The 72,089-nt window shown below is 44.1% G+C and overlaps 2 long non-coding RNA genes across 2 annotated transcripts in view; both read right to left on the bottom strand.

Moving 5' to 3' along the window:
• Nucleotides 1–20,708: 20,708 nt before the first annotated feature.
• Nucleotides 20,709–31,173, bottom strand: LOC146867754 (uncharacterized). The gene is made up of 3 exons (XR_014962171.1): nt 31,012–31,173; nt 25,228–25,314; nt 20,709–20,956 (listed from the first exon to the last, which is right to left on the bottom strand). It is a non-coding gene; the product is annotated as an uncharacterized LOC146867754 (long non-coding RNA).
• Nucleotides 31,174–66,638: 35,465 nt separating this feature from the next.
• LOC146867753 (uncharacterized) overlaps nt 66,639–72,089 on the bottom strand; it is a 7,405-nt gene continuing 1,954 nt past the window's right edge. Inside the window, exons 2-3 of the long non-coding RNA XR_014962169.1 lie at nt 69,961–70,047; nt 66,639–66,883 (exon numbers count right to left, since the gene is read on the bottom strand). This is a non-coding gene — a long non-coding RNA (uncharacterized LOC146867753). The remainder of the gene's footprint in view (nt 66,884–69,960; nt 70,048–72,089) is intronic.

Here is a 72,089-nt window from a genome sequence, read left to right as displayed (position 1 = left end):
TTACCAAGCAAAAAGGCCCATCTTCTCTGTCCTCATGCAAGTAATTCATAGCCCTGTTACCATGGAATATTCCTACCCCCTCGCATTCAGTGTAGACACCTAGACGCTTGTACACGCACGCACAGTCAGTATAGAATAGATTCTGTCCGAGAGTCCTTCTTTTGTGGATAACATAGTTCTTTAAACATAGGATGTAGATATGATTTGGGATTAGGTTGACTTGACCCCCCAGACTTCTTGTCTCCACACGTAGAGCTAAATGTCAAGTCCTCGTCACCCCCTAGTTATACGTCAATTACACGTCAGACTGCTGCGCGCGCATCAATGCCAAGTATTATCTTATAGATCCACCTATGTATTACATCATAGCCAATCATGTTCCTTTTTACTCATTATTACACCCATTTTCGGCTACGCACACCAAAACGTCAATGTCCTTATCAATTGTTACGCCTACTGTATTCACTTCATTATGATGTATGTATTATAAAAGTTACTGCTTGTCAATAAAGTATGTACTTCACTTCCTGAACTCCCGTGGTGATGGAACTTGAAGCATCCGATTATAATCGCTTATTGGAATAAAGCCCATTCTGAAACTCTAATATCACGGATTCTGCCTCTCATTTCATTGAGCTATTTTATTATGTTCCCGTATCAAATTCAGTCCCGGTAAAGGAGAAATATTTACCACAGGGGGATTGGGGACCCCCATGGCCCCCAACAGAGGCCAGGCCCCGGGGGATGGGGTCCCGGGGCCATAAGTGGCCTGGGAGGGGGCCACGCGGCCCCCCTCCCCAATTAAAAAGAAATAAAAAAACAATGGCCGGCCCCGGGGGATGGGATCCCCGGGGCTTTAAAGTGGCCAGAGGAGGGGGGCTATGCAGCCACCCTCCATAAACATTTTATTTTTAAAAAGGGCCATGACCCGGGGAATGGGGTCTCCAGGGCAAAATATTTTTTTTAATAAACAAAAATTGGGGGCAGGCCCTGGGGGATGGGGTCCCCAGGGCCAAAAAAATGGAAAAAGAAGGGGGGCTACACAGCCCCCTTCTAAAAAAAGGAAAAAAAAAAAGACCGGGATCAGGCCGGAGGCCACGCCCCCTCCTTACACCACTCTGCAAACGCGCCACCTGGCACGTTTGCAGAGGGGGAACTAATACCCCTTGAATACTGGGGGTCCCTGGGGGCCAACTAGCCCACCGGGAACCTCCAGTAAGCGCCAGGGGGCTGCGTTGCAGAGAGGTGTAATGAGGCCACACCCCTTTTTACACCTCTCTGCAACGCAGCTCCGTGGCACTTACTGGAGGTGCCTGGTGGCCTAGTTGGCCGCTAGGGGACCTCAGGATTCAAGGGTACTTAATCCCCAAACTTAAAACGCGCCACGGGGCGCGTTTGCACAGTGGTGAAGGTAGGGGGCGGGGCCTGAGGTGATACTGTGCAAACACGCCCTGTGGCGCGTTTTAAGTTAGGGAATTCATTCCTCTTCAATCGAGAGGTCCCCTAGGGGCCAACTAGCCCACCAGGTACCTCCAGTAAGCGCCACGGAGCTGCGTTGCAGAGTGTTGTAAAAAGGAGCGTGGCCTCTGAACACCTCTGCAACGCAACTCCCTGGCGCATACTGGAGGTACCTGGTGGGCAAGTTGGCCGCCAGGGGACCTCATGATTCAAGGGGACTTAATCCCCCAACCTAAAACACGCCACGGGGCGCGTTTGCACAGTGGTGAAGGTAGGGGGCGGGGCCTGAGGTGATATGTGTGCAAACACGCCCTGTGGCGCATTTTAAGTTGGGGAATTAATTCCTCTTCAATCGAGAGGTCCCCTAGGGGCCAACTAGCCCACCAGGTACCTCCAGTAAGCGCCACGGAGCTGCGTTGCAGAGTGTTGTAAAAAGGAGCGAGGCCTCTGAACACCTCTGCAACGCAGCTCCCTGGCGCATACTGGAGGTACCTGGTGGGCAAGTTGGCCGCCAGGGGACCTCAGGATTCAAGGGGACTTAATCCCCCTACTTAAAACACGCCATGGGGTGCATTTGCACAGTGGTGAAGGTAGGGGGCGAGGTCTGAGGTGATATGTGTGCAAACACGCCCTGTGGCGCGTTTTAAGTTGGGGAATTATTTCCTCTTCAATCCAGAGGTCCCCTAGGGGCCAACTAGCCCACCAGGAACCTCCAGGAAGCGCCACGGAGCTGTGTTGCAGAGTGTTGTAAAAAGGGGCATGGCCTCTGAACACTGTTCTGCAAAGCAGCTCCCTGACGCATACTGGAGGTACCTGGTGGGCTAGTTGGCCCTCAGGGGACTGCAGGATTGAAGAGGAATTAATTCCCCAACTTAAAACGCGCCACAGGGCGTGTTTGCACACGTCACCTCAGCACCCCCTTCCTTTACCATTGTACAAATATTCCTCTAACATCAGCCGAACTACGAATTCCAATTTACTCACCTGTTATTAGGAGAGAACCCAGGGCTGCATCTTTTAGCCCAGCACTGACCCTGAAAAGTAATTCTAAGCGTGCTTACCAGTAACTTGTATTTCCTTCCATAGGAATCCATTGTGTGGTTTTCACCAGAAAAGTTTCTAAGTGTCTATTTTCACAAACTAAAAATATTCCTAAAAAATCGTCTGTATGACTTAAACACATTCTTTCAACTGTTTACAGGAGGTTGGCCAGTGCTGGATCCAGGATCCACCACTGAGTAAGAAAAAGTAACGATAACACTACTTACCTGCTAAGTGAATTTTATGCCATAGGATAACATTGGTCGATTCTATGGGAAAAAGTTTCTAAGTGTCAACATTTAAAATACAATAATATTCCTTAAAAATTACTACTGTAACCAAAGCGCTTTTACTCAACTGTTTACAGGAGATGTCCAAGGACTGAATCTAGGGTCCAGTCCTGTGGTTAGAAAAGTAATCCATAAAGTAACTAATTGCATTTAAGTAGAAATTCACATTGAGCTCAATGTTGCTTTGTGTTTGAAATTGTGTTGCCCATTGCAACAACTGTAACTACTGTACTTAAAAGTCTGTTGCCTATTTGCCAAGTATTTAAACTAAAGTAATTCATTCTGAGAAAGTATATTTTGTATTGGAATGTATAATGTAATTATAATGTAATTAAAAAAAATATATCCAAAAATAAATAGTTTAAAAAATGTAGTAAATCAGTATCAAAAAAATCAGTATAACAATTAATACATTCAAAATTGTCAGTTACAAAACCTTTGAAATTCACTGAAAAAAACCATAGGTTTCAGGCCTGATGTAGTTAGGAATTAGCATTTAAAAAACCTTTGAAATTCACTGAAAAAACCATAGGTTTCAGGGGCGTTATAGTTAGGAATTGGCATTTAAAAAACCTTTGAAATTCACAGACAAAACCATAGGTTTCAGGGGCGTTATAGTTAGCTGGACATTTCCCTCATACAAAACCCTTGAAATTCCCCTGTTATAGTTAGTTCAGCTAACTATAACTCGCGCCCCCGCAATGCACTGCTGATGACGTCACATATTACATCACTCATGACATGGTCAGTGACATCACTGATGACATCACTGATGACATCTGAAATGACATCACTGATGACGTCATCCATGTGATAAATTAGTGCACCTTCTCACACCCTTTGATATACTCAATCAAAATTTCAGACGTCCATTCTCAAAACCATAGATACTCCAATACCAATAACTACATACCCACTCATTGACTCTTAGATCTACACACACATCCACTCACTCACCTGTACAGTCACTCATACTTACAGTCACTCAGTACAGGACTATCATATGCATTTATACACCTACATAGACACTCACACACCACCAATCATCCATAGAGGTACTCTCACACTTAGTCAGTCATGCAAATAATTAATCACACTCCCATTTACTCACCTATGCAGTTATACACACACAAGTTAATTTACTCATAAAAATAGTACCACATTCTTACGCTCTTATACAATCACTGATACAAGCACACACTCATCCATACAGCCACGCTCACAATCACACACTCTCACATATACCCACTTATATACTCTTACACACATATATACTGCCTTTCACATATGTAGTTACTCACACATGTACCACTGAGATATACATTCAATCACTAACACACCCATACATACACTCACCCAACCATACAGTCCATCACAGATGCACTCTTAAAACCCTGCACCCATAGAATCTCCCACTCACACATGTATGCACAGAGTCACACACACCCCACCCACACAAACACTCAGGCACCCAAACAGATACTCAGACAACCAATCAATAACCCATAGAGACACTCATATAGCTAGTCACAAAACCATGCAGCTGCTTATACACCAACAGACAGACAGATACAGACATTCACACAGTTTAGTCACTAGTCGGCAGTAAGATACGTTTAATGACTCACTTATAGAGTCAGTCCCGCACCTACAAAATCATCCATTCACACACTTATACACCCACTCATTCTTCCATAGGTTCTTCCCTATATATATACTAAACATATTTAAAATTTATGGAAACACACACTCACTGGATGACGTCATCAGTGATGTCATCAGTGATGTCATTTCAGATGTCATCAGTGATGCCATCAGTGATGTCACTGACCATGTCATGAATGATGTAATATGTGACGTCATCAGCAGTGCATTGCGGGGGCGCGAGTTATGGTTAGCTGAACTAACTATAACGGGTGAATTTCAAGGGTTTTGAAACCTATGGTTTTTTCAGTGAATATATATATATATATATATATATATATATATATATATATATATATATCAAAACAACAAGGTGCCTGCTGAGGAAGAGCCCAAATCAGGTAAGATTTGCTGAAATATCTTTAATGGAGGTTGCTGTACATGTTGGGAAAGTCTTGCCACTCTGAATCAAAGTCCTGCTCCCCGACGCGTTTCGTGCTGGCGCAGTTAATCATGGGCTGCGGGCTGAAGTTCGATGAGACTGCATCACATTGTTTGAAGCACTTAAGTAACAAAAGTCCCCGCCTCAGTGGGCGTAGCCACAACAGGTGGCATTCTGGTCTTTGTAGTAACTTCGTCTTCCTCAGTGGGTTGTGTGCAATCCAAACGAAATGAAATTAAGTATTGCCCAAGTGGGTTGTGGTCACATCACTCCCCTTCACAACAGCACCTCGATCCTCCAAAAACAGCTACCATCCCCGCCACTTGCAACGCCGGTTGACGCTGCGGCTGGTCTGAACAAACAGCAGGGCTCCTCCGCGGTCCAGGCGGAACCGCTAAACATCAAAACAACAAGGTGCCTGCTGAGGAAGAGCCCAAATCAGGTAAGATTTGCTGAAATATCTTTAATGGAGGTTGCTGTACATGTTGGAAAAGTCTTGCCACTCTGAATCAAAGTCCTGCTCCCCGACGCGTTTCGTGCTGGCGCACTTAATCATGGGCTGCGGGCTGAAGTTCGATGAGACTGCATCACATTGTTTGAAGCACTTAAGTAACAAAAGTCCCCGCTTCAGTGGGCGTAGCCACAACAGGTGGCATTCTGGTCTTTGTAGTAACTTCGTCTTCCTCAGTGGGTTGTGTGCAATCCAAACGAAATGAAATGAAGTATTGCCCAAGTGGGTTGTGGTCACATCACTCCCCTTCACAACAGCACCTCGATCCTCCAAAAACAGCTACCATCCCCGCCACTTGCAACGCCGGTTGACGCTGCGGCTGGTCTGAACAAACAGCAGGGCTCCTCCGCGGTCCAGGCGGAACCGCTAAACATCAAAACAACAAGGTGCCTGCTGAGGAAGAGCCCAAATCAGGTAAGATTTGCTGAAATATCTTTAATGGAGGTTGCTGTACATGTTGGGAAAGTTTTGCCACTCTGAATCAAAGTCCTGCTCCCCGACGCGTTTCGTGATGGCGCACTTAATCATGGGCTGCGGGCTGAAGTTGTTTGGCGTTGTTTGATGAATCTTCATGAACGTTTCCAAACTAATTCTTTGTTCATATCCGCTCCTATGTGGGAAGTTTGGGGGTGATTCATTAAGGGGGCCCGAGACAATAGGTGGGTCCCAAAACGTGTTTTCTCTATGTTAATTTCCATAGGAAACTTTAGACAAGGCTACAGGTCGAACGGGTGAACGGAATTACCCCAAATTTGGCAGGGAGAAGGGTCTTGGCCTAGAAAACACGCTTTTGTTTATTTGGTGTAAATCCGTTCAGTAGTTTTTGAGAAATATTGAAATTTACAAATATCGATATTTGGGAATTCTGCCATCTGATTGGCTGAGGCGTTATGAGCACGAGCTTGCTGCTTATTGGCTGTGAGCGCTGCGAGCGGTTGCAACTAGGAAGTGTTGGCCGCCATTTTGTGATTCCGTCGAAGCGAGTAAGGGAGAAAAAGGGTGAAAAAAGTGGGAAAGAGGAGGGTCGGAACACTGTAACCTCTGTGGTGTGTTTAGGGTGAGCTATAGATGGGGTGTGAAGTGAAGTATTCACCTGTAGCGGTGTGAAGGTGCTGGGCTATGGAATTTAAGTGAGGTATTGCCTAGAGTCTGATGCTGCTAAGGTGAGCTGATGCGGGAGTCGGGAATTAAAGCGTGAGCCCAAATTGTGTGTCTTATGCTGTGAAGTCATGTGCCGTGGCCGCTGCACTACACCTGTGGAAGTAGTGTCAGCATGTGTTTATACCTTCTAGGACGATCTACTGACCATTACTGGTCTGAAAGTCCTGGGGTATGGAAAATATGTGAGGTATTGTGTACAGTCTCATGGTGCTAGGCTGAGCTACTGCCGGCCTCGGGGATGAAAGCGTGAGTCCAAACAGTGTGCCATATGCTGTGAAGTCATGTGCTCTGGCCGCTGTGCCATATCTGTCCAAGTAGTGTCAGTATGTAGTTATACCTACTCGGAGGAACTTTTGTTTCGAACATTGTAACTTGTTTATGGTGCTTAGGGGGTGTTATACAGGGAGTGTGAAGGTAAATTTGCGTGTATCAAAACAATTTGGTATTTGTAAAGTGCAAACTACTCACTCCTATGGGTCTGATGGCACTGGGTGCGTAAGCTGAGCTGCTGATGGACTCGGGGTAAAGCCGGTGAACTTCTGACCCCTACTGGTCTGAAAGTGCTGGGTACGGAATTTAAGTGAGGAATTGCCTAGAGTGTCATGCTGCTAAATTGAGCTGCTGCTGGACTCTGATATGAAACTGTGAGCCTGTGTTTGCTATGCTGTGAAGTCATGTGCTCTGGGCGCTGTGCCACACTTGTACAACTTGCATATGGTGCTTGGGTGGTGTTGTATAGGGAGTGCGAAGGTAAATCAATACGTTATTTGTAAAGCGCAAACTACTTACCCCTATGGGGGAGTAGAGGTGGTGATCAAAGCGAGAGTGTTGTGCTGCAAAGTCAGATGGTCTGGCCGCTGCGTCACAGCTGTGTGGAGAATACATTTTGGCGAGGGTCTGGGAGTTGCTGTTACCTGGCCCTAAAATAGCGGGCCTAAGTTGTCAGTTATAGGGTGGCTCTAAAAAGAGCCCGTGTGTTGATTAGTTGGAGCTACATATAAGTGCGGATGCACAGCTTCAAGTTATTCAGGAAAACTCAATTTCAGTGATCTGTGAAGTGTACTCCATCACTTCTGTAGATATAAGCCATATCAAAACGTATGTTGTTGTTGTAGATGGACCCCATTTTGTGGTCTCTGAGGTATGCAGACACAGCTTTGCTGAGTTTCTTCCTAGATTTTTCAAGCTGAGGAAAAAATTGTTTTGACCATTTCCACTTCTGTCTTTGGCATATATTGGAATATAAAAAGACAGTTTGAGGGAAAAGTAACATCAATTGTCCAAATCTGTCCTTCATAAGCATTTCCAAACCTACCCCAGTCAATGTGCCTAGGTCGTTTCCACCACAGTGCACAATCATGAGGTCAGGGTGTTGGAGATGCAAACAGGTTTTAACCAAAGGTAACAATTGGTGTCACTTCAATCCTCTCTGTGCAAACCATTTAATGTCCACATTTTGTAAACCTAGGTCTAAGTCAATATGTCTCTGTTCTGCATACCTCTTGCACCAGAAAACATAGCTATGTCCTACAATCCACACTATCATTTTGAAGGTATGGCTGGAAGGTATGGAAAGATGTCTGTAGCTCATGCAGTTCCTTGGTACAATAAGAGATATGTTTAAAGATGGGGAACTACTTTTTATTGCCATGCAAAATGATACGTGATTGGGAGACGAAAAGCATTCTTTTTTAAAAGTAGGGGGCATATTCATTTTGTGGAAAAGCATCTTTGTGATTGGTTAAGAAAAAGCAGTTTCAACGTGGAGTACATATCATAGGATACAAATTGTCAACTCAACCACACCTGCTACTTGCATTTGGAAGGCACTGTTCAAACTTTAAACAATCGTGAACTTTTAACCTGCACGTGCTGTGAAAAGTTCGAGAAAATGTTGCAAATAAATATCATTAGGTTTAAAAAAAAATGATGAACTTTTAACCTGCACGTATTGTAGAATGTTCTAGAAAGTGTGTTAAAATGAAACTAAGAGAGAGAAGTTTTGAAACATAAAAAAATCAAGGAACTATTCTAATTTGTTCTTTACATGTATTTATGTTTGGAGCAACAAAATTATAGACAGAACAGTACCAGGAAGAGGAAGAAGCACGGAGTGGGGGGACCGGGGAGATGGGCAGAATGGCAGACATGCACAATTAAGTATAGCACAAGTATAGACAAACAATGGCCAAAATAAAACACACCAACAAGGAGCGCAAGTCACACAACTCGCCAACATCACACCAGTGAAGGAGCATAGAAGTGAAAACCACACTGCACTCATAGGGGATGTGTACAAAGGCGGGTTGTTGGTGTTGTGCAATGTCTGTGACCGTGATCATCATGGATGAGATGAGATGCCCAGCACGTGGCACATGGGCGAGTTCACTGTCTGTTACGTTGGAAACAGCTGCTCCATCCTCCCATGAGCTCCCACACTTTTGTACGGTGCGCTGTTGTATCTCGTGCACTCATATGGCACACCATTGTAATGCCTATTTGCGCATGTGCTGCTGCATTCCAACTACACCATCACAGTGCCGTTTGGAGGTGGTGCATGCCACTTTACAACATCGACTGCTGCAGCCCTTATGGCAGGCCACACTAGAACACAAAGACACACTTACCGCACTTCCTGTACACGGAGATGTCCGAGACACCCCGTTCCCGTTGTCGGATAGGCACACCCCTGCGCTGACCTGTGTACTCTGGACCAGCACATGCCGGTTATGCATGCAGGAGGATGCATGCGTAGCTACATGTCCAGGCTCACTGCCAACGCTGAGGTGATAGCACACTGTGATGCTGCAGGGCTAGTGCCTATCATGCTAACACAATGACCAGAGGGGCACACTTGCTCAGATGTAGGTTTGGGGAGCGTTGGCGGTCCCGGAGTTGTACCGAAGAGTCTTGTGGCCCTCATGGGTATCCCTGTATCATGCTCATTTATTCTATTGCACCTGTGGGTGTTCTGGTGTGGTTCTTGGCTGTGTTCTCTTTCATGGTGCAGGTAGTCGTCCTGCTTAACACCATCAGAAAGCAGGTGTAAAATCCCTGGTGCTAACGTGGCTTATCGCCGGAATTTGTTTCGCATTGCAGTTGGTGTGAAAATGTTGTGATGTGATTTTTTGCGTGTGCAGGCCAATATACAAACTGGGCAGTGTATCTCGTCAAGATCCAGCACCTGACTCCCGATTCCCAATCAATATAAATGCAATGAGGTTTCGTAAATGATTTTGTGTGTACACTGTGAGTGCAGCCACTACGTCAGTGCAATTCAATACAGGATTTTAGTACTTAGAATAAATCGCAAAGGTGCACCTCGTGTCTTTTTGCACGGGAACGGCTAGTCTGCATTTCATTATCAGCACTTTAATGGAAGTAAAGTTGAGATAAATCTAACACACTATTCAGAAGTTGGTGGAAACTGCAGACATCACCAGTATTCCAGCGATAAGTCCTCCAAAATTTAAGACCATGGTGGACTTCATCCAATAACAGTAATAAGAACAAGAAAGAGTTACACAGCAGTTAAGAAAACAACCAAAAACATTATTAATTTTTTTTTCAAACTTTATTTTTTTATTAACATATATCAACAATAAATTAATAAACAACATTTATTTTAAAAAATACAAAATAACAAGTTGGAACACTGCTGTGGGGACCATGGATGTGGACGATAGAGCCTGGAAAATAAAGCACAAAATAAGGACGTGTGTAATGCGCATATCAAAGGAGAGAGACATAGAGAAAAAGAGAAGGTAAAAAAGCCAGAGAGAAAAAGAGAGGGAAGGAAAGAAAGGGAGTAAGAAAGGGAGAAGGAAGAGAGAGTTAGAGAGATAGAAGGAAAAGAAGAGAGATCGAGAGAGCGAGAGAGAGAGAGAGAGAGAAAGAGAGAGGGGGAGAGAGAGGGAGAGGGGGAGAGAGAGGGGGAGAGAGAGAGAGAGGGGGAGAGAGAGAGAGAGACCACATCATCTTCTCCACGGCCCGGCAGATCACACACATGTCGCTGAGTCCTGAGTCATCAATGGCGGAGACCACATCAGCTTTTTAGGCCTCTAAGCCTGTGGAAGTTCAGTTCGTGCCACATGGTGGTAGGCCCCTGATGGCCATATGAGCTTCGGGTGGCACTAACCCTGTGTATGTGAAGTCCACGCCAAGGGGGTGGTAGGCCCCTGAGAGCTATACAGATTAGGGTGCGAGTAACCTTCTGCAAGTTTTGAAAGACTCTTTATGGTAGAGACACGTGTTTCATCCGGCATCTAGTCAGCCCCGGCAATAAAGGATGTGACGTTGTCAATCTATTATATTTGCGTGGTCACATGGCCTGTGACGCATATGCCGGATGGGTGTGGTGTGTGTGCAAACCTGCCCTCAGGGAGTGGCCGTGAGATGTTGCTAACTAGACCACTGACCTGCACACCAACAGAGAGTACCCCTGCGACATGTAGGTATAGGGGGCCATCGTCAGAACGTAATCTGAGTGGCGTGGCGTGGCGTACGACAGAACAGGGCAGGGATAGCTACAATGGCATGGACGGCTCGTAGTACTGCGTCTGTGAGTGGAGTGGACGGGCCGCTGCTGTCCCTCTGCGAGCCTGGGTGCGAACTGTTCATAACTCAAACTACATAAGTATTGAAAAATCATTTTTCGATTCAGTCCGTCAGCTGGCATTTGTCCGAGGTATATGTGAAAACATATTGGAGTTCTTTCTGTGAATGATACCCCTTTGACGCTGCCTCTCCCCACATCAGCAGGTAACGCACCCTCCTCCCACATTACCATCATACCCCCAATAACCTTCTTGGGCCCGGAAGTGTCCCTGTGCGGTTGGACAAAGAAGAGTCTTAGACATGTATAGATTTACACATAAAAAAAATATTTAAAGAAAAGAACAACAAATAAGACTGAAGGGAGTCTGGTGCTGTAGGCGCTGCCTTGAAGTCGGGGTGACTGCCATTCAGGATTGAGGACACAGTTACACATGTGGGATCGGTTTGTGTTAAAGAGGGTTAGTGGGACTACGTGTCGCCAGCCTTGCATATCGAAATATGCCTCACAAATTGAAGGGAGTATGTTGTGTGGTTGCTGCCTCGGACATGGGGTCACTGGCATTCCGGACTCAGGACACAGTTACACATGTGGGATCGGCTTCTGTTAAAGAGGGTTAGTGGCAACAGAAGTATTGAGAGTGTATGAGCCTGTGATATTGCTTGGTGTGGACGGGCCGCACTGGGAGCAATGTGTCTTGGCTATAGGACAGCGTCATGTGGAATTATGACTGTATCTGAATTGTGAGGCCTGCTGATCGTAGTGTAGGCCAGAGGTAGCGGTGAGCAAGGGTCCACAGCCACGTGCATATGTTGGTGGCCTCACCGGCCTGCGTAGTGCAGGTTCAGTGGCACCACTTGTTGCCAGCCTTCAATATGAAAATACTCCTCACTAATCGAAGGGAGTGTGGTGGTGTGGTCGCTGCCATGAAGTTTTGGGTCACTGCATATGGAAATATGTCTAACTGATCAAAAAGAGTTTGCTGCTGTGGTGGCTGCCATGGACTTGGGGTCACTGCCATTCAGGACTCAGGACACAGTTACACATGTGGGATCGGCTTGTGTTGGACAGTGTTAGTTGGCACCACGTGTCCAAAATTCAAATCGTGAGGTCTGCTGCCCGCAGTGTAGACTGCTGAGTGTTCGTTTGTACTTGAAAATGAAATTGGTGATTGTACTAAAGGTATAACTGATATAAAAAAAATTCAAGAAGAAAGGTCACTAAAAGTATATTATGTAGATTTGAGGCCTGTAATAGTTACTTGCCTAGTGGACTCTAGTCTGTAGTTAATGAATGGAGAAATAATTTCCATTGGGAGCCCTAGTGAGTGCAGTGTAGGCGTATGATGAAAAGATGAAATAAGTATAGAATACACTGACGAAGTGTTGTATTTTCTGAGTACAATCTTGTTGTTAGAAATTAGCATTTAGAAAATGGAATTGTGAGCTGTACTGCCTGCAGTGTAGACTGCTATTCCATTTTATTTTTCATTTGAAGATTAATTTGGTCATTGTAGTAAAGCTATAACTGATATAAAAAAAAGTTCTTGAAGCAAGGATACTAAAAAGATAATATGTAGGATGTAGGACTGTGATACTTACTTGCCTGCTGGAGTCTGTAGTTGCATATGGAAATACCCCTCACTGATCAAAGGGAGTGTGGTGGTACAGAGTTGGGGTCACTGCTATTCAGGACTCAGGACACAGTTACACATGTGGGATCGGCTTGTGTTGAACAGTTATTGGCACCACGTGTCGCCGCCATTGCATATGGAAATAGGTCTAACTGATCAAAGAGAGTATGCTGCTGTAGTTGCTGCCACTGACTTGGGGTCACTGCCATTCAGGACACAGTTACACATGTGGAATCGGCTTGTGTTAAAGAGGCTTAGTGGGACTACGTGTCGCTGGCCTTGCATATCTAAATATGCCTCAGTGATCGAAGGGAGTGTGGTGCTGTGGTCACTGCTAGGGACTTGGGGTGACTGCCATTCAGGACTCAGGACACAGTTACACATGTGGGATTGACTTGTGTTGAACAGGGTTAGTGGTAGTACATCTACATTCCTAGTTTGAATTTTATAATGAGTACGTCGGCAATAAATATAAACATAGTTGGGATTTTCACCAGAAACTACTTTAAACTTGGTTATTTCTTTTTCAAACTTCACAACAGTATTATCTTCCATTTGTTGATCAACACCTAGACATATCCAACTGTTATTTTCTGTAGAGTTCTCTTGACTAGCAAAGAAACGTAAGTCTATATCATCACAAATTTGTTTTATAACATTTATATTAAAACTAAATTTTGTGCCGCAGGCAAATCTAGACTTATCCAGCCGGTTCCTGTTGACTTTGAATATAAACTTGGAGATGTCTATCGATCCGAACATTGGTAGGATCCAATTTCTCGATGTGAAAGTATCTTCAAACTGAAGCTGTAAATTTTTTTCCTAAGTGTCTTCTCCTGTGAAATTTCTTCCCACATTTCTTTCAATTCTGTCTTCTTAGAGTTGGTAATAAATGACGTGACATAGTGAGAAACAGCAATTGAGTTATATGCATCAGATTGTATGTTCATATTTGCATTTCACATCTTCAAAATCTCCATATTGTAATCATTATTGTACTTCGATGCTTCTGTTCATTTTAAATTATAAGTATTTTTGGGTGATTTTCGAGGGATGGTATGTCTCATTGATGACATAAAACTGTTCACTTTTCCTTTGGAAATTACTGGACGTGGAAAGGGAAATCGACAGTTTATGTAAAATGTATCTTTTGCGTTATTTTTTCATCTGCAATACTTTCCACATTGATGACTTCGATATGCAAATACGCCACACTAATCGAAGGGAGTCTGGTGCTGTAGTCGCTGGCAAGTTGGGGTCACTGCCATTCAGGACTCAGGACACAGTTCCACATGTGGGATCGGCTTGTGTTGAACAGGGTTAGTTGGCACCACGTGTCGCTGGTCTTCCACCGTGTAGGCCGGAGGCAGCGGTCAGCAAAGGCCCACAGGCAGGTGAAGTTGACTTGAGCTGCACAGATTAGGAACATTTGCTCTTCTTAAGCCATTATAGTCTCTTACACAATTTGTGTCGCTACTAATGTTGAATTGTGAAGCATGTAGCTCCAGTGTAGGGCGGAAGCAGCGGTCAGGATGGGTGCATAGCCACGTGGCGTTGAGTTGAGCTGCACGGTTAGTGGCACCTGGAGTATTCAGCGTGTGTGCACCCTGCGATGAGACGTGGTCCCGGCGGGCCGCACTGGGAGCAATGTGTTTTGTCTAAAGAATTCTGCGTTGATAAGGCCATGTGGCAATGATTTATGGTGCAGTGAGCTAGTAGTACCTGAAGCACACAGCGTTTGCGCACCCTGCGATGATGCGCGGTCTGGGTGGGCCGCACTGGAAGCAACGTGTCTTGCGAACTGGACTGCGATATCTGCAATCACCCAAACATCTGAATTGTGAGGCGTTCTGTCCATAGTGTAGATCGAAGACAGTAGTCGGTACAGACATAAGTCTGCGGTGCTGTGCCACCGGGTTCGCAGGGGCCCTGTGTCGAGGAGGCCCGCACTTATGGCGGCTGCCACGTGCCAGGGTGAGGGCTGCCGTTCTGACAGACTCGTTGGTATTCCCACAAGTTAACCACGCCTAGGGCCTAGTCTATTTATTCATACTCCTACGCTGGAGTGGCGTACGCTGGAGTAGCCCACTCCGCTTCCAAGGGGGGACAAAATAGCTACATGACCGAGATCTTCCCCACTGCCTGAGGTAACATGGTTGCATCCACTGTGCACTACACTACAAGTATCAATAGTATATTTCCACATGGAGAGGTTTGTGCTTAGCATAGTGAGGTTTGTGCAGCACATGAGCGTTACACTTGGCATTGTGTGCTTTATCAGTGATGGGTGACTTGCCTCCTTCATATATAGTTGGTTGCTCATCTCCCAACATTCAACTATTGTGTGGCTGAGGGGCATGGCGTTTTGGGAGGGTCCGTTGTTCTGTTTTGTGCTGCCTCAGTGGTAGTAGGGGGGTGGTTCGGGGGGGAGGTTCTGGTGGTGGTGGGGCTGGGTGTTGTGGCGTTGTTGGGTGTCGGAGCTGCATGATCAGTAGCTGTATCACGTGTTGGTCTTTAGATGTGGGTGTGAGTTGGGTCGAAATAACGGAGTAGATACTTGACCTCCTTACACCAGTTAAAGGTTGATGTTAATTTGTTACTGCTAACTCGGCTTATCGCCTGCCTTTTGGATCGCATTGCAGATTTGGCTAGTCGTTGAAAATATGGGGAAGTGGTGTTTTCGTGTTTTTTTTTCACGGGAACGCCTACTGTGCATTTCATTAGCGTTAGATGTGGCTCTTGTTTGTGGCAATTTTGTTGGTGTTAGGTATTGATGGAAGAGTGGCGAGATTTGCAGTTTTCACCAAGTTGAGAATGGGATGATAATTAAAAAACACAGAAAAAAACATAGGTTTAATGAACGTTATAAATAGAAATTAGCATTTAAAAAACCTTTGAAATTCACTGAAAAACACATAGGTTTCAGGCACGTTATAGGTAGAAATTAGCATTTAAAAAACCTTTGAAATTCACTGAAAAAAACCATAGGTTTCAGGCATGTTATAGTTAGAAATTAGCAAAACAAGCTTGGGTTTTGACTCAATGGCAGAAAGGCCAAGTCATATAAACTATCTTGACCTATCTTCGCCTTTGGCCAATCATCTGCTAAAACAACTAAAAAATAAGCGTTTAGAAGTACTGCAAGTGTTATTTGCTGATGGCCTGATGTATTTTGTACATACAAGTGTAAATTGTTGGTTTTATGGTGTATAGTCAGTATGTTGTGAATTTTGAGTGTTGTTGTTGTCTGAGTGATTGAGGTACGCTAGTGGTGATGTTATTTACATGTGTTAATGTAGTGTAAATATTAGGAATGTATTTTTTGTATTTTTTTGTATTTTCTGATTAGTTGTGAAATGCTTTAATCACTTCAATATAACCGTGCAAAATAATAAGAAAATTTGCATAAAAATATTTTTGATTAAAATCAACCAAAAAATGGTCAAAAGTGGACGTGTTTAATTCAGTTCATGTTAAAAACTTTTTTGGAAGTTTAGTGCAGCACTGGCACTCTCTTTGTTTTATAGTTAGAAATTAGCATTTAAAAAACCTTAGAAATTCACTGAAAAAACCATAGGTTTCAGGGATGTTATAGTTAGAAATTAGCATTTAAAAAACCTTTGAAATTCACTGAAAAAAAACATAGGTTTCAGGCACGTTATAGTTAGAAATTAGCATTTAAAAAACCTTAGAAATTCACTGAAAAAACCAAAGGTTTCAGGGACGTTATAGTTAGGAATTAGCATTTAAAAAAACCTTAGAAATTCACTGAAAAAACCATAGGTTTCAGGGACGTTATAATTAGTTGGAAATTTGACTCATATTAAACCAGAGAAATTCGCCTGTTATAGTTAGTTGAGCTAACTATAACAATGCACTGCTGATGACGTCACATATTACATCACTCATGACATAGTCAGTGACATCACTGATGACATCACTGATAACATCTCAAATGACATCACTGATGACATCACCCACGTGAAAATCAGATGCACCTGATCAGACCCTAATATAACACTTGATACACCCAGTCTAAAATACAGACTATAATTTTCGAAACCGTGAACACACCAATACCAGTTAGTGCATATCCACTCTCTAACTTGTAGGTCTACCCACATACGTTCATTCACCTATACACTCACTCATACATACAGTCAGCCATCAATACAGCATTATCATATCCAGTCACATATCTATACAGACACTCAGACACTGCCTCTCATTCTTAGAGTTATTCACACACCTAGTCAGTAATGGAAATAATCAATAACACTTTCATTTACTCACCTGTACAGTTATACACATTCCACGTCCCTTATTTAACATATACTAACACATACTTACACTCTAATACAATAACTAATACAAGGACACACTGATCCATACAGGCACTCTCACAATCACTCATTCTCACATATAGTCATTTATATAGTGCAACACTCATATATACTGCCTTTCACATATGGAGTTACTCACATGTACCACTGAGGCATCCATTCACTCACTGAGACACTCATATACACACTCACTCAGCCATACAGACCTTCACAGATACAGACTTGAACACATATACCTAGTGAATTAGCCACTCACACATCTATGCAGAGAGTCACACACCCTCACCCACCCACGCAGACACTCAGGTACTCATACAGGTACTCAGACAAGCAATGAATAGCTCATATAGATCCTCATTTAGTTGCTAACCAAACCATGGAACTGCTTACACATCAACTAACAACCTAAACTGTGTGAATGTCTATATGAGTCGCTAACACATGCATTAAGCAAGACACAATTAATTAATCACTTATACAGTTAGTCACACACCTACTTAATCATCCATCCTGAGTCTTATACACGCATTCATTCTTCAATACACCTTGGCATACATATATTTATAAAAACATATTTAAAATTTACAGAAACACACATTTACTGGATGATGTCATCAGTGATGTCATCAGTGATGTCATTTGAGATGTAGTCAGTGATGTCATGAGTGATTTCATCAGTGATGTCACTGACCATGTCATGAGTGATGTAATATGGGACGTCATCAGCAGTGCATTGCGGGGGCGCGAGTTATAGTTAGCTCAATTAACTATAACAGGTGAATTTCTCTGGTTTTATATGAGTCAAAAGTCCAACTAACTATAACGTCCCTGAAACCTATGGCTTTTTCAGTGAATTTCTAAGGTTTTTTTAAATGCTAAATCCTAACTATAACATCCCTGAAACCTATGTTTTTTTCAGTGAATAGATATATATATATATATGTATATATATATTCACTGAAAAAACCATAGGTTTCACACATGTTATAGTTAGCTGGACATTTCACTCGTAAAAACCATTGAAATTCCCCCGTTAAAGTTAGTTCAGCTAAATATAACTCGCGCGACCTCAATCCACTGCTGATGACGTCACCCAGATATGTGACTGGGGGTGAGTTTCTGAAAAGTTTCAGCGCTCTGTCCATCATCTCCTTGTGTTTGCTTTTTTCCTCCTAAGTTGGCAGGGTATGCCCAGACGTGGGTCCCTTGCTCACTTTGCCACTGGATTCAAGCTAGCCTAGCTGATGAGGGCTGTTAGCCCGATAACGGTCCCAGGATGCTTATTTCCGGTCCAAGGAAGACATGGCTTGGCCGTTCGGGCTGGACTGTTCCCATGAGGCACAGGTCAAGACTGATTTGCATATAGCTGTGTCTGAACTGGGGTGGCGAAGTGAGATAAAGAACGATGATGGATTCAACCCAGATCTGTGATTGGGGGTGAGTTTCTGAAAAGTTTAATCGCTCTGTCCATTATCTCCTTGTGTTTCCTTTGTTCGCCCTAAGTTGGCATTTTCTGGGGCTGCTCTTAAATTCTAGTTAAGCTCTAATTGCTGACAAACAATGGCTGTTTTTCCTCCACTTATCACCAATCCTCAATGGCCTTCACTTTTCAATCCAACGGATTCCATCTCCACACAAGGTGTCTTTGAAAAGTGCATCAATGGCGAACACTCCATCATTTTGCTCTCCTGTTCATCACATTCTCTATTCGTAGATTGCCCGACCTGCCTGCTCCACCTCTGGGTGTCCAGTCTTTGCCGTACCCAGTCCTACACGTTCTCTCTTGGACGCTTTAATTCTGTAATCTCCAGCACTGAGCTGCTTTTCTGCAACCAGCAACAATAACCTCAAAGGCTGTTTTAGCATTTAATTTTTGTTATTCTGGTACAATTTGTGTATTACTATTTGTAGGCCATTCTTTTATATTCATTGACAGCACCTCAACAGACAGTGTGGCTTCCATAAGGTGTCACAGTAACCTCTGCCTCTCCAAGGAGGTGAAGTATCAGCCCATATGCAGAGACCTTCCTGACTGCTAGGAGACTCAATCCAAAGTGCTGTAAATTCTCAATTTGATATCATTCCGAATGCCGATTCTGAATTTACTTGAGTACCACCAAAGGGCACCATTTTATGGTTCCTTACTAGCCACTTGATTCTCGAAGCCTTTCCTCCTAATATAAAAGATGGTATGCCAACCCCAGTTCCAGAATTAAGGGGGTTTGTCTGTACATAATGGTAGCGATAACACACACACACACACATATACACACTTTTTTATCCATCTAACAGAAGCACAAATGTTACAGAGTTCAAATTCATTATTCTTTCCCTGTGTTCTCATAGGATATTATGTATATTTCACACCATCTACCAAGTCACAGATTGATGCACCCCTTTTAAAAGTATCTTTAAAGTCACTTTGTGATCCACCTATAACACAGTAGAAATTCTGAGACAGCTTCTTGGGCAGGTGGTTGTAGTAAAGCTGTTTAACATGCTACTCTGGTATTGTTTCCCTGGCGAGCTAACCAATGGGCCTGAAAACGCATCCTCTTCTGCTAACCTCTTCCCCGTGAGCAGCCCTCCAACCTGAGCAAAGGCACCGCATATGTAAATGGCATCACATCTTAGTTCTCTGAAAGACTGAGCAACAGGCAGCCCTGCAGCAGTATTTCAACAAACTCTGTGTGAAGTGCTGCGAAACAACTGCTGTCAAGCAGTCAAGACCATCCATCTGTGGTTGCTCCATGGTTATTTGGTGGCAATACTGGTAGACGTCTGTCTGTCAGAGCTGCTTTCCTCTACTTTATTGATTGTAATGAGAAAGATGAATGGATGTTCCTGAGATACTATTGCCATCTTCAAAGTTCAGAAACCACAAAGCTTATGGACTTCAATGTCCCTGTTGCAATACAATGGTGGTATGGGAAGTTGCAGGGACCATACAAAATTCAATTGGAATTGGATAAACCTTACACAATTCTTTTGCAATGTCATGTCTGTATTAGAATTTGAATGACCTTCACAAAATTCCATTTGATAGGATGAACCTTGCACAATTCTGTTGCAATGTAATGGATTTTTGAGAGGTTCGGTGGACCTTACACAAATCCAAGCTTGAGGTTCACACAACTCCATCCAGATGTCAGAATCCAAGGACGGTGTCATGTGGTGGGCCATCTACCCAGTGTAGGTCACAGTTTCACTGCACATGCTATGAATCAAAAGCTGTTCTTAGAATGCTTAACTGATATATATCCATACTTTCCCCATTCTCACTTCCTGAAGGTATTTATTGGTAGAATACAGGGGGTGATAGGGTAATGGTGTTACTCATAAGAGAATGTCTCTACAGTTTCACCAAACTCCCAATAAGGCACACAGACTTCTCTGGAGGTGGGACTAAATTATATGCCTCAAAGGGTTATTGTACCTCTGGCCAACGTCTCTTCTTCAGGACAACAATGTCCTTGGTGGAACCAGAGATTTCTGCCATTGATGCAGAGTTCACTGGCTCAGCTTGCACATCACCCTGAGATAACCATTTTTATTACCTTTAGCATCCGAGTTTCACATACTACTCAATGAATGATCAAATTATTTATAAGAGATCATGACAGACAAAAGAACTTTTAATAATTTAATATTTCACTGCAGTCATATTCAAATGGCATTATTCTGTCTACATCATAGTACATAATGGAATGTGAAGGCTTGCAGTGCAATCAGAATCAATTTTTATTTCGGTGTTACTTCTTTATCACAGGCAGTGGAAGGTAGACGGATAACATGGGAGTTGGTGCTTATATTCTCAGGTCAGCACTTCCTGCCACCTTTTGCTGACTGCTGGTCCTGGCAAACAGGAGCACATGGGGCTGTTGAAAAAGAAAGTGAACATTAATGAGTGATTTTTATGACATACCATGTGCATAATTTTGGGTTCAGAGCAAAATATTGAAGAAAAAGACTTTCTGACACCTATATGAGTGGGGTAAGAGTATTTTTGTCTTCAAAGGAAGAAGATATATGGGGAATATCTTCACTAAGGTGTTCCACAGACCATTATAATTTGAACATTCAGGATCATGAACCTGTGCTGTTATAGAAGGCTGTTAACCCCAGCCCGATCCATGAAATACTGTGCAGAAATGGTGCTCTCATCACGTCTTGTGCATCATCTTTCAACATGGATTGCCAGACTACTAAGCTGAAACTTTGAGTTGCCAAATTGTAATGACTTGTGGGCAATAGGTTTACTATAGTCAAACATGACATCCCCATCTAATCATGTGTGTACTTTTGTGGATATTGAATATTAGATAGTTCCTTCTGCATTTGTCATGAGGTTCTATGTATAATGTAGCCAGTACTGACCATATGACCTACAGCTGCTCCTCTTCTAAGTTACATTGTACAATTACAAGGTGGTTAACACAAACAGGATATTTGAGAGGTGTGTTTATTTTGGGTCAAAACTCTCAAATCAGTAGTGATGCTTATCTTCACAAAATCAACCCAGCTCACAGACCAACCTTGTGTAACAAATCTAAACAGCAGCATCTGATGAAGTTTCAAAAGCACCAGAAGCCTACAAAAGGTGAGACAGCCAAGAGGTTTCAAATGTGTCATTTGATAACCTTCTATCATATTTCTGCCAACCAAAGACTTCTTCCCCCTACTGGAGCTTTTTATCCTTATGGGGCCTGCTTACCCTCTCTGGCTCACATGCATTGAACTTTGAATCTGTTTTGCTAGATGCAGTTGCTTGGTTTGAACCATGTGTACTCACAGGTCATCTTAGTTTGGGATGTTGAACCTGCCATCCCTGGTCAACGCTGACCAGTGACTGGCAAGGGAAATCACTGTTGTTAATGCGCACAATTCTACCTTGATTGTCTACCTATCATGGGTCTACAGAGATCCAGGAGAGACAGCAGACTAACACCCACTGTCCTGTTGCTCTGATGTCAGAGCAGTGAAGAACCAGATTTCAAAACTAGTGTTCATGATAATGGCTCTAAATTAGAGCCACACACAACATATCAATATTGAGAGTAGAAACTGATTTAGAATCAGAATACCCATTGGCCAAAGTTAGTCATTGCAGAAAATGCATGATATGGACAAATTGTTCTCCAAAGGATAGGCTGCATGGTTTTTAGCCAAATATTAGATGTGTGTAACAATGTTTTAATGATATCTTTTTCAGAGTGATTCTCCCTCCATCTATAGGCTCTGAATTAGAGCAAATAGGGAATTTAGACTCAGATTCACAAATTTTTCTTGCAAAGCCGAGCAGCATCTAAATGTGCTATGCCACATTGCACAAGAGGGAAAACACAGGGCAGTGCCATATCTATAAAGATCAATCTGCTGCTAGTGTCATCCCTTGTGCTGTGCTCAAATGAGGCTGCCTTGATCGATGCACAGCCTCGCACAGGTGCAGAGGGGAGTGTGCACTGTCCAGCAAAGGATCTGTTTTGAAGACAAATATTTCCTGTACAAATTCCTATGCCTAGACGAGGAACATCGTAAGGATTTTGGGGGTTCAGGGCCAAGCATATTTTGGGGGGCCTGTTTGAAAGAACTTTGAATTTACGACCAAATTTCAGCTCTTTCGAGTCGTCTTTGGCTAGGTCACTGACAGTGTATATTCTGAATGTGTTTCCATCTAATATTTAGGGATGGTGATGTGGGTTTTCAATATTGTAAAAGCAGCAGCTCACTAATATTATTGCAAATAATATCTGTGACCCCTCCCATTTTTCATACGTGAGGTCCTGTTTTGCTCTAAAAGAAACATGTTTTATGGATTTTGTAGGAAACATCAACACACCATTTCTCTGAAACATGTCTGTGATGGACTTTCACAGACCACCCACATTGGAAATAAGTTGATGGAAAACGGTATTTGAAATAAGCCTGGGCAAAGCACTACGCTACGCTCGCGTAGTTTGCGAAGTTCGCGCTACTTCGCACTACGCGAACTGCACGTAGCACAGTGCGAACACGCGTAGCGTAGTGTTGCGTAGTGCTGCGGTCATTTTTTGCTTGCTCGCGGTCCTCAACGTCAAGTTGGCGACCGCGAGCAAGCAAAATGACATCCCGGCGAGACTTTTTCCTTGTTCGCGATCAGCAACTTCAAGTTGGCGATCGCGAGCATGGAAAATAAACCTCCCGGCGAGATTCCCAACGTGAGGAGGTCAGGTTTCTCATTGCGAGTGGTCACGTATGCTCGCGACCGCTCGCGATGAGAAACTACCAGTTCGCGTTGAGAAAGCTGAAGCTCGAGTAAAAATCTACTCGAGCAGCAGAAAACTACAGCTCGCACTGTGCAAGATGACATTTTCAATGATTGCCGGTTGCTTGTCCGCACTGTGCAATCATTGAAAACGACATCTGGCACAGTGCGAACAAGGTACTACGCAGTTCGCGAAGTGCTACGCGTAGCTCGCGTAGTGCGAACTTCACTTTGCGTAGCTTCGCAAAGTGCTACTTCGCGAACTACGCCCAGGCCTAATTTAAAACAATTTGTTAACTATTTATTTAAGATCATAAGGGCAAGACTCACTACAGAACAGAGCTGTCTCTATTAGGGGGCTCCTGAAAGGCAGGGACCCTGGGACAGAGCCCATTTTGCCTATGCTTTAAAATGACTAACTCAGACAGTACACACACAATGGATGCGTGGTGTGCACAGCAGCACACATGCAATGCTTCTTTTTTGAGAAATTGACACATTTCTCCCTATTTGCACCTGCTTGAAGTAGGCATTAGTTTGTACAGAATGCCCAGTCTGGCTCACTGCCCCACTGGATTCAAGCTAGCCTGGCTGATGAGGGGTGATGCCCCGAAACTGGTCCCAGAATGCTTGTTTTCGGTCCAGGGAGGACCTGGCTTAGCAGTTCGGACTGGACTGTTCCCAAGAGGCACAGAGGCAAGGCTGATTTGCATATGGCTGGGTCCAAACTGGGGTGGTGTGGTGAGCAAAAGAAAGATGAATTATAAACCCAGATCCTTGTGACTGGGAGTGAATGTTTGCATTGTTCAGCATTCCGTCCATCATGTGTTCCTTTTGCTTATTTCAGTAGACTGACCTTTCCATCAAAACCTACTTATGTTGATCTGACCCAGGAACATCTACTTGACACAAAACCACACAAAGTAGTTTTTGCCGATTAAAAAGTGCACCTTTCCAGCACAAAACACCTTTTGTAAGGGATACAAAGCATTCGGCACAGCTTTGCGTCATGGGAGCACCTGCCTTAAATCTTAATAAACCTGAGGCTTGATGTTCTTGGCTGAGCTTTTTCAAGGGTCAAGACGCCATGTGCTGAAGTTGTTAAGTGTACTCCAATATAATATTGGAAAGAGCCAGACAGGATCAGCCACCACAGTCCATCCTGGATGACAGAACTGTGACACCTAGGGGCATATTATCAAGGACGGCAGCAAAATTATCTCCGGTTTAGCCGCAGAAAACTGCCGCTAAAGCGGCGATAATGGGCTTGATAATATGCCCTGAAGAATTCCAATAGAAGCCCATGTTCACACCAGAACATCTACATCTGCTCTTTTAGGGAAGAACAAGAGCTGAAGGATCCCACTAAGAAATTCTGCCTACGCACATAGCCATTCCATACTGTGAAGTGAGGTCAAGAATCAGTCCATAAGAATTCTTAAGTCAGAAGCTGGACCTAGTGTTCTGAAAAAGGAGCACACTCTGATGGGACAGCTTGGTGCTGGAACAAGCCTCCACAACCAGCCATCAGTCGCTTCTCAGGAAGAGGCTCTTTCAATGTACTCCTGCACTGACGCATCACACAGGAAGTGATTGCACCTTTCCAACCACAACAGTCCCTTTGCTGGCGCTAAAACTACAGGTACTGCCTTAATTGCACTTGACAGCGTCCATCTGACAACCTTAATCTTTAGCATACCTTTGGAATTGGTCTTACAGCCATCTTATGCAAATGTAAACTGAAAAGAGATCTTTATAAATAACAGAACCGCCCTATAAAAATAACTAACTTTATGATAACAGATACATATTGCTAAATAACAATGTTTTGAATTCAATATAGGAATGACCTCTCTTCATTGGGAATGGTCAGCGTTCGGGTCATGTTCATGAAATGAAACTTACCTGGCTCACACTGGGGCTCACACTGGGGCTTACACTGAGGCTCACATTGAGGGACTGGGTCTTGGCACAGCACCACTGGGGCACATGCTGAAAAGGAAGACAAGGTTGCATATTACCAACTCATATATATCATACGGTAAAGTACACATCTGATCTATATTGCCACACCTAGCAGTCTTACATTAGACAAAGGCTACTCAATCACACATGGGCCTGCTTCACAAGCCCATTCACACCCCTGCGCGGTTGGCTACATCAAGATATAAGTCCATAATATCGGCCTTATAAAAATATCGCATCTGCTATATCACTTGGGGCCAGATGTACAACCATGACAATTTGCGACTCGCAAATTGGGCTCGATTGTGAATCGCGAAATGCCATGTACAACAGTGTCTGAGACACTGTTTGCGATTCCCAGTGGGGTCACAAATTGCATGCCTCATGAATATTCATGAGGCACTCGCAATTTGCGACCCCATTGGTAACGGCTGGCCCTCCCAGAGATGGTGGCCTGCTGAGCTCTGCGACCTCCATGTCTTGGACTGCTTTTAAATAAAGCATTTTTTTTTTTTTTAATGCAGCCCGTTTTCCTTAAAGGAAAACGGGCTGCATTTAAAAAAAGAAAACGAAACGTTTTTGTTTCACTTTTTAAGGGCAGGTAGTGGTTCCCAGGACCACTGCCTGCCCCTAAAAAATATTTCCCCCTGCATTTGCAAAGGGGAAGGGATCCCCTGCGGACTCCTTCCCATTTGCAGTGCATTACCACCGTCTTGAAGAGGGGGATAAGTTGCAAGTGTTTCGCAACCGCAATTGCGGTCGAAAAACATTTATACATGGGGTAGAGAGTTGCTATTAAGAAGGGACGCCCTTGAAACGCCCCTTCCTAATCGCGAGTCACAATTCCTGTTTAGCGAGTCGCAAATAAATTGCGACTCGCTAATTAGGAATTGTACATGGCCCTATTCATTTTTGCATGCACAAACGGGTCACTAACCCGTTTGCGCATGCAATTTAGAGTCGTATATCTGGCCCAAAGTATACAGTTACTATTTTGAACTTTTTATCTATCTTACTCTGCGATGTGATGGTTAGGTCAATGTTGTGGATGTGATATTGTTGTCATGTGATATAAAGCAAGTGATATAGAGATAGTATACCCTCTATGGCACACACTGAATAAAGACTATTAGTGGTTTGGAAAACAGTTGACTAAAGATGGCCAAGTGAACAAAAGTCATTTTATTCAATTTAACCCCTTCAGTGCCCATGACGAGATAGTCTCGTCATGAAGCGCGGTTGCGCTGTGCCCATGACGAGACTATCTCGTCATGAACCCCGCCCGCTAATTCAACGCCCGGCACAGGGCGGGGAAAGGGCGGGGCACTGAAGAGGTTAAGGAGCTAATAAAAGGGGTCATATTTCAAAGTAATAATAAATCTGAGAGGAGTTTGACTACACTCTGCAGAGTGATTTAAATCAGTTTTTCAGGCATCAGTTTAGCCACTTTTATGTACGTTTGACTCGTGCCTGAAAAGAAAAAGAGGTGAAGAAAATATCGAAAAGTTTGAAAGCAACAGTGACTTTAATAGAAACACAAAAGGTATTAAAAAAAAGCAAGTGCTCGTCCTGAAATGGTAAAAAAAGCACATGAACACATATATTGTGATGTAAACAGGAGTATTTCAGCTATGACCGTCAGTTTATTGCATTTATGCACAGTTTACACCTGCAAGGGCATCGACTGTTAATGTATCCCCAAATTCCATTCCACTTCATGTTTAATTCATACAATTCTTTTTCATCCCTGTCACATGAGTATTTGCATATGTTATTTCTGGATGGGAGTGGGACATGTTCATTCACAGAACCAGTATGAACAGATTTTCTGTTGTCATCTGCTTGACTGTGGAACAGGTTCCAACCGGAAGCGCTACTGCTGAAAGAGTCAGGGCCCGATTCACAGAACTAACTTAAGACAAAATCCTAAACTTACTACCATTTTGGTTTTCACAGAAGGCACTTACTCATTTCGGTATTCACAGAAGTTAGGAGTCCTAACTTTAAGACTCCTAAATGCCTTCTGTGAATACCGAAAGTCTTAAAATTAGGATTTTTCTCAGTTTAGGAGTAGAAAAGTTAGGACTCCAAACTTTAGGACTCCTAAATGCCTTCTGTGAATACCGAAAGTTTTAAAATTAGGATTTTTCTCAGTTTAGGAGTAGAAAAGTTAGGACTCCAAACTTTAGGACTCCTAAATGCCTTCTGTGAATACCGAAAGTTTTAAAACAAGGATTTTTCTCAGTTTAGTAGTAGTAAAGTTAGGACTCCTAACTTTAGGACTCCTAAATGCCTTCTGTGAATACCGAAAGTCTTAAAATTAGGATTTTTCTCAGTTTAGTAGTAGTAAAGTTAGGACTCCTAACTTTAGGACTCCTAAATGCCTTCTGTGAATACAGAAAGTCTTAAAATTAGGATTTTTCTCAATTTAGTAGTAGTAAAGTTAGGACTCCTAACTTTAGGACTCCTAAATGCCTTCTGTGAATACCTAAAGTCGTAAAGTTAGGATTTTTCTCAGTTTAGGAGTAGTAAAGTTAGGAGTCCTAACTTGACTACTCCTAAACTGAGAAAAATCCTAATTTTAAAAATTTCGGTATTCACAGAAGGCATTTAGGAGTCCTAAAGTTAGGACTCCAAACTACAGTGAATACCGAAATGAGTAAGTGCCTTCTGTGAATACCAGAATGAGTAAGTGCCTTCTGTGAATACCAAACTGGTAGTAAGTTTAGGATTTTGTCTTAAGTTAGTTCTGTGAATCGGGCTCGAAATGTTTGAGAGTCCCGGAAGGTCTCCTGATAATTTTCTCTCATGGCTCCTGTAGGAGGAAGCATCATGACCTCTATGTAAGGGATGGCAACATTTGAATGAAAAAATATATATCGATTAAGATAACATTTCCCCACAATTCATTTTTGCAAAACATTTCATCACGTTATTGCTGTTGTTGCTGGTTTTGATGGCAATGGTGGCTGGGCCACACTAAGTAGGACAATATAGCACTGAAAATAAAACTTAATTGTGAAGCAGTTGGTGGCCCCATTCTTTCCAGGTCCTGATCCTAATGCCGGTGTATCCTTCACTCATGTTGTATGCAGATATTTCAGAATTAAAAATTGTCAAAATTATTTTGATCTGCAGGTTGTGAATCTTGAAGGCTAGTAATAGTACCAAACTGGGAAATCTCTGAGAATCCTAAATGGCTAGTGTGGCTGAAAAGCATGTAAAGCCGATAAAATGTCAATCACTGGTTAGGCGAGCTTTCCATAATATGGACTCCGTTCCAGTCTTAAGCGACTTAAAGAGGCGGTGCGGTTTCATAAATTCTCCTGATTTCCCTATTGCTCAATCTGCTTTGGCAGGTGAACAGTAAACCTACAACCCTAATGTTTTTCAGTGACACGGAAAGGAATGCCCCGTAGTATCCCATTGACTATGGCTTTGATCACAAATCTTTGGCTTTCCCTTGATTACAACTACTTCTCCATATGCTGCCTATTAGATCATCCGGTAACTTCGTTGTTGATTCTGACACAGTTTTAAAAAGATCAAACACAGTCTTACTGAACACACCAGAGTCTCCTCTATTTTTACTGTCAAGCTTCCTACCGCTAATTTTGATCCCTGTAGATTAACCTTGTGTTTATTGTAATGAAATAAATAAACCTGCTGTCTACAGATCTTGGTCTATTAATCACACATTAGTATCATATAGCATCAAAAAAGTTGATTGATACAATAATTTCCTCTAGGTTACTGCACATTTTGCCAAATTTAGTTTTGGTGAGACAAATTGAGATTATAATAATGACACACACTGTAAAAAGTACAACAGAAGGAAGTAAACATGAGGTTTATTGAATTGAAAGTTAAAAAATAGTGAAAGTCGAGGGATTGCCATGTAATCATAAATTAAAGAGAGAGTTGTATGGTGAGACTGAAGTGAGGATATTAGCGTTACTTTTTATAGATGCATTTCTGTTGCATTTTGAATTGACATACAATATGGTCTTCGATCCTAAGCTTCAAGCATTGATAATAAAGAACAAGAAAAAAGAGACAATGGGGGATAAGTACAAGAAAATTTTGGAGTGCTGTGTAACGCCAAACTTGGCGTGCCCCGCTCAACATTTTCTAAATGCAGGAATGTGCCGTATTTACAAAATTACGATGCACACCTATGTTTCCCCTAGCGCCGGTGCTAAAAGAAGCTGCCTAGGGCCAATGCAGGCACCCTTGTGTCATGTTGCAAGGGTGCCTGCGCTGCAGGGGCGATTGTTTATGTGCAGGAAGGGACACCTTTCTGCACATAAACAATATTTAAAGGTAATTTGCTGTTTCTATTTGTGCTGCAGAATGAATTAATTATTTCTCCTCATATCGCCACCCTAATATCAGGTTTTACCTGGCCTTAGTTTTTGTCGCTGCCACATCCTTGTAACTCTGAGACAGCATCAAAAAGCAAAGGGTGTTGCAGTGGAACACCCACTGCAACACACATTGCCCGCCCCGTTACTGCAGCGGACTGCTGCGGAAAGAGGCATATTTACAGGGTTACGTTAAACCATGTTAAGTGGCTTAATGCCACCTTGTAAATATGAGGTATGGAGAAACCAACCGGAGTGTCAGAAAAATAATGTTCCAGTGGCTTAGGGGCTTGCAAATATGCCCCAACGTTTTTTAGGTCTGCCAAAGGAGTTCCTGCTCTTGGGCAATAAATCCATTCCTCTTTCCGCATCAGCTTAACTGGAAACTTTTCAAAGTATGAGAGACATGGGTAGTGCCCAGCTAGTTACAATTCGACCTGAATTGTAATTTTGGAATACCTAAAACATTGCCCTCATACTTAATCAGTCTCCTATAACTTTTTTAAAACTATGTTATTCTCTGATTTGTAAACGTTAGTTGCGCATATAAAGCATTTTGAGTGATTAGTTGAAAGAATGGGTTGCAAGCACCCAAGAGCAGTGATTGCTTGATAAATTGATATTAAAATTATAGCATGAGCCAGAAAAAAAGAGATGTTTTTAATGGTCTGCCAAAGGAGTTCCTGTTCTCGGGCTTGGGTCATAAATCCATTTCTCTTTCAGCATTAGCTTAACTGGAAGCCTTTCAAAGTATGAAAGACATGGGTTCTGTCCAGCCAGTTACAATTCCACCTGAGTTGTTATTTTGAAATACCTAAAACATTGCCCTCATACTTAATCAATCCCCTGTAACTTTTTATCCTCTGATTTTTAAACATTAGTTGTGCATTTAAATAATTTTGAGTGATTATTTGAAAGAACGTTTTGCAAGCACTCAAGAGTTATAGCATGATCCTAGTAAAGCTACCAAATGGAAATTTTGAAAAAGGCCGGTATAAAAGACCACCAGTCACATCAAGTCTGCAAGTTCTTCACAGAATTTACCTAAGGTTTTGCAGTTGTTACAGTGAAAATTTTACGACCTAGTCATTTCTTTGGAGATTGTATGTTACAAGCATGCCCCATATCATGTCTCACATTTTATCACCATTTTTATGCAATGTCAAGCGGATCACATAAGATGGCAATTAGCAAATTGATTTAATCGTGGAACGTATAGGATTACTAGTTCATCATTTGAAAAGTTGGAAAAGTTAGGTTGGCCAGATAGTGCTTGGCTGTAGCTAGCTCATGTTCCCATCTTCCTACCATTTAATCTGCCCTTTTATAATATTTTTTTAAGTAAGAACTAATTACTTACGGTCTTGGCATCTCTCCACGACTTTAGTATCTTGGCACTGTGTTTTCTGAGTTTCCCTGTATCCTCCCTTGGCAGACATGGTTGTCTCTTGCACCAGCGTCAAACTCAGCCACAAGGAAAAAATTGGAAGAGTCACTTCAAGATGTGCCCGGCCTAATCGAAGATGAGACTTATATACACAGGTAAACTGCCCCAGCCACCTGTTCGGCATCATTAGCAGTCATATTATTTTCACACCCATAATGTTTATCATATCTCCAGCGGAATTTCATGGTTAATTGTTGGGTTCTCTAATCTCGCAATATATTTCACACGTATGCAGCACAGTTCCAATATTTTGAGGTGTGCCTTTAAAAAGTTTGCTGATTAATCCTTACTAGTATATGTTAATCATTTGGACACATACCATTGGGCAGAAGACTATTCAGAATTTGCATGCCAAGCATATCTAGGAGGGTGTTACATATTTGACCTCTAATCTCACAACTCTCCTCTTGCTTCCTCTTTGAGTGTGAAGTTCCTTTAGTTCAATACAACTAGCAGACTAACCTTTGAAGCCCATAGAATAAATTGTTTAGCTATGGGAGCAGAACTGTAAATTACATTCTCACCTGCCAGTTGGCTGTGGTATTTCCTCTCAACTAAAACTATTTCTCCACTGAGCTATGTTGTAATATTTTCCAATGAGTGATAGGGCGGTAGTCTCCTCTGAGATTGCTGTCCTTTTCCACATTAGTGCACTTGTCCTTATGGTTTTCCCAGTCCTAATGGGCTCCCAGTGCAGTGATCCACAAATTATGAGGACAGACCAATACCCTCTGCTTCCATGTGGCTCAGATTCTATGCCAAAGGGGTGTGAGTCCTAAACCAAAAGACACTCTATCTTCACCCCGTTCGTCCTTGTTCACCAAGCTGGCCCAAGACACCCTGTTCTGAGATGGCCTCCCCTGTCTCTACACATGAAGGTTGCCTCAAGATCCATGATGAGACACACTTCAGGGTAATAAACAGAGCTTGAAAAACATTATCTTCTATTTGAAGCATGCTTCCAGGCTATGTTGGTATTAGCGATAATCTGTTTGTGAAAATAAGCTTTGCTAGTGCTACGCTGCACTAGTCAGTGCATCAACAATCTGGTCAATGGAGAGGATAGCAATCATGGCAGTTACCATCCTAACCTGACAAAATATACCTGCCAACTCTTAATCCTCATTAGTACTGGCACCCACCCACCCTTACCTTTTTCACTGCAGGAAGAGCTCACCAGAGAAGCCCTTTGTCTCCACCAGACACACCCTCATCTCCAGGGAAAAGAGGAAGCCCATGTTTCTGTAGCCTGCCGGCAAATCCATCACCAGTGGTAGGGAACCTTTGTACCGGGATCCTACCATCATATAGCATGCCCTCCACTAGTGGTGGCAGACATCTGCAAAGGAGAACGTCCATGGATCAGACCTCTGCCCCCACCATTCCATCTGCATCTACAGTCCAAGGCAGGAGTTTCCCAAAACTGGATTGTATCCAAAGGTGTTGTAATCACCTTTCACCAATGAATGGAGACTTAGGTGATGAACATGGTCACATTTATTAGCCGATGAAAACCTGTGCCTCTACTGCCAGACACTGCAGCTTCTCCCAGTCCCAACTGCCCTCTAACCCTTGGTATGTCACAATCCGTGGCATCAATACATTCCCTCTTCCCACAAGATGCTGCCAGCGTGAACACCACAACAAGCCCAACACTATAAATTATAATGCATCCACTTACCTTAAACATAATAGCAAACAAAACATTAAGACCTCTGCCTTTTTTCCACACAGATAAAACCCATCCCAACATGGGGTGCAAACCCCTCTCTTCTCACACACCACAGACACATGAGGAGCTACCACATCATGAGAAACAAAACCACAGGAATACTACTCGATACAAATGGGAAAGACACACAGGAACCCTACACAATACAAATGGGAAGGATATCCGGCCACCTAGAAGACCCAACTAACCACACAAAAAGTCCCCCAACCAGCACAGTGGCCTGTGAAACCTCCTGAACTTTACCTGATTATCCCTCATATCCAGGTCAAGCCTAGCAACCTGAGCTTCTCTGACCATCTCCTTCTCACTCTCATCTTGTATACCCACTTGAAAGCCACCATCGTCCATCACCATCCACCCTGAACAACTTCGTCCAACAATGTTCACTCTGTAGGGACCCTGAAACTTTAACAAACCTGGTCTCACAATGCCTGGTTTAATTTTCACCAAGTCACCAACACCAATCATGTCTACACTCTGACCACCATCCACACTTTTTACTCTATTCTCTTTACATCCTTCCCGCAACCATGACAGAACCAACTTGTTCCCTGATTTTGTACCCTTCATCATCTCAAGAAGGGTTTTCCCGGTGAGAGCATTGGGAGTGGTGAGTTATGCATACAACATGTCCTTTACTGAATTCTGGACACTCAACCCTGCCTTGCTGGTAAATTCCATGGTCCCTTTAATGAAACGGTTCACCCTTTTCACTTGACCTTTTGCTTGAGGGATGTATAATGCAGTGCAAAGATGTTTCACACCAATTCCTTCCAGAAATCTATTAATCTTTTAGGAAGTAAGCTGCATACCATTGTTGTTGACCAGTTTAGATGGTATTCCTTCTCTTCTAAAGATTTAATCTAGAAGGGCAATAGTGGACTTTGTGTTCACATTCCTCAGAAACACCACTTCAAACCACCTTGATTTAGCATCAACTAGTATAACAGCAAATCTCTCCTGTTCCAGCAAAAATTCAAACAGCCCAATAAAATCTTAATAATATTTTCCCACACAAAGTCTGCTTCTGAGACATGTTCTTGAACCCCCTCAACATAAATTCCTACTTTCAACCTCTTCTCCAAACGTTTGCATTCCACTCACCTCTCTACCCATTGCTTGACTTCCCCATCTATCTTGGGCCACCAAAATGTATCCTTGAATCTCCTCAGCATAATGGTTTGTCCCATGTGAACTTCATGTTCTAATTGAACAAGTTTGTTCCCCACTGCCCCTAGAGGTACAAACCTCTCACATCTCACAATGAATTTGTCCCCATTCAATGACAATTCTTCAACCACTTTATTATATGGTTTTATGGCATCAGAATATCTACTTTCCCTCCAAACTCCTCCCTTTATCATTCTCGACACTGCCTTAATTTCATCATCCTCCTTCATTGCTCTCATCTACTCTTCCATTGAAAGATACACCTGCACATCTTCCACCACATTCTCCACATACATTACGACCTCCTCTGTGTCCAAGTCACCTTCAACAGCAGCTTTATTGGCAAACTTCGACAGGCAATCTGCTACTTTGTTCTTTCAACCAGGAAGAAACTCAATTGTACATTCACAATCTGGCATTTTGACTGCTGACCTAGCTAGACGTCCTGAATAATTCTTATTTCAATTTGGTCCCAACACTTTTAGCAAAGGCTTGTTATCTGTCATTAGAACAATCTTAATTCCCCAAATTAAAGCGTGAAAGTAATTGGTCACCCATGCGGACGCCAATGCCTCCCGTTCAATGACAGAGTAATTCCTCTCAGCATCTGTCATTGAGAGGGATTCAAAGGCCACAGTTCTCTTTCCACATGCCCATGTAACTGGGTGAGAATAGCCCTAATGCCCACAGCACTAGCAACAACGGTTAGCACAGTTTTCAAATCACCCTGAAACAGAACCAATACATCAGCATTCGAAATATCACACTTGATTTGCTCAAAAGCTGCTTTCTGAACCTCACCCCATTTGAAACTTCCTCCCTTGCCTCAATAACTCTCTCAATGGTTCTGATTTACCTGCAAAGTCTCTCATGAACTTAGCATAATATTTCACAAGTCCAATGAAGGAACGCAGCTTGCCTTTATCATCAGGAGTCTCAGCATTCATTATAGCACTCACCAGATTAATTTTGGGTCTCCCCCCTTCAGAAATGAGATACCCCAAATATTCAAACTCTTGCACCAAAAATGTACACTTCTCTTTCACAAGGTAAGACCTGCCTCCAACAACTGAAACAACACCTCGCGCAAAGTGCTATAATGAGTCTTGATACTGTCCCTAAAAATCAATATGTCGTCTTAAATGAAAACAACATTTCTGGCCTCAGATAACTCCTTGAATATAAGTCTCTGAAAAAACACTTGCCACTGATGACAAGCCAAAGAGCATTCTGTTAAACTGATAAGCCCCATCTGAGGTGATAAATACAATTAAATGCTTGGAGGCTGGGTGCAAGCTGACCTGATGGTAGGCACTTTTAAGGTCCAATTTGGTAAACTACCTTCCACCAGCCAACAGGAAAATTAACTCAGTAATATTAGGCAGAGGAAAGTGGTCCATAGCCACATTTTGGTTCAGAATGCGAAGGTCTACACAAAACCTACATGACCCATCACCTTTCTTTGTTACCACCACTGGAGATAACCATTGCATGGCCTCCACTGGTTCGATGACCCCATCTTGGATCATTTGCTCAATTATCTTCTTTACATCCACCCTTATTGCCACCGGAACTTTCCTAGCTACCTGCCTTACAGGAGTGGCATCTTTCCTCAACATTATTCTATGGCAATAGTCCTTACCCAAACCTAACTTGTTCCTGAAAACATTTTTAAATTGTTCCAACAATGCATTCATGTCTCCATCATCAGCAATCATGACTTGATCAACAGCCAGGGATTCACCACAATATTTGAATCATATTGCTATGACCATCCAAATATTGGTGGGCCGTCACTAGCTAAGTTGAATTTTCCTGAGTATGGTGGGCCATGGACTCAATTCTGGCACTCACTTAACCATCACCCCAATACTGGCCCCCGGTAACCTTTTAACACTACATGAGTGGAACACAACATCATTCCAGGCCATACTGACTCACACAAAAGTTTGGGTATGATGGTTTTGAGGGAGCCGGAATCAACCATAAAGGAAATCTTGTTCCTATCCACTTGGAAATCCACTCTGTTACATGTCCTTCTTTTGGATTCTACACCCTCAACATCTTCTCCATCACAGTCAACTATCAGAACTCTGTGTTCCATGACCCCCTCTGCTTCTTCTATTGAAGCAACCTTCCTGTTAGTTGCCTTGCAGACGCATGCAATGTGACCCTTCTTCCCACAGGCACGGCTCTCCTTGACAGTCACTGACCACTTCCGCTACCTCAACCGAATTTTTACTATCAATCTTTTGCTTCTCCTTCATGCACTTGTTGGATTCTCCTACAATCTTGGCTATTTTAATATCGTCCTTTAACGTAGGATCCCTAGCAGCCCAAAATCACTCTTTTATTTTATTGTTGTTGCATTGGACTATAAAGTGATCCCTTATAAGCTATTCTGTCATGGGCCCGAATCTGCACTTTGTGGCCAACTCCCTTAATCTGGCCACAGTTTCATCCACCGACTCATTGGGCTTCTTTGGTTGTATGTAGAACTTGTGGCGTTGCATGACAATGTTCAAAGTCTTGGCAGAACACTTTTGTAGGGGCAATTTTGCTTCTCTGTATACATCCTCAATCATGTCACCATTCTCTTCATACACCTGTGGCAGATATTTAAAGACATGTTGATCTTCTGCGTCCAAACACCCAGTCAATAACACTTCCTTTCTGAGGGGTGAAAATTTAGAGCCTCTCGGAGCCACCAACATTTTTCAAACGTCTCTATCCAATCATCCCATTCAATGGGTGGATCCCCTTGCTGAAATGACGGTAGCCTCTGGTGGCCTCTTCCTAAATAAGCTCACAGAGAAAACTGCACTTTAACATGAATAAAAAGCCACAGATGCACAATTTCAAGGTAACCACTAGATCGCACTGCAGGTTAAACTTCCATCCAACAGCTTGCAGACACTATGGAAGGATGTACTTTTCTGTGCAAAGTCCTAGGTGGTGCTGTTGTCAACAGAGAACACTTAAGAGACACGGCACGCAGAGAAAGGGCAGTACAGGGCACATAAATGTAGACAGTCCCTCTAGGAAGTGTTTCGGTGTGCTTCGTGATCCTGGTTTACTTGCCGTTTCTAAACATGAGGCGTTGTATTGAGTTATCGTTTACGCCCCAACCTCCGAGCGAGGTATTGGGCAAAGGGGCTCGAGCAGGCTTGTGAGAGGACGTAGAACGCCTGGCAAGTCCACGCTGAGAAGGCTCGAGGCAGCCGAGACCAGAATAGCAGTGCTCACACCAGGGCATGCCCAAAAAACAACAAAAACAAATAAAATAGTCAAGGAAGCTCTACTAAGAATTGGGGCAGCCTCAGACAGAGCTAGGCCCTCGAGTAGAGCCGCACACAAAAGAAAAAAATGTGAACTCAGAATCAAGCCTACCGCACTGGTGGGGATCTGCGACACAGCGTTTCCCTGCAGGACACAAAGTAGTCTCTTGATTCACCAGCGTCCGGCTGATTCCATCCTTGTGTTGCCAAAACTATGTTGTAATCTCCTTCCAACAATGATTAGAAACTTAGGTGATGAACACGCGTCACGTTTATCAGCAGATGAAAACCTGTGCGTCTACAGCCAGACACTGCAGCGTCTCTCCATCCTAACCGCCCTCAAACTCTCGGTATGTCACAATCTGTGACATCAATGCATTCTCTCCTCTTACAAGATACTGCCAGCGTTAATACCACACCACACCAAGCCCAACACTATACATTACAACAGAATGTTTCCCCATACAAAAAGCCCCCGAACTACAACTGGCCTTTGGCCCCACCCAGCAAACCTGTGTAGGCCTATAAGGGGTCTCTGTGCCAATACTTATCTGCAAATAGTGCTTAATATTAGCTGCAAATGTGTATCTGTGCTGCAAATACTTTGTCTTACTGTTATCACTTTAATGATACCCAATGGATCAAACTTGACAGTATGAAAGTCTGAGCTAGACTTGCCAAGCATTAACACTCCTCCACCACTATCTCCCCTTGAAAGGTGGGCAGTTGAGGTGAAGATTCAGTGACATGGGAGGCTGATTCACATTTAACACTAGCCTTTCTGGAGCATCACCTGATGAAAGAAGGAGTTAGTAGCAACAAATGGACTGGAGACAGGAGAGATGATCAGTGGTGAGAGAGAACAATGAAAGGATTGAGGTTCAATGAAAGGTGGAGGTGGGCAGTTGTAGGAGACATGGAATACAGATGCAATGAGTAAAGAGATGGATCAGTGAGCAGTGCTGGGCTGTGCTTCCAAAGCTGCCGTGGCAAAAAATGCTCAAACCATCTCCGCTCCCTTCCTCTCCCCTTCTATCTTTCTCTTTCCATCCCTTCATCTCTCTCTTTCACCTTCCTTCTCTCCTCTCTCTCTTCTCTGTCTCTGATTACTTAGAATCTCTGTCCCTCTTTCCTATTTCTCTGGAAGTCTGTGTATTGCTGCTATTAATGCCAGGGAGCTTGGGAAAGTAACAGAAGCACCAGCAGAGGCTCTGGGACTCCAATTGTCTCCAGCCTATGGGAAATGCCAGATAGAATAAAAGACCAGTCTGGCCCTGCTGTAGGGCGATGAGGGACAGGATTGAGAAATATAAGAGGGAGTAAATGGAGTAACAATCAGAGATGGAGAAAGGAGCAGAGGTGGACAGTGACACTGGCACTGCAACAGGACAGGTGAGCAGAGACAGGAGGGATGAGAAGTAACAGAAAACATGCCAAGGGTGGTGATCAACGGCAGGAGATAGAAGTAGTGATGGGAGAGGTGATTACTGGCCGGAGAGATAATCAGCAATAGGAAAGACGAACAGTGGAAAGAGAGATGAGCTGGAGACGGGAGAGGTGGGTAGTGACATGGGAGAGGAGCAGTGAAGAGACAAGCATTTGGAATGCAATAGGCCTTGCATTTGTGATAGTTTAAGCTATTGCCATTGTAAATGACAATGCCTTTTATTTATGTTTTAAAAAACAAAGCATAAATAAAAGGCAATGTCATTTACAATGCCAACAGCACAAACTTGTGTAAATGCGAGACCTATTGCATTGCAGATGCTTGTTTTCTTCCTGATTCTTTAGTTTAAATCATTTCACTTCCTCAGACTAGTGGGTGAAATCCAACCCTACAGGGGCACATGTTTGCAGATCGGTAGGATAGAAATGGCCCGGGCTTTTTGCAGAGGGGAAGAAATAGTGTCAAAAGTGTAATTGGAAAATCTTGGGATCGGCAATCGGAGAAAGGGTCAAGCAGCCCACTCATTATGGTAATCGCACTGCAAAGCGATTGAAAGAGATGCCTTTAGATAGCACACAAGCACACAAGGCACCAAAGGTGGTGCCTTAATAGCATTCAAATCTGCCACCATAGACTTGTGGTTTTATAGCAAGCTTGCTTACTTTCCTCTGAATTACATTTCTGTGAATAGCTGCTGTTTAAACACAGTTGTGATGATTAATGGCCCTAATATTGGAGGTGAGATGTTAGCGGCCTCCCAGAAGTCATTTTAACTACAGTGTTCTGCATCGATTGGCTTTGGAGCTAGAACTCATAGACCTTTATTATAAGTTATGCGGGCTAAAAATGAGGAGAGCACATAGTTTAACTAATTAAAACAGGATCAATTTAGACACGGAACGTGGTTTACAGGACAGAATGTGTTTTATAGAAGTCGCACTCTGGCTGAGTACGCTGTCAATGACGGAGGAGCTCAGATAGTTTAACTGAATAAAAAAGGATCAATTCAGACACGAAACATGGTTTACTGAACAGAATGCATTTTACTAAAGTTGCACTCGGGCTGAGAACGCTGTCACCAACAATAAAACAAACAAGTAGTCCCCAACAGGAACGCATAAAAACTACAGTGTAAGGAAACTGTTGTTGGCCGGTCCTCCTCAACTAAAAAACGGAAGTGAAGTATCCGGAGCCCACCAATAAAGAGCCACGAAATGCAAGCGACGCAGGAGTGAACCAGTTGAAGCAGAAGGCGGGATTATACTCCGTGTTGAGTGATTACAGCAGGTCTTGCATACAGCGTATGCACGCTAATGCTTGACCTAAAAAATGACCAGTGACAGCAGAGGTGGGAAGTGATAGGGAAGTGGACCCATGAGAAGACTAGGTCACTGGTAGCAGAGATGGTCTCTGGCAGAGAGCAGGTCATTGACAGCGATAAGCAGTGATTCTAGTTGGTGAAGACAGCAGAGATCTCACAGGTGACCTGGGCAGTGACAGCTGAGCTTTGCTGTGATGCTTGAAGAGGCTGTTATTAGACAAGGAGTCACCATAATATTGCCAGGAAAGAGTAGAAAAATGAAACGACAGAACTTAATAGAAAGTTTGCAATTTTGAAAACAGCGTGTGGTCCTGCTATGCCTCTCCCAGCTATAGACGTTTTAGCAAACATGAGGTTCAATGTTGCACAAGACACCGGTAACTTATTTCTATAACAATATATGGTCTAACAGAGCTTGTCCAACGATTTTATAGCTCCACAATATCAGGCCTGGAGTGGAGGTATCTGCTGAGTTCCTTAGCCTTCAGTTATAGGATAAAATTCCAACACCCCACTTTGTTCCTGAATGATTCAGGATAATTAGCTGGAATATAGCAGGCCTGGGGAAAAAGCTGGAATGCAAAGATTAGATAGCATGCATAAAACAACAAAATATATACGTTTTTCAGGCGACATGGATACTATTGATCTGGAGGGTTTAATTTCCCTTAGTGTGCGTGCCCAGAGCCATCCCAAAGGAAAACCCTAGGGCGGCCTTACTATTGGGTTTGTAATTAGCTTTACAAATAAAGTAGGAATAACCCTTATAAGTATAAATAATAGTATTCAGCACTTAAAAATTAAGAGACAGAAATGGGCACTGGACCACTTCAATGTCTATCTACCTTTGAGTGTCCATAAAGAAATCTTGAATTAGTATTGAAAACCCTGCAAGAGGAATCAGCTAATGTCTTGAGCTACAGGAAAGCTCCAAAATCAACAGTCATGCCCAGTAGAATTATGTTGATGTCTGGAGACCTAAATACAAAGCTACATCTGCTTTTGTTAGAACAAGCATTGGCAGAAGAAGATAACGTATGAGGGCTCCCACCACCAGCCCAGTTAATTTAAAAGGCAACAGAAAAAGGCAGGAGTCTTTTTAACATATTAGTAGACATAGCATTAAGACCTCTGAATGGACGACAATAATTCCAACAACCCACCAAAACCTACATTTAGACCAGGAAAAATGCATAAAAAGGAAGATCGTAAAGCACAGTATTTTACACCTACTGCCCCAGTACAATCCATACTGCAGAAACAATTTAATAAACCTCACCCCACCACAACCCCAACCTCACTTTCAGCTTCACCTTCCCAAGTCTGTTGTGGGTAGCTGACTTAAAAGCATTTTCCTGTGATGGGGAAGTGGCATATCTAATATGAAAATCACTGTGTGAAAGAGCATAGGCAATCCGCAATAGCCAACTGCATAGCAGGAGGTTTAAAAAGTCACCAATGCATACTTAAGTATACACAAAAATAACACAAAATCATAAAGGGCACCAGGCCCTTATGTGTATTTGTTTCCAATTTAGCTTAATGCAAACGTTGGGTGATGGCAGCTTGTGCTGTACTGAAAGCAGCCTCCTCGCTTGCAGCCCACCACAGGAATGCCAGAGGGGCAGAAAGGCCAGTCCAGCCCAGGTTTTATCCCAAAGACTGCACCCATGGTCTTAGTTCAAGCCAATAAAACTTTAGCAAAAGGGGGAACTGATTTATCCGATAAACACATACTGTTCTCTTAGGAAAAGGTATTAGTGATACCTATCCCAGCTTTGAGTTACTTTTGTGGATTCATCATTTGGGAATTCTTAATAAAAGGAGTGCAAATGGTGTTTGCTCCTTACTGTGGAACAGTGTTACTACAAGCTCTCAAAGTGTGACTATTCCAACCTGGGGTGATACCTTGAAGCCCTGTGCTGGCTCAGCACAGAGCTTAGTGCATGTTTGTATGCATTTGCACTGCCTAAAGCGCATTTATTTTCCCTCATATTTCTCACAGTTAGTGTATAATTTTAGACAGCACAGCTCGGAAACAGGAAAAGGCCAACCATGCTCACTACTACTATTATGGAAGATTTCAGGGGATCCAGTAGGTTCTCATAGCTTTTGGTAATGGCTACAGAGTTACTCAATGAGCCCTGGGACTCAGAAGATATATAGGAGTACATGGTCTGTTTGGCTACGTTGGTGGGTGGCAAGCGATTTGGATCCCATGGAGATATGGGAGGCAAATTGTTTTTCAGGTTTATTTGAGAAGGGTTTATCATACAGAACAGTGAACTGTTATAGATTAGTAGTTTCTGCTTGTCATGCATTGGTAGAAGGTGTGTCTATAGGTAGAAGCCCTGTGATGTGGAAAGTGATTAAAGGAATTAGGTTGAAAAAAGACCGCCTAAGGCAAAATATAATTCTGTTTAGGAAGTTGATCTGATTTTAAAGTTGTTTGAAAGATGGCCGGCAAATAGATAGTTGGGTCTCAGAGAGTTATCTTGGAAGATGACGACCTTGTTATGCATGGTTTCTTTTAGGAGAGTGTCTGATATTAAGGTACTTGATATTAGTTCTAGGTTTATTCAACCATAGGGTGTTTGAAATCTGGAGAAGAACTAAGACAATGTCAGTTTTGGTTTTTCATCCAATGTTTGATGAGTGTCCGAAGCTTTGTATTGTCAAATGCTTGAAGGAATGTGAGAGTAGAATATTTGAATTTAGGGGTGATAGTAGATCAGTTATTAATCCTTTATGTGACACCATATAAGGGAGTTTCTTGCCTCCTGTAGCTAGATGGGTGAGATCGGTTATGAAAGAGGCAGAAGTGAATATGAATCTTTTTGCAGCACATTCTATCAAGGGAGTTATGGCCAAAAGCTTTTGTTAATAGAAGTAGCCAAGAGAAGATTTTAAAAGCTGCTGAAAAGATCTTTTGCTTAAGAAAGATTGGTAATAATGCAAGTGATAATCTTATGGTTTCAGTGTTATAAATGTATAGTTTGATCTTTAAGTGTGATGGAAATATATATTTTTTTATTTATTATAGAAAATTAGAATCCGTTCATGGTCATTAAGTGACTTCTAGTTTAAGGACCGGATAAAAATATGGTTGATACAAGGTCTAACATGGAGCAGAAGGAAACAAAAGAGGGAGAAGTTGGCGGACGGCTGGATTATAAAGGACCTGAAAGTTCTATTTCTATTATATGGTGTTTTGGTTCTGTTCTAAGATTCTTTGAAGTGTGTGCTGCACAGATGTGGTGAATAAAAGTATTATATGATCCCAAAAAGAGTATGGAAGCACTTCAGAAGCTAACTAAACAAAAGAGGAGAATAACGACGTGTTCCTACACTCTCTAAAAGTGTTCAACCCTTCAAAAACCTCTTATCAGGTTAGATGGGAAAGCCATCCTCTATGGAAGAGGACGCATCACACAGGTAAAAGTGTCATGCTTCATCATAGGCATCCTTTACCCACCCTTGTAGGGTAGTACAACCGGACGGACACAACCTCCTCAAAGACTTGGTGATAGGAGGGAGTTCTTGAATAAAAGCTACTGGATAGAAGAGGGATCCAGATAAATTAAAAATATCTCAGGGTTCCTCAGTGAGACACCTTTATTAATGAGGATACTAGGATTATATAAAAACAGTATTGAGCGGGTAAACAGAGGACACTGGCTCTAACCTGTCTCAAGTCAGCCAATATGGTTTTGCCCTCGCTATGTCACCTGGCAGTCATTCACCAGGACTCTAGAATCCCTGAATTCAATAGTTGGACTTAAATAGCCCTGTTCTTTTGGATTTAAAAATTCTATTAGAAAAACAGGTGAATCATATCTGTAAGTTTGTCCTACCAGAATGAGATAACCTGTATACAGAAGGATTCAATAGGAGAAAAACACATCAGACAGAATTAAAGCGATGTGTGATATGACTAATAGATGGCATTTTTGTGAATACCGGATAATCCTCAAAAACCATTGTGGGCGGAGGAGCCTAGCGCTTGACCAAGATGGCCGCGTGAGCTTTGAGCTCCCGAGACCCTCGTGCCCTCCGTCGTCTATCCTGTATATAATCCTGTTTGTATGCATGGCATCGTGTAGATGACTTGTCAGGGAGGCGATCGATGCCACCCGAGGTCGAATCGCCCACCGGGAACCGGAGTTATGCATGGCGGAAGATTGAGGCCCATCTCCGAGGGATGCCAGGGGCTCGAGTTGGCAGGATGCCCGACCTCTAATTGAACAACAGCGGCCAGGCGAGGTGTGAACTGCCGGACGGAGGTCCCCATCCTTTCACTTTCACTTTCTCGCCCTTTGTCTGCCCAGCCCAGGGAGTGCTCGCGTCTGCTTTATTATCATTTGGACGCCCTGCATGCCACACTGGCGACCCATCGTAAGACAGAGCACTCCTGATCTCCCTCGCTGAGAGAGGGCAGTCCTGTTTGACCCGACTTGCTTGAGCCCACCATGTCGGGCAAAGCAGAGGTGGACCGGCCGAAGCCCAAGGCCACCAGGCGGGGAGCCTACACTCAAGCCAATAACATGGACCGCTACGCCCAGCAGAAGGGGTCACCGGGTGCACCGAGCCAGTCCCCGGACACACAGAAGACTGCCTCACCCTTGGCCCCGGAGCTCTCACTGCAGGATGTCATGGGTGCACTCGATGGGCTGCAGACTTCGATTGGGAGACAGTTTGATGCCCTGGCGCACAAAGTGGATACCATCTTGGTGGATGTTAATCTGATCCGCGCGGATTTGGGCAAAACAAATGAACGGGTCAAATCCCTGGACATCAAGACCACGGGCCTCACCGATGATGTCTCGGACCTGCAGACCGAGGTCCGTAAGTTGCGGACCGAGAATGATCTCGCCGCCCGTCGGCTGGAGGACTTCGAGAGCCGGGCCAGGCGCAACAACGTGCGCGTTATCGGGGTCCCGGAGTCCTCGGACGAGACTTCAGTGGACCTGCTCGTGGAGGACTTGGTGCTCAATCATCTGCAGCCTAAAGGTCTAGGGAAGTTCTTCGCAGTTGAGCGGGCCCATAGAGTGCCAGGTGGGCGGCCCAAGGTGGGAGCCACACCGAGGCCGATCGTCGCCCGGCTCTTTCATTTTCTAGACCGGGACGCTATCCTGCAGGCCTCGAGGGTAACGGGCCCGGTCCCCTTCCAGAACGCGTCGGTGAATTTCTATTCTGACTTCACCCAGCAGGTGCAGAGGCGGCGGCAGGGCTTCCTGGGGGTGAAGGGGAGGCTTCGGGAGAGGGAACTGAAATACGCCATGCTCTTCCCTGCCAGACTACGTGTGGTGTTTGAAGACCGAACATTCTTTTTTGAGTCGCCTGCCATGGCGGATGAATGGCTGGACGCTCTGCCTCGACGACGCACGGAAGAGGACACTGCCGTAGACGGGGACAGTGGCCGGGATGAACAAGGTTGATGTCTTCGGAACCGGACTGACTCGGACTGACTTTAGATGATGACTTGCAGTAAATACGGAGGTTGTGGGAGGACGAGGGGAGCTCTTTCCTCCCTTAGGGTACTTTTTGTAGATTTTGGGTTTGGTAGGGCGACAGGCACACTGCAAGTTGGGGGGGCTTTGTAAGCTGCAGCAGGGGTGCAGGGTGGGGGGGGGTTTCCGGGATTTTGGGTTTGTTGTTGGGGGGTTTGTTTCCGCAAGGCATATTGATTGTTTCCAGGACTGTTCCATGGTGGCTCTTTGGGTGTGGGGTGGGCCTCTTTACGTTCGGGGATGGGGGGTAGGGGTTTAAGTGTTATAAGCTGGAATGTTAATGGTTTGGGGGATCGCATTAAGCGTGGGATTGTTTTGCAATTCTTGAAACGGTCATTGCCGGATGTTGCCCTGCTGCAGGAGACGCATCTTATAGGTAATACGTGCTATGCCCTGAATAGGAAGGGTTATAAATTCATAGCTCATTCGGGATTCTCCTCTGGATCCAGGGGTGTGGGCATCTTAGTCAGAGCCTCGCTACCATTTGAGGTGGACTCCACCATTGTTGATGATAGGGGAAGGTTTGTGGCGGTGGCGGGGCGGTGGGAAGGAAGAACTTTGGTTTTAGTTTCGGTTTATGTCCCGCCGGCCCTGCAGGCCTCCACGTTCACAGATCTGGGTAGGGCCCTGCTGGATCTCCCGGGGGGTATGCTTGTAGTGGGAGGTGATTTCAACGCTGTTGGCTCCGGCCTGCTGGATAGATACCCGCCCAGAGACACTGGGGGGGCTCAGAAGTGGCTTCCAGACTTTCTAGATACGCTTGGCCTGATAGACTGCTGGAGGCTCCGGCATCCCACACAGAGCCAATACACTTTCCACTCCGGGGCGCATGGTAGCCTTTCTAGGATTGACTACCTACTCACTCTGGCTGCGCATGCCTCATTGGTGTCTGAGGCCAGGCACATGGCGCGTGATATATCTGACCATTCGCCGGTGTGGGTCAGGCTGGATCTGGGTTGAGAGGGAGGGGGTAGGGTGGCCCCTATCAACCCTTGGTATTTCCGAGACCCCAAGATGCGCAGCGCGCTGGTAAAGACAGTAGATAATTTTTTAAAGGACAATCAGGGATCCGTGGACTCGGCAGTGTCGCTGTGGGAAGCATTTAAGACCGTGTTGCGAGGGGAAGCCCTCTCCCTTGTAGTGGCTGCCAAGCGGCGGAGAGATGGCGAGGTTTTGCAGGTTGAGGAGGAGATCGCGGCTTTGGAGGGAGCACTGGAGGAGGAGGTTACAGAGGCCTCACTGCATGAGCTGTGCTTGAAGCAATCCGAGTATAAGGACCTGGTGACGAATGCCGCTAAGACCCTCGGTAGGGAACAGCAGGGCCGTCTGTATGATGTTGGTGACAAGGCCGGGAAACTCCTGGCTTGGCTGGACAAAAAAGAACGGGTCAATAGAGTAGTGCCGGAGTTGTCGGGAGAGGGGGGAGAGGTGATTGTGGAACCTGAGAGGATTGTGCAGTGTTTCTCGGACTATTTCCGTATGGTTTATGCCTCAGTGTCGGACAGGCCGCCCGAGGACTCGCGTGACCTCCTGCGTGATATCGCTTTGCCCTGTCTATCCGACATAGATAGGGACGATCTGGATGGAGACATAACGGTCGATGAGGTGGCGGGAGCTATCCGCGCGCTGAACTCGGGCAAGGCCTCGGGCCCGAATGGCTTGCCAATTGACCTGTATAAGCTGTTTCCGGATAGGGTTGCCCCTCACCTGCGCGCCATGTTCGTGGAGGCGCGGGGGAGTGGGGCCCTCCCGTTGGATCAGCGACTGGCGACGATTGTGGTTATACACAAAGAGGGCAAACCCCGAGATAAGTGCGCCTCATATAGGCCTATCTCACTCCTTAACGCAGAGCCGAAAATTCTGGCTAAAATCCTGGCGGCCCGGTTGATTAGGGTACTCGGTGACTTGGTCCACCCGGATCAATCCGGATTCATCCCGCACCGTAACACAGCGTTAAATCTTCGGCGCCTTCATGGTGTAATCGCCAGGGCGGGCACGCTGCGTGAACCAGCCATTGTGGCGTCTCTTGATGCCACGATGGCCTTTGATACGGTGGAATGGGCATATTTGTGGGCCGTTTTGACCAAGTTCGGCTTTGGCCACGGTTTTGTGAGCTGGGTGAGGTTGCTGTATGAGGGCCCTCTCGCGAATGTGGTGGTAAATGGCCGGGCGTCAACTCCGTTTCAGCTTGGGAGGGGTACTCGGCAAGGTTGTCCCCTGTCGCCATTGTTGTTTGCCCTCGCCCTTGAGCCGCTGGCTGCGTGGATACGCTGGCACCCGGATATACGGGGACTTAGATGGTCGCCTGAACACGAGGACCGTATATCGCTCTATGCTGATGACATCCTGTTGTATCTTGCCTCACCCAAGAAATCACTTATAGTGGTCTGTGACGTACTCACATCTTTCGGTAGGAACTCGGGTCTCGTTATCAACTGGAGTAATTCGTATTTATATGTTCTTAGTGGCGAGGTTCCACCGATCCCGCGAACTTGTTCGATCCAGGTTGCTCAGCAGGGCTTCGTGTATCTGGGGATCTTTATCTCCATGGACTCTGCCGTGCGATATGAGAGGAACCTGCTCCCCCCCCTAGCGCGCCTGAGGCGGGATGTGGAGGGCTGGCGGAGGCTGCCGCTCTCCCTCGTTGGGCGCGCGGCCCTGTTCAAAATGATGTCTCTTCCCCGGTTCCTCTACGCACTGCAGAATACTTTGGATTGGGTACCGGCCAACTACTTTCGGGAGATCGAAGGCCTCCAACGAACGTTGCTGTGGGACGGGCGGCCGCGAATAGCTATTGCAAAGTTGACGCTCCCATGGTACGACGGGGGTATTGCGCTTCCAGACATCCGACGGTACTATTGGGCCACCCAGCTGAGTGAGATTAATCATGGGTTTTATGGCCCTGCCCTCAGCCCTGGGTATGCCATGGACAGGTGGTTGCTGCGTGGTGGTAACTACTACAGGGCGTTGTATTCGCGGTCCCTGGACTCGTCCCTCACGGGGCCCACTGGTGTGGCGGTGCGTGTGTGGAAGATGGCAACTGACTCGCTGGGCTGGAAGGATAGGCTCACCCTCGCTACCCCCCTGTTTGAATCCGAGAGACTGGGTAGGCTTTGGCACACAAAAGGCTTTGACAAATGGGACTTGATCGGCATCTCCAGGGTCGGAGATGTCCTGATTAAGGGGAGGGTGAAGTCCTTTGAAGAGTTGCAGAAGGAGTATGAGCTGGGGCCATCTGAGTTTTTCCGCTATATTCAGGTGCGTCACGCCCTCCGATCAGTCCTCATAGAGGGTGAGAAGGTGCCTGAGTCCTCTCCTTTGGAGGACCGGGTCCTTGATGGCCATATGCCCGAGAGCACGATCTCGCTCATCTATAGGAAACTGATCAACGTCCGGGCGGATATGCTTCTGGGGTTGAGGGACCAGTGGTCTAGGGATGGCCTCGAGTTGGATGACGAGGATTGGCAGTCTGCTGTTTCCTCTCCTAAGGAGGTTGCGATCCCGTCGCGTCTGAGGCTGGTGCAGCTTAAAATACTGCATCGAGTGTATGTGACGGGGCCAAGGCTGGTTCACATGGGATTCTCGGAGGACGGCCTATGCAGGAGGGGATGTGGTATGGTGGGTACTTTCCTGCATATCATTTGGGAATGTGGTGTCATCACGGAATTCTGGAGGAGAGTCCATGCAGTGATGGGGGAGGTGACGGGCATTGCTATGCAGCCGGAAGCGCGGTGTTGTCTCCTGAATGTCTGGGGGCCCACTGATCATAATACGGCGCAGACCCAATGGGTGACTCTGGGTAACATGGTCGCTAAGAGAGATATAGCGCGATTGTGGGGATCCGTGGGGCCCCCCACATTGACCGCGTGGAAAGAAAATATGGACTGGAGTATGCTAAGGGAGAAGACGGTATATTGCGCTAGAGGCCGCCCTCGGAAGTGGCACGCCATCTGGGGGCGGTGGAATCAATACAGGGGGGGAATTTGTCTTGCCCCTGATTTGGATCCCCCCGAGGAACAGCTTTCCTCCTAACCTTCTTTCCAGCTCAGTATGGTTAATGGACTTCTTTGGCCTCTGCTGTCCCCCTTCTTCCTCTTTTCACAGTACTGTACATGATAGATGATTGGGGTCCTGCCTCCCCTGGGGGGCTATCACCATGGGCATTTAGTGTTCCTGCCTTGCTGGGGGTTGTTGTGTGTTTTGTGTTTATTTAAAAAATTGAATCTTTGCACTCCTCCTTCACTGTACTGTGGACGCGTCTCTGTTCCTCTTTATCGAAGCTGCCGAACCTCCGGGTTGTCGGCTGAATAGCTGTGTCCAGACTTTTGAAAATAAAGGTTTTTAAAAAAAAAAACAAAAAAAAAAAAAAAACCATTGTGGGCATGCAAGTGTAATTCACGGCAAACCACTTTAAGCTCTAAAATGTGATAAGTGACTGGCCCAGAAGCCTAATAACAGGCATGCATTTATCTTACAAGCTTAATAAATATGTGATTTATTTCACAATTTGTCAAATAACGAAAGGAAACAGAGAGAACATAATAATTACATCTCAATAACTTAAAAAAAATAAAAAACACATGACATCCTTTCCCTAGATTTTAGGGGATACCAACTTCCATGTCTTTTGTAGTCACACACTGATTATATAGTTATAATGAGTAAGTACCATATATCAATATTGGGTTACACATCAGGAGCACAGTGATTTGCAAATGTTTCCAGGATGCAATGTAAGCTCATTCTAACCTCACGTGGGGTAAATGCCTAAAGCACATCTATGTGCCTGGGCCCAGGTCATATGCCCAAACAGTTTAATAAAATTGTTTGTTAACACCATATGTGAAGAGGTAACCTGCTATAAGTTTGTGGTTGTTTACAAAAGGATTTTAACAAAAGACATTTTAGCCCGCATATTGAAACCAGCAAGTGTTGTCTCATTCTGTATGCTAGGTGTACATAACATATTCAATGATGTTACATGCTATATACTTTTAAAGCGGCAGTACCACAATTAATCCATACATGCCGTCACCTTCCATATCTAAGCAATGCTTGTCTCATCATGTATGTGACCCCGTCCGGAGAGTTAATAATTTGTTACTAATGTACCCCACGTTCACCTTAGAGGCCAGTTGCATGTTAATCATAACTGGCTTGATGGGAGATTAGACTCATCTGTGATGTCATTACTTCCATACATAGTTATGGAAAAGTAGAGGGATCAGCCGCTGTGTCCACTAATGTGCTGTATACTTTTACCGAAAACATGCATGCTATGCGGATTAACCACCATCACCATCCATACTTCAGCACTGCTAGCTCATCATGTATGCGCTTGCACATTTGAGTTACACAAGCAAACTAACACTATGTTCACATACAGACATAAAAATGACCCCACCGTTGGGGACACACACTGCGGTGCTGCCTTCATCGTCTAAAGGTACATCATGCCTGGGTACCTAATCGTGTCCACTACTTGCCGGTGGCACAACTGGTGGGAGTGGAAGAGTGTTTCTATCTAGCTCGGGAGTCTATGGCGAAAGCATGATAATCCGTCTTTGTCATCTGGACGTGACCTGAAGTGTGTCATCATGTTTTCCAGGGAATAAAGGGAAATATAGTTATTTCAGTGCCTCTAATTGTTACAGAGTGTACTATGGTATGTGGATTCTGACACATAATATAGCGTGGACCTTAGCCTGCATTGAAGAAGTGATGGTGCTTACTCCTGTAAAGCACATTTTATTATTTATGAACAACACCAGGGAGCTCTATGTTGATTTAATACCTTTTGTAAAGGTAGCAGGTTGCATGCAAAGTGTATTCGCATGTGGGGGCTGGTGGTGCTAGAGCCTTGTTACTCATGCGATAAAAGATTTTCATTACTTCTTTTTTGTAATCACTATTTGGGCTCATTTTAGGAGTGAAAACTCCCTCAGGGAATGTCAATGTTGAGCCCCTGTAGGGCTGTGCGAAGTTAGTACACCCATCGTTTTTCAAAGATAAGTAAGGCCTTTTCAGTATGGGTAGGCTTAAATTTTTCAAGAACACATTACTCCAGCTCATTCACACGTGCCCTTTTTCAAAGTAATGTGCCCTCAGTTTAGTGGCATCCCTTCTGCACCTAAAAGTGCTGCAGTGCTCATTAATCCGAGTGCCCACCTTCCTGGACGTGATACCGATGCACAAGAGATTGCACGGACACTTGATGAGGTATATGACATTGGTAGTGTTGCAGTTAGTTAGAGTTGATCATATCCATGGGGTTTTGAGTACTAAATCCAGTTCCTTAACTCTCCTGGTAAGGGGACAGATGCTGCAGCTTCTGCATGGTGAATGCCCCACTGGAGTTGGTAGGTTCCACAGTGCGATCTGGGCATTCTGAGCTGTTCGTATTCTTGGTCTATTGTGTACCATGAAGTCTTTTATGGTCATTGCTCTTCTCAACGAATGCAAAGGTTTAGGAAATTCTACACCTCCGGATTGGAGGAAAGTCCATTTTCTGTTGATCTGTTTTTGGAAAGTGGTGGAGATGGTACTGTATGTTGAGACGCATATAAGTCTCTTGCAAGTCTGTTTTTCATGTGCCATTATAACTGGTCTCTGTTATTGTTCAGTGCACATTTATTTGCTTTCTTCACTATTTGCAAGGGTAGTTCTTCTCCGATAGTTTATCTGAGAGTTTTTTTGCATGCACTCTGTAATCTCTGACATCCTAACAATTATAATGGAGATGCAGAAATTGTCCCACAGGCACATTTTCCCGCAGACCTCATGGGTGGAAACAATCAAATTGTGGCAGATTATTGCAATCTGTTGGTTTATAGAATACTTCACTTTTATCAGCAAATCCAGGAAGGGTAACTTACTCCCTCCTATAGGGATAGTAAACTGCAGGTAGGGGTTCAGTGCATTTAGCCATCTTACGCAGTCTAGAGCCTCATCCTTGATCCCAGACCCAATTTGGAGCACGTCATCTATATAGCATTTGCAGAGTTTTATCTTACTCTGATAGGGATTGAGGTTGTTTGTGATGTACTCTGGCTCAAAAGAGTGTGCGTACAGACATGCCAGGCTAGGAGCAAAGGTACTCCCCATTAATGTACCATTTACCTGGAGGTAGTACACTCCCTCAAACACAAAAAAGTTCTGAGTGAGTGCTAGATGGGTTAGGTCTAGAACAAATTAATTTGGAGTTATGGATGTACTTTCAGTTTCCCTTAGAATCTTGTCTATTACGTCTAACGTGGCTTCCTGTGGGATGTTGGTGTACAGGGACTCCACATCTAGCGAAAAGAGAAGTTTGCTGGCTTTGTCAAAGGTCAAATCTTTTATCAGATTTAAGACATCTTTTGTGTCTTGCAGGAAAGTTGGCATTTTCTTTACTCTTTACTAGGGGCCAAAAGAACACATCGCAGGATTGTGACAAAGAGTCCAGACATGATACTATACTGGAGACTTCCAAGGGAAAGATTTTTTTTATGTACCTATGGAATGGTGTAGAAGTAGGGGGTCTGTAGGTGTTTCTGAATAAAATAATCGGCTTCTTGTTTGGTAATCCATCTGTGCTCCAATCCTTTCTTAACCAGAAAAGAGATCTCATCTTCCACCTGGCTAGAGGTATCTATGATGGCATGTCTCGTTCAGTAGTCTTTTTCATTAATTTCTGTACATTTATCCGGGAAGGATCACAATAGCTCCCTCTTTATTGGAGGACTAGATGACAATGGACTCATCTGCTGCAAGACTTTTGAGGGTTCTCATTTCCTCTCTTCTCATATTGCTGAATTGTTCTTTGTGCTCTCTTCCCATATTGTCCATGCCTCTATTCACTGTCTTTTCAAAGGCCAGCACTTCGAGTGGCATCGCTGTATTGGGAGGGATAAAAGTGGATCTGGGATGGAGGCCAGTATTGGTCTCCCGATCATTCAGAGGAGAGCTCTGAAAAAAGACCATCAGCCTTACTTTTCTCAGAAAGTCAGCTGGCTCCACTTTAAGCTTGAAAATATATTTTTGTGGGGTAAGTACATATCCCAAGCCCTTATTCAGGACTGTTCTCTCTGTGTTACTCAGGATTCTGTCACTGAGACTGATTACAATGTTCTTCGTGAGGTCTACGTTTTGCTGGTGCTCGCATTTTGTCTTAGGTATTCCTCCCTTCCTGTTGGGCATATTTGCTCTTCAAGGACACCCCTTTTCCCCTTTCCTCTGTCCCACCCTCTTTCTAAAAATGGAACCAGGGTTCAGAAGTTGTGAATAAAAGTACTATGCATAATGTTGGCCTCCTTGTCTTTAATAAAATCGAGATTCTCTATGCAGTAAACCTATGAGAATAAACATTTCCTGTGATATCACCACAGTCAAGGGTCATGAAGTCACTTCTTTGATATCAGGATCAAGTGCTGCCACTTTCTCTGTGGGCTTTGGGAGTCAAAGGGCATGGGGACATGGGGCACATGATGTCCTTTTCACTACGCTTGGCAATTTTGGTGAACTGACGTCCATGTTTCTGTATTGAATTCAGTAGAAGACAAATCACTCTGTTACAAGAATACAGAAAGGATCAACTAGTAATAAATCTAGACAGGCAAACATTGAGCAGAGGTTGAAAGAAAAATATCTTTTAAAGCCCTCTGGAATGCACACTTGGTGATCTAAGTGCTAGCGCCAACCTTCTCATAACCTCCCTCAGATTAAACAACCAAAGGAGAGATATCAGAACTAAAATGGTGCAATCCTGCTAAACCTAACTTTTCAAATACCTCACAGAATCAGTAGCAACTTTTCAGTTCAGGCATGCAATCTATGGAATATATTTAAAACAATAAGAACCATCACTAACCATTGAGAATTCAGAATAGTTATTAAGTCATGGCATTTATCAAAACCCGGACCAGGATGAGCAGTTTCTATACGTAGATTGCAAACTTCTCTTTTTATTCCTCTCACTAGGGTAATGTTTGCTTCTGTATTGCCAAATTGCTCATATTTTTGACTTTATAAAGAAGCCTTTTCATATTGAGAATCTGCTCAAATCCTCCCCTGATCCCTTCTTTTCTGGCCAGGCGCAGTCTTCCACCTTCCGGTTACCTTTTGTATATGTTTTGAGAATAAGGATTTCCTTGTGTTTATTAAACCAGCTTCCAAAGTTATGTTCAGAGTACTGTTCTTTGAGAAAAAATTATTGTGCTGTTATTGACTACCTAAAAATGTGTGAAATCGTGGGCATTCATATCAAAATGTTATTTTGCCAAAGCTTTACATAGATATTTTTTATGATTGAATGTGTAGGAAAGTAGGATCTGCTTTGTATGGTTACCCCCACTTTTTGCTTCATGTGATACTGTTTTTGACTAATCTGACTGGGATCCTGCTAATCAGGACCCAGGTCTATCTGCTTTCTCCCTAAAATGTTATGTCTGGTACTTAGGTACACTCCAGATTGGATACCAGGGTACCCTCGTCAGTCCCTAGTTTATGGTACCTATGTACCATGGGCATAGGTACCCCAGAGGCCTCCCATGGGCTGAAGCATGCATTATGCTACCCAAAGCAGGCCATGCAAAATGGAACTACAGGCCTGCCATTGCAGCCTGTGGAAGTTGGTGCATGCACCACTTACTTAAGATATAGGTTTACCATATCTAAGGGTCATTACACTTAAAACCTATAAGTCACTCCTATAGCTGGCCTTAACAATCCTGAAGGCAGGGTGCTTGGATCAAAATGAGAGGGTGCCACTGCATGAGCAGGACACCACTGCAGCCTATGGAGTCCATTAACCCAGGTTGTTAGTGCTGCAGCCATTTACAACATATAGAGTGGCATTGTGTGACTTCGTGATGACCAACTCTAAAACGGCTGAAAGTAACCCTATCGTGTTTGGTGTCAAACATTGTGGAATCATACCCCCACACCAGTAACCGGTGTGGGAGGTATGATTCCACCCCTCAGAAATGAGCCTTATGAGTTCCCTGGTGTTACCGGTACCAGCCTTCTAGTCCCAGGCAGCCCAAAAGGGTTGCTGCTGACCAGAGTCACATTTCTGCCCTCCTCCTGCTGAGTCAAGCTCGAGCAGGGTAAGGCAGAACAATAGGCATCCTTTCACAGGGAGGTGTGACCACCTCCCAGACAGGATTACTTGTATCAGGCCGGGGTGGGTGTGCTTGCCAGCGACTGAAAGTCTGCATGAGGGGTACAATTGGTGTCCCTATGCATAGTCCAGTTCAAACCAGTCCTGGGAGCTGTTGGCTCCTGCTCTGGTGCAAAACTGGACAAAGGACAAGGGAGTAACCTCCTCACTGTCCAGACCCTCCCCTGGGAGGGACTCCTGAATCTATCCAACTCGCTCCAGTGGATACAAAAGGGCTTACCTGGCTGTAGGACCTGAGATTTGACGTGAACAAGATTCTGATCAAGAAACCACTGACCTTCGACCGTCTGGACATTCTAGACTTTGCTGGACTTTGTTTGGGCCCGACTTCGTCTCCCTCTCCATCCAAAGCATCATCTGTGCCCGTGCACCATATAGGCTCTGTGTAAGACCTGTGGAGCATCAAGGGCAACTGAAGATATCTCCCTTGGAGTGAAGGAGTCACTCCCCTGCAACTGCAGGTACCACAGCTCAAATGCCCAGTCTGCTGCTCCTGAGCTCCAATGGACTCCGAGGGCTCCAGCAACATAGGAGGTGGGTTTCCAATTCCCTCGAGGTCCAAGCTGCAATCTTACCAAGTTTGAGGTCAAAATCCCTCATGGGGGCTGCAATACCTGTACCCTGTGCACCGCTTACTTTTGAAAGTGCATATGCTTGTTGGTGTTTCCCGAACAAGTGCACTGGGCTCCAAGTAGCTCCAACCTCTGGTACCATTTCTTACAAAGTACTCCAGCCTCCTTGCACTGAGTGCTCCGTGGGCTGCTGCTTTGTGAAACTGCTCAAGGTCCCCTCGCGACTCCTGTGCCTCTGGCCTGTGGGTCTTCTTGAGGGTCAACACTGCTTTTCTTGGACTCCCCTGGTTGCTCCTGTGTTTGGTGAGTCTTCTGGACCTTGCTGGTCCAAACCGTAATCTTCCTTGACCTTCTGCATGGGTTGCCGCTGCCAAGGCTTGTTGGTGCTCCCGCCAGACACGACCCCAAAGCACTCGACATCCTTTGTGGGAAAGATTGTATCCAACCCCTGGTTGTCCTTGAGATCACCTGGTCTCTGTCACTGTAGAGTCAAGAACCCCCTCAACGCACCTGAAGTACCCGACATCGGTGGGGATTCGTCTACTGAGCCCCTGGTTCCTCCTGAGTGACCCAGACTCTGTCCCCTCTGCTTTCAGGTACTCTTCATCAAGAATCCACCTTTGGATTCCCACGGACACTTCCCTTCTTCCCAGCAGTGTCTCTTCTCCGAAATCCTCCAGAGAGATCGACGGCGGTTTCCGACGCTACTTCAGCCTATGCACCTGGCTCCCCTGGGATAGGTAACTCTGGTACCACAGTATCCACGGATGGGGTAGCCCTCCAACCTCCTAAGTTACACTGTGTTTATTCGAAGTCCACTTAGAATGGTCCTTAAACGTTAAAAGTGCAACCGCGAATTGTACGGCGCACGCCAGCCAGTCGCATTTTCCCCTCCTGAGGCGTTAAGCCGGGAGGTCCTTCCTTGCACTCTTGCTCTGTGTAATTAATTTTACTGTTTGACTTGCTTGACTCAAGAAGCCTATACCTTGCTGTTTTAAATTTGTGTTTGCATTTGCATTTGTGCCTTGTGTTTAATAGTTCCCCCAGAGACCGTAAATTGCCTCTTTACCTGCTAAGGTGTTTCCTCGACCAGTCGCTGCTCGGGCCGCTCTCAGCTGAGCATCGACGCTGAGAGCTCGGTCCCGGGGAGGCGAACCTGGTTTCGGCGGCCATATTGGGGGTATTCTAGCGCGCGGACGCGCTCTAGTCCTCTATATAAGGGGATGACATCTTCCCCGCGCAGCGGACGCGCATTGCGGACGGGCCGGACTCAGGCCGGAGTCATGCCAGAGTCCTGCCCGTCTGCGCCCGTCAGCGCTAAGGAGGCGCAAGGGGCTAGGAATGCTGCCCGGTGTCTTTGCTCTCCATCTAATATCCGGCTGTATTCAATGAGCACCCTTAAATCTCTTAGACCCCCTCTGTTAAAATGTCATTATAAATTCTCACCTGGGCAACTGCGCCGTAGTCTGGACTGTAGATGTCTGAAGGAGTCTGGGACAGCACTCCCGGCACCTGTTACTAACTCCTGCAGGAAAATCGGGACACAGGAGCCTCCATCCCCCTTGAAAGAATTAGGCTTTCTCATCAATGCCCGTTCCCTGGACAAAAATAATTTAGCCTTCAGAGACTTTGTATCTCAAAGGAAACCCTCCTGGGTCTTTGTAACTGAAACGTGGGGTTCGGATTCAGAAGGCCCTGATTTGGTCAACGCTCTCCCTGACGGCTATGCCATGGTAAGACAGGATAGAGAGGGCCATAAAGGGGGTGGAATAGGTATAATTTATAAGAACATCTTTACCTGTCGCATGGAGTTTCTTCCTTCTCCCCATAACTCTTTTCAGGCCATGTTTTTCTCCCTTAGTTCCTCTCCCATAGAAATTTTTTCCGCCATTCTTATTTACAGACCCCCAGGCTCCAGATCCTCGTTTGGCTCCGACCTTTTGGAAGCCATAGAGCCTTTCCTAAATAGGCCCTCCCTTACTATTCTCGGGGATTTTAATTTCCATTTGGAAAATAGTAATTCTAGTGACACGCTATCCCTTGTGGATTTGCTGGCCTCCCTCAATCTATTTCAAAAGGTATTATCTCCCACCCATACTGCCGGTCATACGCTAGATGGAGTCTTCACGAATGACCCTAGGTTGGAGTTGGGTCCATCTTTTCCCCTCTCTTGGTCCGATCATAACGCAGTTTCCATGGAATTTACTCCCTGTGCCTCTCTCATCCCTAGAAAAGATATAAACTGCTGGGTGCAGAAGAGGAGCTTCCGGGGGTTGACTGATCAATCCCTGGGTCCCCTTATTGCTAATTTCAAGCCTCTTCCCTCGCAGGATATTTACTTTTCGGCACGGGAGCTTGCGAGTACTATCGCAAAGGCAGTGGACATCCTGGCCCCCTTAAAATGTTCATATTGCACCAGGAAACGCCCCTCAGCACCCTGGTACTCCGACTCCCTCAGAACTCAGAGGTAGGCATGTAGGAGGCAAGAAAGGCTCTGGAGAACCCAGCCCGACGCGGAAGGTCGGACCAAGCACAGAAATCGCCTTAAGAACTATAAAGCGGCGGTGCTGGCTGAAAAGCAATCTTATTTCTCTAACCTCACTTCCTCTCTTACTTCCTCTGGGGACCTGTTTAAAATTGTAGACACCTTATCCCTTGTCCATCACCCAGACCCCATAGTCCCTTCACAAGAACTCTGTGATCAGATCTCTTCCTTCTTCTACACCAAAATTTTAAACATTTACACAGCCCTCCAGGCGGATAATCTTACTCGGCCTTTCTCTTCTGATTCGGGGAATACTACTTTCCCTATTGAAACCTTCCCCAGTTTCCCCCTTCTCACGGCCAAGGACCTTGAGAGTCTCTTGGATTCTCTTAGGTCAGGCTCTCCTCTTGACCCCTGTCCGCTTAAAGTCTTAAAAAACTGTAGGGCAACTTTAATCCCCCCCTGTTGGCAGTTATGAACAGGGCTATATCCAGTGGTGCTTTTCCAGCCTCCTGGAAAACAGCTATTGTAAAGCCCCTCCTAAAAAAGGCCACTTTGGACCCTGGGACTTTAAAGAACTTCCGTCCCATCTCCCTTCTTCCTGCCCCGGCAAAGATGTTGGAGGCTCATCTTAATTTCCATCTCAGCGCCTTTCTTGATAAAACCTGCCTGCTTGATCCATCTCAGCATGGTTTCAGAAAGGCGCATAGTACTGAGTCAGCCCTTACAGTGGTGGTTAATAACATCCGCGCTAAGGTCGACGGGGGGCAGACCACGCTTCTGATCCTGCTCGACCTTACAGCCGCGTTTGACACCCTGTCCCCCACCATCTTGGCCTCCCGTCTCAGTGAGATGGGGGTGGAGGGTTTGGCTCTTAGTCTCCTTACCTCCTTCCTCAACAACAGGGAGCAAAGGGTTAAATTGGGTGACTTCCTCTCCACCGCCAAGCCTTTGCAGTGTGGGGTCCCTCAGGGCTTCTCTTTGAGCCCTACTCTTTTCAACGTTTATGTGGCCCCACTCGCTAGGCTTGTCAGGTCTTTTGGACTGGAAGTACTCTCGTATGCCGATGACACCCAAATCATGGTCTCCCTGTCACAATCTGTTGGGTCTATGGCCCTAAACTTTAGGAATTGTATGGGGGCCGTGGCAGGTTGGATGACGTCAAACTTCCTAAAGCTGAATGGGGAGAAGACTAAGATCCTTGTGTTCGGGGGAAACAAGGAGGTTTGGTCAGCCGATTGGTGGCCATCGACTCTGGGATTATGCCCCCAGCCATCCCCCGTTGCCCGTAATCTGGGAGTCCTATTTGACACCTCACTTGCCTTTGATAAGCAAGTGAATAGGACCGTTTCCACCTGCTGTGGGGTTTTAAGGGTGTTGAGAAAGCTCACACATTACCTTACCCCTGACACCCAGAAACAAGTCTCGGTTGCCCTCCTATCTTCGTGTTTGGACTACTGTAACGCCCTCTATCTTGGGATGAGCAACAAACTGGTCCATCGGCTGCAAGTGGTCCAGAACGCGGCAGCAAGGTTTGTTGTTAATGCCCCTAGACACTCCTCAGGAACCGCGATCAGGAAACATCTCCACCGGCTCCCGGTGCATGCCAGGATAAAATTTAAAACCCTGATTATTACCCACCGGGCTCTTCATGACGCAGGGGCTGAAGGCATTAGGTCTCTGGTGTCGTACTACACCCCAGGTAGGGCCCTGCGATCCGCCAGTCAGAAGTTGCTAATCGTCCCTCGTGTTGCGAAAGCAAGGTGGGGAGTCAGGGCCTTCTTTGCCCTTGCCCCCAGACTCTGGAACGAGCTTCCTCCTGATCTCAGGAATCAGGAATCTCTTACTCTGTTTCGTAGAGGCCTCAAAACTTTGCTTTTCTCTGAAGCTTACCCCTAATGCTCCTTCCTTTCCGTATCTTGGATCTGGCTGATTGCTTTCCATCAGTTGCGCCTTGACGCCTTCGGGCAAAGTAGCGCATTATAAATTTCCTATCAATCAATCAATCACGCAGTCGTGTTCCCCCACTACAGCCGTCCTCCATGGGGTCCTTACTTACTCACCTTGGGTTGTTCCTTGGGGTCCCAGCGATTTTATGTCCTCTAGGCACTGTCTTGACTCGGGTCGTGTTTCTTATACCACTATTTTAGTATATGGTTTGGTCTCCCTCTGGAGCCCACTGTGTACTAGTGCTACTTACAATTCTTTCTGTGCTGCAGTATTGTGTGCTTTGTTAGTATCTTCATGCAGAAGATACTGTGTCATGCTTAAAGAGTGTTATAACAATAAATACAGGTTTTTATAACTACGGTGTGGTTCTCCTTTCATTTAACCAATACTATAAGGTTGCATTCTGGTAAAACAAGCTGCTTAACATTCCTTCAAGACTAAGCCTGAAGGCTGCTCTCCGAAGCTACCACTTGGATAGCTTTCTATGGTTATCTTTGACATCTTAAATCACCATAAGGGTTTCTTTGGACTGGTACAGGATGCCCACTTTAATCAGTAGACAGAATATACCAAGCCAACTTCCCACAACTGAATTGTAATGTCTTTATACTAGTTTAAAGTATGCATTAACTATAACACGTCTACATAGTTTTATGAATCTATGAGACCCAGAAAACTTTTTATTTGGTATTATACAATTGACGGAACTGTTGTGCTTTGTTATTGCAATTTTTGCATTAAACGCATGTCAGGCTTTAGGCCTAGCGAAAATTTTGTGTTTTATTTTTGTGACACATATTAGCTGTAAATTTAAGGATGTTCCATCAAACTAAAAAAAAATCTACTAATGATTGTTCCATAATATCTACAGGTGTAGCATCAAATTAAAAAATTTAATGAATAAGAATAATGGAAGTAATGAAGCTATTGCTTTTTGTGACTTAGTTGCTGTTGGACAATTATCACATCAATTTGAGATAAACATTGATTTCTGTTTTTATCTGATAAACTATGTTAATGTAGACCACGTGTTAGGTCATATGATTTATGTGCATGTTTATATTGTACATTTTGAACACTGATCGTTATATGAAAATAGCTTGTGCATTTTTAAGAGGTTTGATTGTGGATGTTTGAATGTATAAGCAATATCTTTAGGGTTCTTTTTAAACGACAGTTACCATGATGTGAATGATCTACTGATCCAATCTGGGATGGAGCAGCATTTTCCTGTCTGTTCTAAAGAAAGCAACCATGTTTGCAGGAATGCATATTACGTGGTTGCAGTAATTTGCTGTTAGTCTGGATCTTCCATCAGTATTTCTTTTCGCAAAGTCTCCCTTCACGATGTACATACATCTTGCTTCCCTGTGATTAGTATCCAGGTGCTTATGTTACCAGACAAAGTCCCTGTATGCACATTGCACTGTCGCTGTTATGATTCTTCAAGTTCAAAAAATATCCAAGGGACATACATTCCACTTTCACTGTTGTTAACCTTAAAATGTGTCATACCTTAGATAGTTGTGGCTTATATATCCTGCATTCTGTGTGATTAGTCTTGAGGTGTCTCTGAAGTACCATCAATACATTTTCCTCCTGGATGGCTATGATTCCTTATCTTATCTCTTCAAATGCATTGCCCCTTGGATTCAGACCAGGTGCACTACTGCACCAATGTCCATATGCAAGGACTGTTTGACCTGCACTCACTACCCTCAATCCAGAAAAACATAAAGTTCAATGGCTACATCTTCATCACCTTTATATCCATGACCACTCTTAACCCCACTTAATTAGGCAAAAAAGAATCAGTCTTTAATTCCCCACCATCAGATATGTATATATTGTATCTGTACTCCTCGACCTCTCCTCTGGCTGACACCTGGGGCCGCATTACACATGTGGCGCAATTTCCTTCACTGCGTGGGGCACACCTTTGAAAAGGTGCACCCAGCGCAATGAAGGAAAATACGCCACATTATAAGGAATGCACTGCTGCCAGGGCAGCCCCAAATGCGTGCTGCCCTGGGGGCAGCGCATTCATGTGAAATACAGAGCAACTGCTTTACAGCCGCTCCGTGTTTCACTGTGCAGGCAGCAACCCACCTGCACTTTTCAAGAGGAATAGACATCCCCTTGCAGGCAGGTGCAGTCAGTAAAACATGCACCTCCACATTCTCCTCTCTACGCCTCCAAGAGAATTTTCCTTTCTCATTGACTCCACCTTCTAGGAACACTGGCTCAGCCACATGCCCATCCTCATCACTGCCAACAGTCCTGGATAGCCTCTGCTAGTTGGGAAACAAGGACTTGTGCGTGCACACACCTTCCCAAAATGGTAAAACAACATGCAGTTCTGGACTACTCACTATCTATCAAAAGTGCTCTATGCTTTGTGTTCATCTACTTCCCCTCACCAAATGCACTTGCTTTAGAGCACCCTTCACCACTCTTCACACACAGCTTTGAAATATTTTAGGACCAATTAGTCTCTCCTATCACTACCACTGAACCCTTTACAGATTATACCTGATCAGCTGAACCTATGTCCATTGGCCAACTGACCAATCTATCCTGGATTTCTCCAGCTCCCAGAACTCACACATTATTACAATATTATCTGCACAACATACACTTGACCCTCAAACTCATCTAATTCAACCGGTATCTGCTTTCTCACTATATCTAACCTGCCATCTAATGGCTCCTCAGTCTGCCATCAATTATTCCACCCTCCTTTCCTTCTTCTTCTTTAGACAGCTCTAGAGAGGATGCTTTTAGTATCTAATAGCACACTGGGTGAGTGTCCCAGTTCAAGAGAACCCTGCATGCAGATTATGCATGGATAGGTTGGAGATGGCATACAGTGAGTAAATTAAAGGTCCATCAAATTCATAGCTGGCAAGGACAGGGGATCCATGAAAATGACCATAATCAAAACTGGTACTATTTAAGGATACTCTAGCACTATTTAGAGTTGCAGCAACATTGCCAAATATTGGGTAATGTGCTGTTATTATATTAAGAGGGCACTAATGTCGGTAGCACTTTAAAAAAAGGCTGATAGGACATCAGGCACATCTTGGCAAATAGGCCCTCTGAAATCTCTATTGATAATAAACCATATAGAAGACTTTCAACTATATAGGCCATACACATATGCAGCAATACATAGGAAAACAAATATTCAGATATGAAAAAATACCAAAGTTCCTTATTGCAGTTCGGTTTTCTGCATGTTCATTAAGAAATAAATATTCGGTTTTGCAATAAAAAAGATGACTTACTGTCATACCAAAATTATTCTTTTAAGTCAGTATTGTAGGTGTACCCTTGCAAGAGTTATACAAATAAATAGAACATCTTCAGGGTAAAACAGAAAGTTAGCAATCTAGGTCAACAATGTTTATTTACTTGGGTCCCTAGAAGTTGTAAAAAGACAATTGAATGGTGAATGCATAGTAAACATGTAGAACACAATTACATTGCCATTCAACATTTATTTTAATTTTATATTTGTACGCATGGATATCTTGACAGAATCAAGGGTTTGGAAAACGAAGTTCCTTAGGTAATTTTCACGCTATGTACCACTCGCTTCTTCTCTGCTTTAATGGTTCATGCAAAAGTCTTAAATATATTTAATACATAGTCTAGATTAAGACAGTATTTGGAAGCCATTAAAAAGGATATTAAAATAGCCCCTAATGCACCTACATTTGAATTCACCCTCCTATGAACCTGTCCTACGACACTGGTGACATTGGTGGGACACCTAAATATTCTCGACTGATGCCGTAAAGCATGTTCTACGGCGGTTCTTAAATTCCAGTCAAGCTCTAATTGATCACAAACAATTGCTGTTGTTCATCCACTTCTCACCAATGCTCGATGGCCTTCCCTTTCCCATCCAAAGGATGCCATCTCCACATAATGAGTCTTTGAAAAGTGCATCAATTAGTTACACTCCATCATTTTGCTCTCCTGTTCATCACATTCTCTGCTCGTAGATTGCCTGACTTGCCTGCTACAACTCTGTGTGTTCAAACTTGCCATATCCAATCCTACAGGTTAACTCTTTTACGCTTTAATTGTGGGATTTCCGCACTGAGCTGCTTTTCTGCAATCAGGAACAATAACCTCAAAGACTACTTTAGCATTTTCCATTTTTTTATTCTGGTACAATTTGTGTATTACTATTCATAGAGCATTTTTTTAATATCCAATGTCAGCACCTCAACAGACAGTGTGACGTCCATAAGATGTCACACTTACCTCTGCCTCTCCAAGAAGGAGGTGAAAGATCAACCCATATGCCCAGATCTTTATAACTGCAAGGAGACTCAACCCAAAGTGCTGCAAATGGGTCCTCAATTTAATATCAATCCGAATGCTGATTTTGAATTTACTTGAGAACCATTAAAGCTCATCATTTTATGGCTCACCCTAATTTCATTTCATACTAACACCATGCTTTTCCATATTCTGCCTCTTAATACTAAAGATGGTATGCAAACATCAGTCCCAGAATTAAGGGGCTTTGTTCTTATTTGATGGTGGTGATATCTCTCTCTCTCACACACACACACACACACACTTTTTATCCTTCTAGCCGAAGCACAAATGTTTCAACTTCAAATTCATTATTCTTTCCCCGTGTCCTCATAGAATATGATATACATTTCACATACCTTGTTTGTCTACCAAGTCACAGACTGAGTTACCCCATTAAAAGTGTCATGAAAGTCTCTGTCTTACCAGGGACTTTGGGGTCCACCTCTAACACAATGGGAATTCTGAGACAACTGCTTGGGCAGGTGGTTGTAGTGAAGCTGATTAACATGTTACTCGGGTCGTGCTTCCCTGGTGAGCTAACCATTGGACCAGAAACTGGATCCTCTTATGCTAACTTTTTCCATGTTAGCAGCCTTCCAACCGGAACAAAGGTACCATACATGTAAATGGGATCACATCTTGATCCTCTGATGGACCTAGCAACAGGCAGCCTTACAACAGTATTTCAATATTTCAAGAAACTCTGTGCGAAGTGCCACAAAACAACTGCTGTCAAGCAGTCATTACCATCCATCTGTGGTTGCCCCATGATTATTGGTGGCAATACTGGTAGACATCTGTCAGAGGCTGATATTTTCTACTTCATTGGTTGTAATGGGAAAGATGAATTAATGTTCCTGAGATACGATCGCCATCTTTAACACTCAGAATTCACAAAGTTTAGGGACTACAGAGTCCTTGTTGCAATGTAATGTTGGTATGGGAAGTTGCATGGGCCATGCAAAATTCCATTGGAATTGGACGAACCTTACAAAATACTGTTGCAATGTAATGAATGTATGAGAAGTTCAGGGTGAAGACTGATTTGCATATAGCAATTCCAAGTTGTGATTCTAACAACTCCAGCCAGATTTCAGAATCCAAGAACCTTGTCATGAGGTGGGCCATCTACCCAGCGCAGATTACAGTTTCACCACACATGCCATGAATCAAAAGCACTGTTCTTAGAATGCTTAACTGATATCTATCCATACTTCCCCATTCTCACTTTCTTCAGGTATTTATTGATAGAAAATACAGGGGGTGGTAGGGTTATTGAGGTTTCTCATAAGAGATACATCTACAGTTTTACCAAACTCATAATAATGCACACAGACTTCTCTGGGGGTGGCACTAAATTATATGCCTCAAACTGTTACTGTTCCTCTGGCCCAGGTATCTTCTCCAGGACTACGGTCCTTGGTGGCACACCAGAGATTTCTGCCATCCATGCAAAGTTCACTGGCTCAGCTTGCACACAGCCCTGAGATAACCATTTGTATTACCTTTAGCATCCGAGTATCACATACTACTCAATAAATGATCAGATTATTTATAAGAGACCATGACAGACAAAAGAACTTTTAATAATTTAATATTTTTCTTTAGTCTTATCCAAATGGCATTATTCTGTATACATAATTTTACATTATGGAATGCGAAGGCTTGCAGTGCAATCAGAATCAATTTTCATTTCGATGTTACTTAATCACAAGGAGAGGAAGGTAGACGGATAAAAAGGGAGCTGGTGCTTATATTCTCAGGTCAGCACTTCCTGCCACCTTTTACTGACTGCTGGTCCTGGCAAACAGGAGCACATGGGGCTGTTGAAGAAGAAAGTGAACATTAATGAGTGATTTTTATGACATATCATGTGCATATATTTGGTTTCAGAGCAACAAATAGAAGAAAAAGATTTTCTGACACATCTACATGAGTAGGGAGAGGGTATTTTTCTCTTTAAAGGAAGAAGATAAATGGACAATATCTGACTAAGGTGTTCCACAGAACATTATAATTTGAACACTCAGGATCATGGACCTGTGTTGCATTAGATGGCCCCTAACCCCAGCCTCATCCACGAAATGCTGTACAAAAATGGTGCTCCCTTCACATCTTGTGCATCATCTTTCAACATGGATTGCCAGACCACCAAGCTGACACCTTGAGGTGTCAAATTGTAATGTTTAGTGTGCTATAGGGTTACCATAGTCAGACAAGTTAAACATGGCATCCCCATCTAATCATGTGTGCACTATTGTGGACATTGAATATTAGATAGCTACTTCTGCATTTTTCATGAGGCTCTATTTATCATTGAGGAAGTACTGACGATATTACCTACAGCTGCTCCTCTTCTAAGTTACATTGTACGATTAAAAGGTGGTGAACACAAAAAGGATATTTGAGAGGTGTGGTTATTTTGGGTCAAAACTCTCAAATCAGTCATGTTGCTTATCTTCAGAAAATCAACCCAGCTCGCAGACCAACCTTGTGTAGCACATCACAACAGCAGCATCTGATGAAGTCTCAAAAGTACCAGCACCCTGCAAAAGGTGAGCTGGCCGAGAGGTTTCAATGGCATTAGAAAACCTTCTATAATTTTTCTGCCAACCAAAGACTCCTTCTCCCTACTGGAGCTTTTAATCCTTATAGTGTCTGGTTACCCTCTCTGGCTCACATGCAATAAACTTTGAATCTGTTTTACTGGATGCAGTCTCTTGGTTCAAACCACTGGCCTCGTTCATCTAGGCTGACCAAGTGTACTCACTGGTCAGCTTAGTTTGACCTGCATACCCTGTAAGCATTGGACTCAGACTCACAAATCTTTCATACAAAGCAGAGCAGTATCTAAATTTGCTATGCTGCATTGTAAAAGAGGGAAAACACAGGGCAGTGCCATATCTATAAAGATCAGTCTGCTGCTTATGTCCTCCCCTGTGCTGGGATCAAATGAGGCTGCCTTGATTGATGCACAGCCTTGCACAGGTGCAACGGTGAGTGTGCACTTTCCAGCAAAGGATATGTTCTGCATAAAAACATTTCCTGTGCAAATTCATATGCATAGACAAATGCAGACAGTCCCCACACATTGGGTTATGGTGTGCACAGCAGGACAAATGCAATGCGCCTTTTTTGATCAATGAACACATTTCTCCTTATTTGCACTTGCTTGAAGTAGGTGTTAGTTTTTGACACAATGCCCAGTCTGGTTATTTTAGTGGGCTGGCCTTTTCATCAAAACTTATGAGTACTTGCACTATCAGACCCCATAACACCTGCTTGACACAAAACCACGCAAGTTAGTTTTTGCCCAGTAAAAAGTGCACCTTTCCAGAGCAAACCACCTTTTCTAAGGGATAGAAGGCTGTAGTCACATCTTTGCGTCATGCCAGCACCTGCCTTAACTTTAAGTCTTAATAAACCTGAGGCTTGATGTCCTTGGCTGACCTTTGTCAAGGGCAAGACGCCATGCTCTGAAGCTGTCAAGGGTAGTCCATTATAATAATGGAAAGAGCCAGACAGGATCAGTCACTGTAGTCCATTCTGGACGACAGAATTATGACACCTACCTCTGCTCTTTTAGGGAAGACCAAGAGCTAAAAGATCCTACTATGAAATTCTGCCTACGCTCATTGCCGTTCCGAATTGGGGAGTGAGGTCGAGAATCATTCCATAGAAATTCTTAATTCCGAAGCTGGACCTATGTGTTGTGAAAAAGGTGCATACTCTGAAGGTATAACTTGGTGCTGGCACAAGCCTGCATAACCAGCCATCAGTCGATTCACGGGAAGATCTCAATGCACTCCTGGACTAACGTGTCACACACAAAATGATTGCACCTTTCCAACTATAGCTGTCCCTTTGCGGTTGTATGACATAACCACACATGCCTAATTGGCTCATGGATTAACTACGTGGTCTTTACAACGACTGCGTCTTTACCACACCTGCCTTTACAACTAATTTTATTGTAAGGCATTTTTGGTAAAGGTACATGCGTGGCAAAGATCCCACCCCAGCCCGCCTGCCTGAGCCCTAAAATCCAGCCCTCCTGTGTTCCAATCTACCCGTCCCAGCCCTAATAACTACCCCAACCTCCTACTCTGATCTCTAACACCTGGCCCTAGCCCCAAAAAAAGCCACTCCGACCCCAGCCCCCCCCACTGTGAACCCTAAAAATTGGCCCCAGACCTAAAAAACAGCCCTTACCCTCCGCCCTGAGCCTTAAAACTCGACCCCTGGCTTAATATGTATCCCGACCCCAGCCCCCCGCTCTGAGCCCTAAAACTGGGCACCACCCTTTAAACCTACCCAAGCCACAGCCCAACTTACCACGCCTCATCCCGGTCCTTCCTGAAGTGATCCTTCAGGTTCCTCTCCCCACCCTCTCAGACAGCTAGAACGTTCACTGCCTTATTATGCATGGTTAAGACATATGCGTGGTTAAGGTAAGGGTTGTCCAGCTTGCTGGGAAACAGCCTGGGTGCTAATGTCTGCGTTGTAAAGGCTGTTCCCCTCCCCTTACTGCAAGGGTGTGAACCACCAGTACTTAGCTTTTATTTCTTGCTGGAAGACCGACCAATCTACTTACGACTACAGTGCTCCAGATCTACAGTCCTGTCCCTAAAACTACAGATCCTACTTTAGTCGCACTTGACAGTGTTTATCTTACAACCTGAAACTTAAGCATGACTTTGGGATTGGTTTTACCACAATCTTATGCTTTTGGAAACTGAGAAGAGATCTTTATACATAACAGAACCACCAATAAAAAATAACTAACATTATGAAGGCAGATACATGTTGCTAAAAAACGATGTTTTGAATTCAATATAGGCATTACGTCCATAATTGTGAATGGTCGGTGTTGGGGTCATCTTCATGTAATGAAACTTACCTGGCTCACACTGGGGCTCACACTGGGGCTTACACTGGGGCTCACATTGAGGGACTGGGTCCTGGCACAGCACCACTGGGGCACATGCTGAAAAGGAAGACAAGGGTGCATATTACAACTCATATATAACATATGGTAGAGTGCACATCTGATCTACATTGCCAAACCTAGCAGTCTTACATTAGACAAAGGCTTCTGAGTCACACAGGGGCCTGCTTTACAAGCCCATTCACACCCTTGCTCGGTTGTCTACACCAAGATATAAGTCCATAATATCTACCTACAAAAATATCGCATCTGCTATATCACAAAGTATATAGTTACTATTTTGATCTCTTTATCAACTAACTTTCGATGTAATGGTTAAATCAATGTAGTGGATCTGATATTGCTGTCATGTGATATAAAGCATGTGCTATAGAGATAGTATACCCTCTACGGCACACACTGAATAAAGACTATCAGTGGTTAGGAAAACAGTTGACTAAAGATCACCAAGTGAACAAAAGTCATTTTATTCAATATAAGGAGCTAATAGAAGGGGTTATTTTTCAAAGTATTAATAAATCTGACAGGAGTTTAACCAGAGCCTGCAGAGTGATTTACATAGCTTTTTTCAGGCATAAGTTTGCCACTTGCATGTATGTATGTCTGACTCCTGCCTGAATAGAAAAAGAGGTGCAGAAAATATCGAAAGATTTGAATGCAGGAGTGACTTTGGTAGAAATGAAAAGCAAAAAAGTTAATAAAAGAATGCAATTGCCCGTTCTAAAATGGTCAAACAAACGTATGGACACAGAGAGCCCGAATCAAAAAAGTAATCTTAGACAAAATCCTAACTTTACGACTTTCAGTATTCACAGAAGGCATTTTGGAGTCCTAAATTTAGGATTTTGTCTCCACTCAACTCAAACTTAAGTTTAACTGTGACAAACTCCTAGTCGTAAAGTTAGGCTTTTGTCTCAGATTACTTTTGTGAATTGGGCCCTTAATTATTGATGAAAACAGGCATTTTACAGCTGGGACTGCCAGCTTCACGCACTTATGCACATACGTGCACAGTTTACACCTGCACTGGCATCAGATGTTTATGAATCCCCCAAATGCCATTCCACTGCATGCTTAATTCTTACCATTACTTTTCAACACTGACACATTAGTATTTACATATTTTATGTTAGGGTGTGACTGGGACATAGAACCAGTAAGAACAGAGGGGCATATCATCAAGGACCGGCGATAATTATCACTAAGCGCACTTAGCGCTAGGGTAATTATCGCCGGGTAACGTGGAATTTTATCGCTGAGATAGCGTGCTATTAGCAACGCTTATCTCAAAAGCGCTAAAATTCCAAGCGCTAACTGCCAAATGTGAGATTATCGCTGGAAATCCAGCGATAATCTCACAATGTTTGGCAATAGCTTGATGATAGGGCAAGGCATACTTAGCCATGATATCCACCTTACATAGGATATCATGGCCAAGTCAGTCTTGAAGCAGGCGTAAGGAAAGTAGCGATAACAGGGGTTATCGCTACTTTGCTTGTCGCTCTGCAGGTTAGCGTGCCCATTGATAATTGGAGAAATGTCGCTTAGCGACATTTCTCCAGTTATGTCAGGGCAGGAACGCCCACTTTGCATCTCATTAGAGATGCAAAGCTGGGCGTTCAGAAAATAGGCGCTAATGCAAGGATTCACGCGATAGCGTGACCTTGCTGATTAAGTGAGAAAATTAACGCCGCTTTTGGTCCGAAAAAGGACGCAAAAGCGGCAATAATTTTTTATCGCCTCCTTGATCATATGCCTCAGAGTTTCTGATGTCATCAGCTTGGCTGTGGAACAGGTTCCAACCGGAAGCGCTACTGCTGAAAGAGTCAATGTTTTAGAGGCCCGGAAGGTCTCCTGATAATTTGATCTCATGGCTCCTGTAGGAGGAAGCATCATGACCTCTATGTAAGGGATGGCAACATTTGAAGGAAAAAAAATATAAATCGGTCAAGATAACTTTCCCTACAATTCACTTTAGTAAAACATGTAATAAAGTTATTGCTGGTTTTGATGGCAGATGGTGGCTGGGCCACACAAAGTAGGACAATATAGGATGTTTTTACTGAAAATAAAGATTCATT

The sequence above is a fragment of the Triturus cristatus genome, chromosome 1_2 (genome assembly GCF_964204655.1).
Source record: "Triturus cristatus chromosome 1_2, aTriCri1.1, whole genome shotgun sequence".
NCBI classification, from domain to species: domain Eukaryota; kingdom Metazoa; phylum Chordata; class Amphibia; order Caudata; family Salamandridae; genus Triturus; species Triturus cristatus.
The sequence above is the reverse complement of the archived record's forward strand: the minus strand, read 5'-3'. Positions and strand labels throughout refer to the sequence as shown.